Source organism: Spermophilus citellus, assembly GCF_964194105.1.
Source record: "Spermophilus citellus genome assembly, chromosome: 1".
Classification (NCBI taxonomy): domain Eukaryota; kingdom Metazoa; phylum Chordata; class Mammalia; order Rodentia; family Sciuridae; genus Spermophilus; species Spermophilus citellus.
Genome location: NC_138182.1, coordinates 207,301,034 through 207,355,454, shown reverse-complemented (window position 1 = coordinate 207,355,454; position 54,421 = coordinate 207,301,034). Strand labels below are relative to the sequence as shown.

The window sequence follows — 54,421 nt, the reverse complement described above, 5'->3', positions numbered from 1 at the left end:
GTCTAATGTCTTCCTTGAGACTCCAGATCATCTGAAGCATGTATATGCTGAATTCTTTATCTGACATTCCATCTGCTGCAGCTATTACCTCTTCTAAAGTTGAGTTGACCTGCATTGCTTGTGGTCCTTTCTTTCCTTGTCGTTTCATAGTGCTCGCATTTCTTTCTGCTTGGTGAAACTGTTGTGTTTTTGAAATTTTCCCCCTATATATTTATATTACTCTTGTATAGTTGAAAAGTCTCCCTTGCAGGGCGGGCAGCGGCTGTGCTCTTCCTCCAGTTGATGTGATGTGTCTACCACGCCCGCGGACCGCTGGGCCTGTTGTGCTGGTCTGTTGCAGGTCTGCCTACCTTGCGGGCTTGGGCGGCGGTTCTGCTTGGCCCCTACTGCAGTTGGGGTGAAATGATACCACACCGGCGGTTTGCTAGGCCTGTTCCGGGCGCGGGCGGCGGCTCTGCTCTGCTCCTACTCCAATTGGTGGGACGTGTCTACCACGCCGGCAGGCCGCTGTGCCTGTCCCGCTGGTCGGTCGCAGGTCTGCCTACCTTGCGGGCTCGGGTGGCAGCTCTGCTCGGCCCCCACTGCAGTTGGGGTGAAGCGATACCATGCCGGCGGGTCACTAGGCCCACTCCAGGCGCGGGCGGCGGCCCTGCTCTGCCCCTACTCCCATTGGTGTGACGTGTCTACCACACTGGCTGGCCGCTGGGCCCGTTCCGCCTATTGGCCGGTGGTCTGCCTACCTTGCGGCCTCGGGCGGCAGCTCTGCTCAGCCCCCACTACAGTTGGGGTGAAGTGATACCACGCCGGCGGATCACTGGGTCTGTTCTGGGTCTGCAACTCTGCTCTGCCCCTCTGGCCCCCACAGCACTCAGCAGGATCCGGACTGAGAAGCAGTCTCCGCGGGTTCCTCAGCCCTGGGTCAGAGCAGCTCCGGGAGCCAGAACTCGGCCGCTCCGGGCTCAGTGCATGCCCCGACAGGAGCAGGCCCCAAGAAGCAGTTTCTGCGGGTTCTTCAGCCCTGGGCCAGAGCAGTTCCGGGAGCCAGAACCCGGCCGCTCTGGGCTCCGTGCATGCTCTGATAGGAGCAGGCACCAAGAAGCAGCCTCTGCGGGCTCCTTAGCCCTGGGCCAGAGCAGTTCCGGGAGCCAGAATTCGGCCGCCCTGGGCTCCGTGTATGTTCTGATAGGAGCAGGCCCCAAGAAGCAGTTTCCGCGGGTTCTTTAGCACTGCGCCTGAGTAATTTGTCTGCGAGATGCAGGCGAATGGCAGCCTGAAATTACCTGTTCTATGGTTGAATGAGCTGCAATCAGTCGAAAACAGGGATGATGACGTCAACTCTCCAAGATGGTGGCCGCTGGCTTCCTCTGTGGTCTGACCGGTGGAGAACCGAACTGGACCGCTTCCTTCCCCCGTCTCAAACCCAGAATTCAGCACTGTGTACAGTGATTGCACAGCTGGCAGGAGCCCACAGAATCTGCAGCGCTGTATCTTTGCGTTGCTATCTCTTGCTTCCCAGCGCGTGCCGCAGATTCTAGCCACGGGGCGATTTGCTGAATCTAATAATTTGTTCTTTACAAGCAATATATTTGAGATTTTGTTTTCTGTATTGGTAATCGGTATTGGAAAATAAGCAAAGTTTTCAGATACTCTTCAAATATTCTTAATCTACTAAAAAAAACCCAAGGTAATACTAGCCTATTTTCGAGATGTATATATTCTCTACATTGTATATATAACAGTATTATATATATGTATATATTTTACTTCAAGCTTTAGTTGTGCCATACCAGTATTCCAAAATTTTTTTTCTAAATTTTAATTTCATTGCCACCCACATGCTTTAATCTAGTTCCAGAGCTTATTCAACAAATGCTTTTTGAATGGATGAGTGACCCCCATTGTGTTAGTCTGCTTTTTTATCCCTGTTACAAATACCTGAGAAAAGCAATTGAAAGGAGGAAAGATTATTTTGGTTCATGGTTTCAGAAGTTTCAGGCAATGGCCATCTGGCTCCATTACTTTGGACCTGAAGCTAGGCAGAACATCATGGTGGAAGGTCATGGTGAAGGAAAGATGCTTAGCATATGGCAGCCAAGAAGCAGAGAGAAAGAGAGCAAGGAAGGGGAAAGGGACAAGATATATCCTTTCAGGGTGTGCCACAGTGAACTATTCCTTCAGTTTCCACCTAGAGTTTCCACCCTTTCAATAAAGCCATCAAATCATTAATCCACCAATGGATTAATCTACTTTTGGGGTCAGAGCCCTCATAATTCAACCACTTTCGAAGAGCCCCACCTCTGACCATTGCTCATTAGGAACCAAGCCTTCAACACATGAGTCTTTGGGGAACATTCTAAATCCAAATCCTAATAAGCATATAACATGTGGTTCACCCATGAATTGGAATACTTTCTGCCAAACCTTATTGCTTTTAGCAGGCTTTGCCAACAATTTTTTTTCCTCAAGTACATTGCACCCAGACTGATAAAAATTTAACTGTTTATATACTCTGTGTGTGCCCCACACAAAACTACTTTTCCATATTAAATCTATCAAATATGCATACTCACAGTAATTGGTTATGCTATTTGTAAGCTTACTTTTCTGTATATTTACGAATGCATTCACTAGCAAATTTGATTCTGTATAGTTATTAGCTTAGAATACTAATCAAGCTTAAGAATGCTATCCATATGGCTTAACCCCTGCCCCACCCCACACCAGCCTCTATCCTCTCATTATGCCAAGGCTCTACATTCTTCTTCAGTCAAGTGATCATATTCTCTAAATTCTCTCCCCTCTCCTAAAGGTCAGCATGAACTTAACTCTGTAATTAATTTGTGTATAATTTATTTATACAAATGACTCTTATTTTGGTTGTGACTTTTGCCCAGAAAAGCTAACTTTTAGGTAGATCCATATATTTTTCAATATTCGTATTAATTTCAGTATTAAGAGCACAGCTATGTGGGGCAAAAATAAGGAAAAGGTATCAGTGTTTATAATGTGTGGTGTAGTAGTAATAATTAGGACCAACATTTATTAAAGATGTTTATACCATATCTAACCTAGTCTGTGTGCCCCACCTGTCCTCAGGTCTTGTTTGCTTTAGATGAAGATGCTTTAGTAATCGCCAATGTCCTTCCTGATGGATGAAGTTACCTTAGTCATTGTCCTAGTTGCTGCCACAGCAAACTTAAGAGCCAATGCATGACTCTTCTATAGCAGAGAGACCTTTAATCTGTACCCTAGCTGTGAAACAACGTCACTTCTGCTACATACTGTTGAAGTTCCCCTAGCCATTTCAGAAATTAAGCTGGAATATAAAGAGAGGCTATTTTATTTAAAATTCTAAACTCTTAATCTTAAGAAAATGGTTCTCAAATTTTCTTGAATGTCAAAATCATTTGGAAGGTTTATTTAAATACAGATTTCTAGGTACCATCCCCAGAGTTTCTGATTCACTAGGTTGGAGACAGACTGAGAATTTGCACTTCTAACAATGCTCAGGTGCTGCTAATACTGTGGGGGGATTCACATCTGAAAGCTACTTCCCTAGAATAGAATATTTTTTTTTTTTTTGGTACTGAGGATTGAACCCAGGGGTGCTTAACCAGAGAAGCACACCCTCAGCCTCTCTCAACACACCGTCTCTCAACACACATACACACACACACACACACACATACACACACATATTTATATATTTTAATTTAGAGACAAGGTCTTGCTGAGTTCCTAAGTGCCTTGCTAAGTTGCTGAGGCTGGATTTGAACTCATGATCCTCCTACCTCAGCCTCCCAAACCACTGGGATTATAGGAAGACACCATCACTCCTGGCCCTAGAATATACTTCTAAAATAAATTACTCAAGAATCGAAATTAGACTTGGTAACAGAATCCTGTGAATTTTTACCATCACCACCACTACCACCACCACGACCACCCCATTCTCAGCTTCACAGAGCAGAAGATCAAGCTTACCTATATATCTCATCATCTTAGGTCTAGCTTGTGCAATTTCTTTATAGACCACAGGACCTGTGTTTACAGTGTTGGCTCTGTGGGATCCTCTGCAGTTACACTTGCTACCACTAGATGAAGCTCCTACTGCTCCTCTTACCTTTCAAGAGAATTTGATGTTTGACTACTAGATAACGTTGATTGGAATTTAACATCATAACTAAGATTACTCAGAGTTGTTTTACTCTGGGAATAAGGTGACTAGTCTTGTCTTTTTGATTTCAATGTAATTCAGAAAACTAAGTGTTATACTGGATATCATTGGCCTCAAGGCTAAGATCCATGACTTCTCTAGTTGATAACTGTTTACTTCAAAAATATATACCCATCTCCTCCTACCCTATACTAACTCATTTTATACCAAGAGTTAGTTTCAGAGAAAAAAAGAAAGGCCTCTATTTCCTTCTGTATCCAAGTTGGGAATTAGCTTACTCAACATATTTTCACAAGCATACACCATGAGCCCACCCATGTTTGTTTAACTTATATATTTGTTAAAGGATAACAGATGGATCCAGACTTTCTATAGAATAGGGTAGTAGGAACAGCAATCTGGCTGGAAAGAGGAGCTGTCCAAGAGGCTTGTTTTGTAGCTATATCTAGATAGCAAAATGCTTTCTGGTGGCTGAAGAATTGCTGAGTTAGGGAGGATAAACTTAAGTGTGGTGAAAACACTGGTCTGACCATTACCTCTGTATGGCTATTGTAAAGTTATCAGACTTTTAGCCTGATTGAATGGTTCTAGCAAATGAGGATCAGAAGCCAGGCAATAGGCCTAGTCGACCCTTATTGGAGGCTTGGGCAATTCTACATGTTAGATAGAGACAAGGGAAAGGTGGTTCCATGGCGGTAACAGCACATTTGGCTGCACAATTACCCATCTTCCCACAACTGTAAACCTGATAAATATTAAAATTTTTTTTATAGCATCAAAACTAAAAAGACAGTTTAGAACAACTGAGCCAATATTTTAGAAATAGTGGAAATCCAAGCAGTGAGTATGGATTCCAAGATATCACAGGGGTATTTATTGATCCCCAGGGAGAAAATAAGAGGCTAACTAACCCTTTGACAGCCTCATAAGACCAGGGGTATAAGATCTGAATCTAAGATCGGCTTCAAGTAAAAGAAAAGCAGCTCCTGATATCCAAGACATGGGCAGGCTTACAGCCAGGCCTCATGTTGAAGGTAAGCAATTTTACAGAGCAGCAGCCTCACACAAAACCACTCTGTGACTCTGAAGTACAAACACGAGACAACTCCATAATTATATTTGAATACAGGCAAGTATGGACATTGACTAGGCCACACAAATGACTGCTGTTTGTTTACCAGTAAAAGCCTTATCCTTAGTCTGATCTTCCTTCCTTACTAAGATTCCCATGATAGAATTACTCCCACTTCTGAGAACATCTAAACCAAAATCAAGCCTTATTTCATTTAACTCTCCCACATTACTTATAATAAGCCTTTTCTGACCCTCTGTTGCTGAGATGCCTCCTGGTTTCCCGTGGTGTATGTTCTCTCCCTTGCTGCAATGAATAATGAACCCCACTTATGAAAAAATTACTACCTACCTCCATACCCAATTGGGTGGTAGATTTTTCAAAATTACTACAAATATATTTGAGCTTCATTCAGAGACATATTTGAGGTCCTTGGAAATAGTTTTTAAATATTATATCATGTTATATTAATTAATATGATCATATTATATCTTGCTTTTCAGGTTTGTTGGGTGGAATAGAGCTGAATCTAGAACTGATTACTTCCCAGTACTGTAGAGTACTTAGTATATTCTACCTACTGTTCAGTTCATCTTGAGATTTTCCAGTCAGACTGGTAGATATAAGCATTATTTCTGTCTGTGTGAGCACCATGCCCTGCTACCTCTAATCTTTTCCAATAGTTCAGTCTCTGGTTCCACTAGCTTTTACACACATGTGTTGATCATTGATCTGCTGAATATTCAAGAGGAACCCTTAGTGGGCTTCCAAAGCCTGCCAACATCCAGTTCTCTTTGTCTTTACACTATTAACTATAAGTTTAGTTTCTTTGCTTTCTCAGACTCTGTCTCCTCAAATGGAAGGATTCTTCCTGGCTAGGAAGCAGCCTGGATCTCTCTCAAGGCAGGAAACTGGGAACACTGCCGGGCTTTCCATATTTGTTTCCTTTTCTTCAGGGATTACTGGTTGTCTGATATTTATTGTCTTGCAAAAGACATAGATTAAAAGATATAGACTATCATTTGTCCATTTTTTGTTTGTTTGTTTGTTTGTTTCAAATGAAAGGATGTACCAGAGCCCTTATTCTATCATGGCCAGAAGTACAGGTTATTATAGTTTTTTGTTGTTGTTGTTGTTGTTAAGGTAAATCCTTAAGTAATAAGATGCCAACACAATACTGGTTTAATCAGTTAACTTTTATCAATTAGTTGAAAACACAGAATTTATTTTCAAAGTATATTTGGAGCTTAGAATCACTCTGGTTTATTTTAACCACTTTTTCTTTTTGTCTGAAAATGTACAATCAGTTATTTAGGTTATCTTTAACAGGAGAATGATAAAGCGATCAGAATTCTTCTTTTGGCTCTTAAATAAGAATTTTAAATGTGGTACAATTTCAGTTGTCTAATGTCAGTCTTATTTATCTTTCTGTTCTACTTTAACAATGTCAGATTTTTATTATTGTACTTTTCTGGTTTTGTTTTTGGGAAATTCTTTATAGAAGACATACTGAAAATGTCAGGCTTTGAAAAACCATCTTCCTGTCAGAACTGATTTAAAATTCTGGGATTGTACTGTTTTAATTTTCTGCCAAAACTGTGTAAGTTTAAAAGAGGCTACAGAGATTATTTTCCAGATGAACCCTCCACCCCCATCCCTGGTATTTTGCATAAGGCCCTAATCTTTGCATTAACACAACTTTCATTTTTCTCTTTAAATTAAACAATTGAAAAAATATATTATAGTCTTTTCCACCATTTTATATAAAAATGAACAGAGGCATTGCAATAATTCTGCAAAGTACTTGTAACAGATTTTTATAGATTCTTTTGAAATAAAGTGGAAGGCAAAGAGAAGGAAGCAGTTTATAAAACTGTGAGTGGGCTGTTTTGACAGTGACAAGCATCTAGTATTGACAAAGGCCAAGCCATGAACGATTATGTTAAGGGGAGAAAATTCAATAGCCTTGCTTGTAAAAGAAAGTAGGAGATACAGTAACACTTCATTTGTAAGGAGGCCATTTGTCATTTCTCCTATCTGTAAACAGGTGGCATTAAGAAAGAAAATGATAAGTCATCTGAATGCCTCCAACTAGCTCCACTTGCTAATTCTCTACTCACAGCACATTAGAAGCAATAACCTTGAAACAGGTCTAGGGCAGAGGCTGAGAGTAACTGAAGGGGAAAGCACAGGGTGAATAAAATTTGGTAAAAATGGAAGAGGCAGAATAAACTTTCTATAGTACCAAAAAGGTTTCAAAAAAGATAGCAACATCAAGTCTCATTACCTCTCATTTACATCAAAAGGATGCCAATTTATTACAACATAACATAACCACTGAGTATTATTATAAAAGTCACTGGCACAAGTAAAAAAATTTAAAGTTTATAAAACATTGATAAACTGTTTTTTATATACTGTCTCAAATTGATTCTGAGATTGGCAGTAAACCTCTGTAATAATTAAGGAAATAATTATCATTTAAGAAAGTATTCTAAATTGGAGATGAGGGAGTAATTTTTAAAAGTTAACTCAAACCCAATTCTGTTGATACCAGATCCAGTTTGTAATAAATAGCTTGAGTCATTAGGATTTAAATCTGTTAAGAACACCAAAAGAGGATGAAAATACTTGTAATATATTAATAAATGAAATAAAGGTGGACACAAAACCTTTATTTCATTTATTTATAGATGGTGCTGAGAATCAAACCCAGTGCCTCACACATGTAGTAGGCAAGTGCTCTACCGTTGAGCCACAACCCCAGCCTTATTTAAGAAAATTTTCAGTAAAAATTTATCAAATCTTGTGTTCACTTCGGCAGCACATATACTAAAATTGGAACCATACAGATAAGATTACCAAGGCCCCTGCGCAAGGATGACATGCAAATTCTCGAAAATTAATTTCTAAAAAATTCTAAAAAAAAATTAATCAAATCTTTAAAACATTTTGACAAATAAGTAAATATCATCTCTTTGGAAAATTCACTTCAACTTATTCATTCTTATGTGCTTGTTGAGAGTTTGTGATACGCACAATAACCTCACAGGTGCTGGAAAGAGTGACATAGTAGTATTTGTCCCAGCCATGAGGAATTGATACTTTAGGGGAGAATATGAAGCACAAACATATTAGTCCAAGGTAACAACCAGTAAAATTGATCAAACAAGAGCCCCTACTTAGTTAGGAAGTAGAAAGGAAACGTGTCACTTCCAAGGTAGTTTCTTGGAAGTAGCATTTACATTGTGATAAGTAGCTTACAAAGGAACACTGAAAAAGTCACAGAGATAATCTATTGTTGTATGAAGCAGAGCTTCAGTAAAGATGAGGAAATACTGGGCTCAACCAGAAATGGAAAGTACCCTGAAGCATGGAAAAAGTGTTGAGCAATACGTGAAGAAAAACTAAAAAAGTTTAAAGTGCATTCTTGCATTCAGCTGCAGACAAAGTCCCTGAAAATAGCTTGTGTTCTAGTGGGGAGACAGGTAAAATAACCAAATGAGCAAATATGCATTAATATTAAATAAATGTGTCTGTGCATGTGTGCACATGTGTTATCAGGTGTTGATAAATACTAAGGAGAAAAATAAAGCAAGCTTAGGGGAAGGACCTGGCTTGTGGCAGTACAGACTCAGTGTTGATTTAGAACTGTTACTCTTTAGAAAGCCAAGAAAAGACTCTTCCAAGTATGAGACCAAGATGAAGTATAAAGTGAGACATTTGACTTCTCTAACAACAAATATCCCAAAGATTATTCTATTATCAAGAAAAACAGAAGTTAGGAAACCTTTGATGAGAAATCATCTTAAGTACACTATGAAGTATTCGGATTCTACTCAACTTTTCTGGGGTTCTGTAGCTCAATTGGATCTTCAAGTTTTCTCATTCTCCACCACCATCTTTGTTCCAATGGGCAGGGGAGAGTCGCTCATCCTGCAGAATTCACTTTTTGTGAATAAGCCCCTGGAGTCTCCTCTTCTTTTTTTTAAATATTTTTTTAGTTGTCAATGGACTTTATTTATTTATAAGTGGTGCTGAGAATCGAACCCAGTGCCTCACACATGCTAGGCAAGAGCTCTACCACTGAGCCACAACCCCAGCCCAAGCCTCCTCTTCTTTGTCTCTTTTTTCTACTCACTATTTCCAGCCATCCCTGTGCCTCATCCCTGATACCCTTCTAACCACATGAAATGCTAGTCTTAGAGACTCCATTTTCAGCCTTGTGCCCCTAGCCCCAGGTTAGATTAACTTCTTGATTTTTGCCTCTCTACTTTATTAAATTGTTCATTCAGTGTTTTAGTCAGCTTTTTCATTACTATGACTAAAAGATATGACCAGAACAATTTTAGGGGAGGAAAAGTTTATTTGAGGGCTTATGGTTTCAGAGGTCTTAGCCCATAGAAGGCCAGCTCCATTCCTTGGGGCTCAAGGTGAGGTAGAATATCATGACGAAAGAGTGTGGCAGAGGAAACCAACTCACACAATGATCAGGAAGCAGAGAGAGATCTCCACTTGCCAGATTCAAATATATACCCCAAAGCCATGCTTCCAATTCCCACCTCCTCCAGCCATACCCTACCACTTCAGTTTCCACTCAGTTAATCCCAGCTGGGATTAACTCACTACTTGGGTTAAGACTCTTACAGCCCAATCATTTCTCCTCTACGTCTTCTTGCATTGTTTCACATGTGAGCTTTTTGAGGACACCTCACTTCAAACCATAATATTCAGGTTGAAATAATAGAAGATAAGAGAGGGGGAAATAGGGCCTGGGAGTTAATTAGCATATAATCTTGGCAAGGTGAGATCTTGGACTAAAATGCAGTATTGCAAGTGCAGATGCACAGGAGGACAAAGCATGTAAAGGATCTGCAAGAAGGTGACAGCTCAGCTTGCTATATTCACTTGAAAATAGCACATGCAGGAGTGCATTGTCTTCCAATGCCTTAGTAACTAAACAAAATAAACATAGGTTGTCCCATAGTCTATCTGCTGGCCACCCATGGTCTCCACATTAGGCACCCCCTCTCTTTGTAAAGAAGATGAACATCTTTAGCAGGGAGACATCAATCAGCATTGAAAGGATAATCTGGTGATGTTGTACAACTAGCCAGCCTGCATTGAGAAGCCAGAAAAACCTGTTTGAGCATTGTGAAAGAGCCTACAGAATGAAAGAAAGTCTTGGCCAGCTACCCCTCTTATAGGGAATCAATATCCAGAATATACAAAGAACTCAAAAAATTTAACACCAAAAACCAAATAACCCAATCAATAAATGGACAAAAGAACTAAACAGAAACTTCTCAAAAAAAGAAACACAAATGGTCAACAAAAACATGAACAAATAAATGTTCAACATCTATAGCATTCAGGGAAATGAAAATCAAAATGACACCAAGATTTCATCTCACTCCAGTCAAAATGGCAATGATCAAGCATATAAATAAATGCTGGAGAGGTTGTGAAGACAAAGGAACACTGTTGGTGGGACTTTAGACTAGTATGTACATTGTTGGTGGGACTTTAGTATGACCACTTTGGAAAGCGGTATGGAGATTCCTCAAAAAACTAGGGATGGAACTACCATATGATCCAACTTTCCCACTCCTTGGTATTTTCCCAAATGATCTAAAATCAATGTACTATAGCAATACAGCCATATAAATGTTTACAGCAGCATAATTCACACTAGCTAAATTATGGAATCAGCAATATCTATATCATATACAAAAAAATCGAGTTCTACTCAGCCATAAAAAATAATGAATTTATGGCGTTTGCCAGTAAATGGATGGCAATGTATTATATCATGCTAAGTGAAATTAGCCAAACTCAGAAACTCAAAGGTCAAATGTTTTCTTTCATATGTGAATGCTAGAGGAAAATAAAGGAAATGGGAAGGGAAGGATAGGATAACATGAAGAATTAATCAAATACAAATTAATAGATGTGTGAAAGGGAGTCTAGTAGAATAGAGGAAGGATAGTGGGAGAGGGGAGAAAGGACAAGAGGAAAAAGAGGGGGATTATGAACTGAAATCCATTTCCATGCATGTAAGAGTATGTCAGGATGAACTCAACTACTACGTATAACTATAAAGCTCTAATAAGAAAATTTGAAGAGATCTGTTTGAGACCATTGTGAGAACTGAGGAGGACTTGAGCTACTTGAATATCTGTGAGAATTTTTATATGTTGGATAGAAAAATATTAAAAAGAAAGAATCCACAAGATTTGGTAAAAAATTGGAGAACAGCAGAATCAAAATAACTATATGATCCAATAATAAATAATAGAGGAAGACTTTGAACAGGTAATCAGGAAAGGGTGCTGATCTTGGGAAAGAAAATATTGAGTTGTTGGCAGAATATCCTTGTACCAGAGTATCAGGCTTTTGGGACCATAGCAGCCGAACCCTTGAAGAAGAGATCAGAGTGGAAAAAAATGTGGGATGAGCAAGGAGAAGAGCTACATTTGCACTAGAAAGGGTAAAGAGAGAGATGTCATCTTTGTGGAAGGCCCACATCTAATGTGATGAGGAGGTTAGAGGTCCACCTCCACCTGGCTAAGAACAAGAGAGAATAGCTAAAGCAATCCTTAGCAAGAAGAGTGAAACAGGTGACTTCAAAATAATACAAACTATACTACAGAGCAATAGTAACAAAAAACAGCATGTATTGGCACCAAAATAGACTTGTATACCAATGGTACAGAATAGAGAATACAGAGACTAACTCACGTAACTACAGTTACCTTATATTAGACAAAGGCACAAAAAACATATATTGGAGAAAAGATAGCCTCTTCAACAAATGGTGCTGGGAAAACTGGAAATCCATAGGCAACAAAATGAAATTAAGTCCCTATCTCTTACCATGCACAAAACTCAAAATGGATCAAGGACCTAAGAATTACATCTGAGACACTGTACCCATTAGAAGAAAAAGTAGGCCCAAATCTTCATCATGTTGGATTAGGCCCTAACTTCCTTCATTAGACTCTAATAGAGCAAGAATTAAAATCAAGAATCAATAAATGGGATGGAGTCAAACTAAAAAGCTTCTTCTCAGCAAAAGAAACAATCTGTGAGGTGAATAGAGAGCCTATAATTTGAGAACAAATTTTTACCTCACACACATCAGATAGAGCACTAATCTCTAGGATATATAAAGAAATAAAAAATCTTAACACCAAAAAGCAAATAACCCAATCAATAAATGGGCCAAGGAACTGAACAGACACCTCTCAGAAGATGATATACAATCAATCAACAAATATATGAAAAAATGTTCAACATCTCTAGCAATTAGAAAAATACAAAACAAAACTACTATAAGATTTCATCTCACTCTAGTCAGAAGGGCAGCTATTATGAATACAAACAACAATAAGTGTTGGCAAGTATGTGGGGGGAAAAAGGACACTCATACATTACTGGTGGGACTACAAATTAGTTCAGCCAATAGGGAAAGCAGTATGGAGAATCCTTGGAAAACTGGGAATTGGAACCACCATTTGACCCAGCTATCCCACTCCTCAGTTTATACCCAAAGGACTTAATAAGAGCATACTACAGGGACACTGCCACATCAATGTTTATTGCAGCACAATTCACAATAGCTAAACTATAGAACCAACCTTAGTAGATGAATGGATAAAGAAAACGTGGTATATATACACAGTGGAATATTACTCAGCAATAAAAGAGAATAAAATCATAGCATTTACAGGTAAATGGATAGAGTTGGAGAATATAATGCTAAGTGAAGTTAAGACAATCCCCCCAAACCAAAAGCCTAATGTTTCTCTGATATAATCATGCAGATTCATAATGGGGATGGGGGTGGGCAGCGTGGGAGGAAAAGATGAACTTTTGATATGGTAAAGGGGAGGTAGTAGAAGGGAAGGGGTTTGGTGATAGGAAATATGGTGAAATGAGACAGACATCAATCCCCTAAGTACATGTATGAAAATATGAATGGTGTGACTCTAATTTGTATACAACCAGAGACATGAAAAATTGTGCTCTATTTGTGTAATATGAATTAAATTGCAATATGCTGTCATATATAACAATAAATAAAATAGAATAAAAAAATAGAGAGAAAGAAAGAGAGATCCAAGAGATCTCTGTGATCAAGACACAAGAGGTTAGACATGGAAAAACCAAGGATAATCACCTATGATAAAGGCCTTAGAAGCTGACAGGGAGCTCAATGGCAACCTTGGAGTTAACTTTGTTGCGGGTAGATGGACAGAGGTAATATTTCATATAACCAGGTACAGAGCACAGAGTGGAATTCAATATCTTAGCTTAAAATAACTTATTACTAAAACCAAACATGAATAGGTCCTGAAAGTTCTGAAATAAGGATATGAGGAAGACAAAATTGCAGGAGCAACAGCCATTAGAAATATTGGAATTAGATCCTACCTTACCAACTGGCTTGTACTCTTAAGTCTCTTATTGGTGCATTCTGCAGAAAGTTTTTGTGCTTTATGAAATGAACTTTTTGTCTTATACTTCATTCATACCTACATGATAATGAACTGGTTAGCCCTGTAATCAGGAAGTATGCAAAGTTTTGAATCTTAGAAGAGAAAGCGAAAGCGAAAGTGTCCTCCTTTCAAATCTGCAGCAGCGTGAATCAAGGTAAGTTATCAGCATTGTTCTTGGGTTTTTCTTTAAATCACATATTTTCAGTGAGAATAGTGGCCTAACCTGAAGATAGAAATCTATCATATTGGGGGTAGGGGGTTTGTCATCTGAGCCGAGACTGGGGAAAGAGGGTGACTCTGGTACTGCTATAGTGGAAAGAGTGCACTTGGGGATGGGACTTGATTTAAGACTTTCTGCTGAACTGACTCACTCCTTTTCAGGGATTTTTTTTAAAAAAACATTTCCCATGTGTTCCTTGTAATTCTTATAATTTCAATCCCTGAATATTTTGTTTGTTGCAATGTTCCTTAAAGTACAAGGCAGCGTAATGCAAAGTTCACTGTACTGAGGGCCAGAAAAATGTATTTTAATCCTGAGTCAGCCTCAAACTTCTTGTGTGATTTTGGGACAGTCACTCACCCTCAGTTTCTTTATCTGGACATTAAGAACTTGCACTAGCTGGCCTTTAAAATCCTTGCCAGATTAACATTACAGACTATCTGAGGAAATGTCAAGGCTTTCTCTTCACTCTCATTAGTTAAAAAAAGAATCACTTCTCTCTTGGTAGGGTGTGCTAAAGAGAAGCAGAGTAGTCCTTCGTGTAAGCCAACAAATGCAAATTACAATAACCACAGCAGTAATTTACTATCTGGAATTCAGGCATATTCCTTATATGCTAATTTCTGTGCTATGCCAAATTCTTCACATGGATTAGTTAGTTTAATTCTCCTCACATAAGGGGATATAATCATTGCACTGTCTGATATATGAGGAAATGAATGTTTGAAAAGTCAGAACATCTACCATATAGGATAGGTTAAGTGAAGATCCTGTTGGAATCTGGGTGCTGTGGTTCCAAAGCCCAGTATAACAAATAAGCCATTCTATTTTGTAAAATCCTCAGAAATCCAAAATAATAAACCAATTATTTTATTCATCAGAGGTTCTTAGTAACTATAATTTAAAGTTTTTCTTAAGAGGGAAAGAGAAGCATCATTATTTATCCATTTTTTTATTCTCTTTTTTTCCTTTAATATACCCTTTGATCTGTATTAATATTGAAAGTTGGAAAATTGAAATAATTATTTGGATAATTAATTCTGAAGTACTTGTTAATGATTAATCAAACAAACAAACAAACAAACAAAAAACAATTTGTGAGGTTAAGTTGGAGCAAGGAAAAGCAAATAGAGGCAAGTGGCAGGTCCGGAAGCAGAGATGAACCTCCTAAATTAACTAAACTTTTTGTTCTAATTTTGTTTCTGATATTAAGAAACTACTTTAGTTGTATTTACAGAAGCAGTGAATTCAGTTTAATTTGCATTTTAAAAAGTAATGGAAAGCTATTGCATCCTTTATATCAGTTGCCATAGAATAAAATCATTGAGATGATAATTTATGAAAAGAAATTAGTTCAATACCATTAATAATAAAATTAATATCTGGTATAAAAATTATACAGAATTCTTTTTTTTTAAAGAGAGAGAGAAAATATTTATTTATTTATTTAGTTATCGGTGGACACATCTTTGTTTGTATGTGGTGCTGAGGATCGAACCCGGGCCACACACATGCCAGGCGAGCATGCTACTGCTTAAGCCACATCCCCAGCCCTATACAGAATTCTTTGTGACTACTTTTTAAGGCAAGATAGAGGCATCCTGCTCAATTTATTTTTAGGCATTCAGGCATACTCTTAAGATGATGTAAAAAAATGTTATTAGTATTAACAATCAATGAATTTACACTCCTGTCCTCTGCTCATTGCTCAGGAATGCAGAGGGGATCCAATATGTGCAATTTTAAGGAAGGGTCCTTTTATTTGAGCCTAAAATGACTTTTGTTTATACTAACCAGATGATTGCTTAATTTCTACTTTATTTAATGGATATTTGGCTTGTTTCTGATAGAATAGTCTTTCACATCCATGCATATCTTTTTATGCTTTTAAGTTTTTGTGAATTGAAATTTTTTTCTTCGTGTTTTAAGTGTCTTTTTTTTCTTCTTCTAGATTAAATCTATCTATTTGAAACACTGTTTGGATCTTGGATGATGTAACTGGAGCCAAGTGTGATGAAGAACTATGAGATTTACCCTGAATGTTAGCTTGTATTTTAAAGAGTAGATTTAATATTCCACTCTTCAGCAATGATTAATTCACAGAGAAAACTATTATTTAATATTTACATAGGATTTTGCTGCTCAGAAGTAATCCTGCCCAAACTATGCATTTGTTCTCAGTTCTCAGTATCATCTAGTTATCAGTCCAGTGAGGACCCTGGGGCTTTCGCAGTAGCCACCAATGGGGAGCCATTTCCTTGGTATCAGCTAAGGCTCCCAAACAGTGTCATTCCTCTCCACTATGACCTTTTTGTCCACCCAAATCTCACTTCTCTGGACTTTGTTGCATCTGAGATGATTGAGATTTTGGTCAGAGATACCACCCAATTTATCATCTTGCACTGCAAAGATCTTGAAATCATGAATGCCACCCTTCAGTCAGAGGAAGATTTAAGAGATAAGAAACCAGGGCAAAAGCTTCAAGTTTTGAGTTATCCTGCTCATGAGCAAATTGCACTACTGGTTCCAGAGAAACTTATGGCTGACCTGAGATACTATGTAGCTATTGACTTTCAGGGCAAGTTAGCTAATGGCTTTGAAGGGTTTTATAAAAGCACCTACAGAACTCTACGTGGTGAAACAAGGTAAGATCTTATCAGTCATTACAGTCTCTTGTCATACTTTCTTTGTGGCTTACATTTCTTTGTCAGTAGTGTGCTTCAGCAATCATTTATAAGAAACCCAACACACTGTGGGGAACTTGGAAGAGGAATAAACTATACTATTTTTTAAGTACAATGGGAATGGGAAGACAGGATACAGAGGCATAAACAGCTGGAGGGAAAATAAGGCAATTCAAGGAGAGGCCAGTATACGACTGATAAGACAAATATGCTTATATCCTAGGAGAAGGAAAGGACCTCACAGAGAGGGCTGAAATAGGTACAGCTTCCCAGAGAAGGTGAGTCAACACCAGAAGGAGATGTGAGGTTTGGATTGGAAAAGAGGAAGTGAGAAAGTGCACATTGGCAGGGCATAGTATCATTCAAACCCAGGAGACAGTGGCAAAGGAGAAATCTGTTTGGAGAACTAAGAAATAGGGTCTATTTGGTCATCTCACATTCACTGAACACACGCTGTGTGCCAGTCACTGCTTCGGACCTTGAAAGTACAGCAGTGAGAGATGGTCAAAGAGACTATGAGGACAAGAAAATAAATAAAAGGGGCAAGGTAAATGATAGATACTATGAAGAAAATAAGACAAAGTGATACAATAAGAAGAAAGCATATCTGGGGATTGAGATGAATATAGTTGAGTTGGCAGGGAAGTCTTTATTGAGAAGATGCATTTGAACTGAGACCTGAATTGAAAGAGAGCGAGGAGTGAACAGGGGAATCATGAGAACACCTTGGGGTAAGAGCAAAGTCTCTAAGGTAGGGCTGATGGAGAAAAGAAGGCCAGTGTGAGTTGGGGGAGTGACGGGGGGAAAGGAACAAGGTCATGTAGAGTTTTAGAGCCTCAGGTTTAAAGGAAATTCATTGGAAGGTTCTGATCTGGTTTCTGCATAAATCACAATTTATTATCTGGTTTGATCATAAATTTGATCTTTATGAAGATCAAACCTTATCATGGGGGTATGTGTTGTCAGCTTTTTATCACTACGATATAAATTCTTGTCAAGAATAACTTAGAGGAGGAAATATTTATTTTGGCTCACTGTTTCAGAGGATCCAGTCCATGGTCAGCTGGATCCAAGGCAGAAATATCATGGCAGAAGGACATGGCAGAGGAAAGCTTCTCAGCTCATGACAGCTGGGAACCATAAAGAGAGGGGCCAGGACACACCCCTAGTGACCTACTTCCTATAACTTGTACCTCGCCATAGTCCATTCACTTATCAGATTAGCTCATCAAATAGATTAATCCATAGATGTGGTTAGAGTCCTCATAGTCCAACCATTGCCTAAAAGCCCACCTCTGAACCTTGCTACATTGGGAACCATGCTTTCAACACATGAGCTACTGAGAGGATATGCCAAACCAAACCATGGTAGGGTATGTTATAGATAAAAAAAATATATAAGTAAAGCAATCATTTGGGAAGTCATTACAGTTATTCAGGAAAGAAATTATGGTAATTTGGGCCAAGCTAGTGACATTAGTTCTGGAGCAAAGTAGTTGAATTGGATATTAATTTTGAAGAGCAGAGAGTTTGAAACTAAAGAAAGTGAATGGATATTGAGCAGGTGACTAGCAGAGTCTTCTACATACTTGCTTTTCCTTCCCCACCTTGGGTGTTCACTGTCCACTGAGGCCTCAAGTCCACATAGCATAGCTCTTTCCCTGGCCCATCTCTTTTCCCCTCCTCTTGGTGACACACTCACTGCACTCAATTCTCAGGGACCTGTGCTCAGGCCCAGCACAGTATTAGAAATGAAACATATCAACTCCTTGTCACTAAGGCACCATAAAACCAGTGGTGTGTTTGTTTTGTTTTATCTATTTTTTTAAGTAAAAAGTGGTCCATTCAAAGGTCATACATTTTAGAGATAACATTTTTGGAAATGTGAGAGACTATAGGGGTACATATCTGAAGTAAGAGCTAGAGGACTTTCCAGCACACCTTCCATCATTAATTGAAGGTTATATCTGACTCCTCTTATAATTAATGAGTCAGGGCTGTTCATACTCAGTCATCTAAAAGATCAACATGTGGGATAATATGCTGCACAGTGTCGATTATATCTGACAGAACTCATTCTCTCTTTCCCTCCCTCCCTGTCTCTCTCTTTCTTTGCACACACTCACACACACACAAACACACACACACACACACACACAAATAATTCAGGAGACAATCATTCTTCTGAGAAGCAGGAAATCACTACTATGCATGTGGAGTTAAAAGTAATTGTGTAATAGCAAAGGTTCAGGGGGTTTTTGTGTGTGTTTTTGTTTATTTGTTTGTTTGTTTTGTTTTCCTTGCTTTTCCAAATGTAGACTTAATAGAACCCAAATTTCACATTAGTGAAAATTATTTCAAATGCTTGGAATTCCTTTACATTTGCAATACCTGCTACAGAATTCAAATGAAAACTTGAGGCTCTGAGTAAATCATTTACATTCCTAACCTCATTTCCCCAAACAGAATCAGAAAAATAAAAGAAGCTGAGGTAAAATTATCTCCATAACCCCTCTGTTCTCCCCATGGCCCCCTTGTCTTTTATCAGACACTTGAGATTTTTTATTATTCCCTTCTCTGCTCCCCAGGCTTACTGCTTAGTTGAAATTTAAAATGCAAGCAATAAATTTGTAATTACACAATTTCAGGTATTACTGAAGTGCTGGAATACAGGATTTGTTAGACTGTCTATGACTTATTACAATTTGAAGACTGGAGGAGCTTTTCTGGCCAGCAGATAGATTTAGAAATAGGGACTTTGGTGCCACATGGAGAGCCTTAGCCAATGGTGATACAAGAATATGAGAGCCCATCTCCTTGCCTTCAGTGAGAGCAACTTGAAGGTATAGTTTCCATCCCAGAGCTCTCTGGGAATAAGGCTGAGGCTGGGACTTTGCCTAATACCACACCTTGCAAGCTTTTCCTCTTCTCTTACTGCCTCATCTTGACAGCATATTCTTAGTAATTTGGGATTCCCTTCCTGGAAGCACAACCTAAGACATCACTCATCAATATCATTATTCGCACATTTTATTGAAGCCTCCTCAGGCTCCAAGACAGTAACTGAACTACTAATTTCCTATTCAATTTTGAGGCCAGTTTAACTGGGCGTGAGACTGATTTGCTAAGGATCCTGGTATAGTTTACTCGAATTCTGTGAGCCTCAATATCCTTGTGTGACACAAGTGTGAAGGAAATAATGGGGAGTGCTCAAGAGTGTGCATTAATCATGATTGGCAGAGACACTGAATAAGATTTTACCCTTGTTTTCTTCAAAGAGGGAAAATCTGGATTCACTAAGATTATAGTTTGAGAAATCAAATACAGCATCTCTAGTTTTAGTAAACTGTTTGCTGAAGGTATGAACTAATTTATTTTTGGTTTCACTTGTGTCTTCTGACTGGGGGGTCTTTTCACAGAATAATTGCAGTAACAGATTTTCAGCCAACCCAGGCACGTATGGCTTTTCCTTGCTTTGATGAACCATTGTTCAAAGCCAACTTTTCAATCAAGATAAGAAGAGAGAGCAGACACATCGCACTATCCAACATGCCAAAGGTATTGCCACTTTGAGGAACTTTGGGGATTGTTCTCTGTCTTTGCTTAAAATTTTTTCCCTTGTTTTCAGGACATAAGCCATTAGTTTGTTTTCATCCATCTAAATACTTTATAATTTTCCTAACCCCTCTAGACATTTTGTTTGGGGGTATTCCTACATAAAAAGCTTTTTTCCCCCAAAGAGATTTATATTTTAGTTGAGTTCATGTGGAAACAGTGTTCTCCTAAATCAGTGACAAAATTCAGAATCACCTAGAACAGCACTCCTGAGACATTAGTGTTAACATGAATTGTTCAAATATCTTGTGAAAATGTAAATTCAGATTCAGTAGGCCTTGGGGTGAGGCCCAAAATTCTGCTTTTATAACAATCCCTGCTTTGCAACTGCTATGGGCAAGGGCCTAAAGGACCTTTTCAGGCCTCATTCTGGAAAATTTTGACTGGTAATCTGTAATAACACTTACAATCCCTTATCCATTTTTATTTAAATGTTGAAAGTAGTTCTTAAAATTATTTATGAAAGCTATTTTTTTGTGGTTGTGCATGTTTTTTAATTGAAAGAGAACATTGGATTCTTGGGGGGGGGGGCTTGAATTATTCTGAATTATACTCAGAATACAGAGACCCTGAAGGACACAATAGTCCCTGAGCCTCATTTGATATTTCCTCACTAATGATTTGCTTGCCATTTGTGCTGTTGAACAAAATGTAAAATATTTCCCCATTGATGCTTGGAAAGTAGGATAAAAAGAGGCCCTCTCAGTGGTGCTTCCAAATGGTAGACTGCACAAAAAGCAGCCTTGGTTACCAGCAGCCATCAAATGGCCGTTATAGTTGTTTTCCGCTCTGCTCTAAAGAGGGCCTGGCCTCTGCAGATGCAAGAGAGAAAAGAGACTGTGCTCTGACACTGCATTTCCTCAGATTTCATTTTAATGCTGGAAAACACATTTTCTCTGAAATATTAGCAGGGAAGACTGAGGGAAAATGTGCAAACTGCAGGTGACACATACGCTTCAATTTTTCCATGATCAAACAGACAGAAGTTTAATTTGCTCTTTCATTTTCAGTATTGATGATCTGCTACCTTAGCTCTGAGGCTTCTTTCCAACAGCATGTTCATTTAAAGGCAATATGTCATTCCGTCTCTTTCCTGCGAGCTTTTTATTAATATATTTTTTCATATGGAGAGTAAAGTAGGACTGTTCATTAAAATATTATGCAAACAAAAATTGACACTACTGTTATTATATTAGAATGTTGGATATCTTTAGAAACCTCTGGTAACTTCTCCTATTTAAGAAAAATCAGCCAGGCACTGTGGCGCACGCCTGCAATCCCTGCAGCTCAGGAGAATGGGGCAGGAGAATAGCGAGTTCAAAACCAGCCTCAGCAGCTTATCGAGGCCCTAAGCAACTCAGTGAAACTCTGTCTGTAAATAAATAACACACACACACACAAAAAAGCTAAGGATGTAGCTCAGTGGTTAAGTGCCCCTGGATTTAAAAAAAAAAAAATCAGCCAACACTGTGAAAATATCTCATCCAATCCTTGAATCTCTGCATTGGCTCAGCTGGCTGAAGCAGCTCTGATTCATGCTCTTTACAGTGAATACTAGTATAATTTGCTTTTTTGTTGCCCTATCCAATCTTTTGTACTCTCTGGATAATAGTTGTAACAAATAAGATGAGTTGTGGTCCGATGGGATGAAGCAACACACATGAAATTCTCAATCTGTTTAACTGAGAATAAAATATTTAAGGGAAGTAGGGGCCACCCAAGCACTAGTTGGCAGCATACCTTGGGGCATTTCCTTGGCTCCTTTCCACCTTAAGGGAAAACATACCTGTTGTGATATTTACTATGCAAGGACAGTTCTTCTGGCACTGAGAAACTAGCTAAATTCTTGTCCAGCAATGAGTGCTTTATATAAAATTGGAGCTTACATCACCATTCTGGAAGAACTTACATGAATATCCCATGCACTTCTATTTAAGGAAATGCTAATCCTCATGGGTCACTCCAGACTCCCATGCAAAACTTGGCTTTCATGGACTGTCTCTCTGGAGGCAGAAATCAGGGCAAATACGTATCTACCTCTTGATCATCTCGGCCACCAGCTTTCAAGTGGTCCAGACTCTCATTTTCTCATAGTCCCATGGATTCACCACCTCTTCTCATAACCCATCCAAACATCCAAGGCTTAATGGTCTTGACATTTGCAGAAGTCCACAGTGCTACCTGCCCGTTGTCCTCCACTTAAGACAGTTCCTTTGCTGGGGATTCATAGAACACTAACTGAATCAAATTCCTCAAAGAGATCATTTTGGGGCAAAATTAATTTGCTGCATAGAGTTAAAAAATACAGCCAAAATAAAACTCTAACTTTCTTAGAATATTTGATCAGTATCTTCTGCTTTATTGAAACTCAGAAATACATTTTTTTTCCAATAGAAATCTGTACATTTTAAAACCACAAACATTTGCTGTTGTAGTATTCCAAACAGTTTATTGTAATCCTTCAAGCTATGTTCTCCGGTTGAAGCAAACTGTAATCTTATCCAACAAATAAAACATGCTTAATAAACCATGGTCAGTGCTGTCAACAGCCTGACTTCTTAAAAAGGGCTAGGGGTGGGTCAGGAAAATTTTACATTTTGACAAATTTGAAGAAAGTGGAATTTTCAGATGATTGGATCTGTATCCATTCAGTATTTAGGAGCAGTGTGCATAACATGGTACAGACTATCTCTGGCACAAGCCACTCAGACTAAGCAAAGGTAGAATTTAGTAATTTCTCAGTGAATTTAATGGATGCAGCTGACCAGTCTACAGGCTGAAAACCTTCTGCTTCCCAGTAGATGGACAGAAGCTTAAATTACTAATGACCTTCTTGGCCTGACTGCTTTCATTGCTGAATCAATGAAGCAAAGATAAAATAAGATTATGACTCAAGCTGTCATGCAGAAAAAGAAAGAATGAGCAGCATCTTTGGAATCACAGGATCACATCCATATTTTGGTCTTGTTGTGAAACTAGTCGTGTGATCTCAGCAATTCAGTTAACATTTCTGAGCCTCTGCTTCCTCACCTGTGAAATAACACCTACCTCACACCCACATAAGAGGATTAAAAGATAATGTAAAGTATCTAGCACAGTTTTGCCTCCCATTTCCTTGCACTGCAAAGGTTTATTTATTATGCAACAAAGGGAAAGGGGTCATTCTCTGGCATTTGTGCTTAGAACCCCAGAACTTGAATCGATGCCAATGCTGGTGGTTATTCCATTTTAAGAATGTAGAAGCATCTAAGATTTTATATATAAGAATTATATATGTATACACACACACACACACACACACACACACAAATACAAATGTAAGGGGCATCATTTTGTGATCCCAAAAGCACTGCATTGTGTTTTCAAGAGGATAAAAGAAATAGAGCAACTACAAGAGGCCGCAGAAAGTAAAAAGAGTTCATTGATCTCCTAGAAAGGCATCGAGGATCCTTCAGAGTGTCAGGCTTCCCTCTAACTCTCCTGCCATAAGTCAGGCGTGGTCATGAAATATCCAGTTCTCAAATATTGATTCCTTTCCTTTGCTGTAGGTTAAAACAATTGAACTTCAAGGAGGCCTCTTAGAAGACCACTTTGCAACTACTGTGAAAATGAGTACCTACCTTGTAGCCTATATAGTTTGTGATTTCAACTCTGTGAGTGGCACAACCTCATCAGGGGTCAAGGTGAGATTAACTTCTAATTTCATACCCAGTGCAGAATAGGATCCTGAAAGCAATGAGCTTTTAATTATTTTCTTAGGCTTCTCCCCTTATCATTAAAGTATTTTTTCTTATTTTAACAGTAGAATAGGTTAAAAATTAAATTTAAAATGTTCATTTATCTTATCACCAAGACACAACTACTCATAATCATAATTTAAGCTTTCCAAATATTTTCTGTATGTACATAAGTATATTTCTGTGTACATAATAACACTACATACTGTATATATTTATGTATGTATATTTTTTCAAATATATATGTACACTTTTGTAAAATAATACATTATGGCTGTCTTTTACAGAATTTTTACCAAAATATAACATAAAAATTAAATGCCATTAAACATTTTTCTAAAATATTATGTTAATAATTTCATGAAGATTTTAAAAATCAACATCTTATTTTAGGGCATTCCTATTTTCCTACTTGTTTTCTATAATTTTTTTCTCAATAAAAGGAGATCTTCATTATTTTTAGAGTCTTAATTACTTGCAAAAATTTACCAGAATGCCCAATAATTATCTTGCAGTTACATTTTTGCTAACATCAGTGGAGACACTATAGAAATAAAAAAGAACTTCCTGCCATGAGGAACCAAATTATAGATGTGAAAACATCTTCAAAGAACCATAAAATAATACTTATGAAAGAGGGGTCTAAAATTGCTATTATAGCTTACATACACATATGCTTATGTAGATATGTATTATGAGTTATGTGTCTGCATACATATCAAAGCACCTCTGAACATAGATACATATGTGTGTAGATGTGGGTGTTGCTGGGGGTGGCAGTCAGGTGGCACTTCACTTTAGAGGGACATGTTTCTATCACCTTTCTTGGATTCACAGCTTAGCTCTACAACTTTCTACCTGTGTGATTTGTAACATGGCACTTAACCTCCATGTATTTTGTTTCCCTTGTTTCATCTGTAAAATAAAGATAATAGCATGTCCTTCACAGGAGGTGTGTGTATGATTATTAAGTTAGATTTTACTTGTAAGCATTTAGTAGAGTGCCTGGTAAACTATTTTAAAAATTGGTAAATATTTGCATATCCCCTGCATGAAAGTTCTGAGGGACTTCAGTTAATTCAGAGCATGAAAACAGATCATGAAATGAAAATAGCCCTTTAGCCCTATACTTGGAAGCTAAGAAAACTGGAATCTAATTTTGTTTTTTTCTATTTAACTGCTAGTTACTTTGGGGGAGTTATTGAATATACTTGAACATTTCTTAGCTTAAAACAAGATAGACAGGGGATGGGGGTGGAATCTATAAATTCTTAAAGGTTTTTCCACATAGCAATAGGATCTATGTTTTACTTATGACCATAATTTTGGAATATTGGTTTCAAGTGCCAGAGTATATCATCACTGATATGATATACTCAAGTGGGTTCTCATAATGGGTTAATATAGCTAATAATTTACAAATCAACACTCAGGGAGTTGGTTGTAACAGAAAATACAGGGTTATTTATAATTTTCAAAACTGACTTTTGTCTCAATACTTCATAGAACCCCTTATATCTTATTGACACCATGCTAAAGGTATCTTAATACTTTCTTGAAAAATTCAGTCTGTCTTTCTGTGGGTAAGAGTTGTCAGAAATGGAGTTGTAACCAAGAGCTGTCACTAAAAGACCATTTCTGATCCACATTTCCCAGGTGTCCATCTATGCATCCCCAGACAAATGGAATCAAATGCATTATGCTTTGCAAGCATCACTGAAGCTACTTGATTTTTATGAAAAGTACTTTGATATCAACTATCCACTCCCAAAACTGGGTATGTTCATATTCCACATCATTGCCTTTATATTTGCTCATAGAACTTGCTTTGATTTCATCCCTGTTTATATGAACATTGAAGAGATTCAGTTAGCCCAGGAAGGAAAAATGTGTTTTCCAGAGATGTTCCTTGAACATAGAAAGTATAATACTGGGGAATTAAATTGACCAAATTATGTTATGTGTATGTACAAATAGGTAAAAACAAATCCCACTATTAGGTATAACTTTAATGCTCCAAAATATTAGAGGAAAAAGAAAGAAAACCTCTTTTTTTTTAAAAAAAAAAAAAAAGAATAAAAGAGAAAATATAGTACTTATGAGAACCCCAAGTAGAGTGGATCATTTTTCTATTACTTCATCAGGTTTAATATTAAAATATTAATTGCATATTAGAATTGCATGATTTTTCTGGAGCGTTATCTATACTGTATTTGTATAAGATCAGCTCTCTTGGGGAAAGGGAAAAATAATACAAGGGGGAGAAATGAATTACAGTAGAGGGGGTAGAGAGAGAAGAGGGGAGGGGAGGGGAGGGGAGGGGGGATAGTAGAGGATAGGAAAGGCAGCAGAATACAACAGACACTAGTATGGCAATATGTAAATCAATGGAAGTCTAACTGATGTGATTCTGCAATCTGTATACGGGGTAAAAATGGGAGTTCATAACCCACTTGAATCAAAATGTGAAATATGATATGTCAAGAACTATGTAATGTTTTGAACAACCAACAATAATAAAAAAAAAGAATTGGAAGATAATAAAAAAAAAAAGATCAGCTCTCTTTTCTAAAAGCTGTCAAAGGTTTATGTAACCAAAGAGCTAAATACTTTCCTTCTAAATATTATCCATACTGGTCACTGAAATTAAAAGATAAGACTATGGCACACATTTTTAAAATTGGGAAGAACAGAAAATTTAATTTGGGTGTACTAGTAGGTCTTTACATGGGATGATACTCATAGTCTACCTTGGATTTAATTTCCTATCTTAAAAAATAAAAGTTGCAGCCAGACACATGGCAATAATCACAGCAGCTCAAAAGGCTGAGGCAGGAAGACTGCAAGTTCAAGGCCAGCCTAAATAACTTAGTAAGACCCAGCTTCAAAGTTAAAAAATAAATTTAAACAACAACAACAACAAAAAAAAAAAAAAACTAGGGATAGAGTTCAGTGCTTTACTAGGGATATAGCTCATTGGTAAAGTACCCTGAGCAATTCCCAATACCAAAAATAAATAAACAATCAAACATTTTTATAATGTGCAAAGCACATTAAAACTGTTAAGTAACCAGGTGTAGTAATGCATGTCCACAATCCCAGTGACTTGGGAGGCTGAGGCAGGAGGATTGAAAGTTCTTTTTTAAGAAATGAGTTCATTTTTTGTGAATCTCAAACATGACTAGAAATTATTTGATGCTACTTATTTATTTATTTTTGGCACTGGGAAAAAACACTAGAGGTCCTTAACCACTGAACCACATCCCCAGTCCTTTTTTAAAAATATTTTATTTAGAGACAGGGCCTCCCTGAGTTGCTTAGGGTCTTGCTATACTGAGGCTGCCTTTGAACTCGTGATCCTCCTGCCACAACTTCCCAAGCTGTTGGGATTATAGGAGTGTGTCATTGCACCCAGCTGATGCCTTTTATTTTTAAAGATTTTAAATACTGCTAATATAAAACAAACTATGGGCATTTTTAAAATAAATTATTTTCTTGGCAGTAATGCACCTAAATTTTTTTCAGAGTTTGGCACTTTCAGGGGAAAAAAATGGTCAAGGGTCATTAAGTTACTTTAGCCACAAAAATGTATGGGGAGAGTTTATTCTACTTGTTAATGGATACTGATTGTTTTCAATGCAACTACAAGACACCAAATCAATGTTAAGATTTTTTTATATATATTTTTAGAAAATTGTATATACTCACTGAAAGATCATGGTATTTATGGGCAGGGAGAAAATTCTACTTCAGTGAGGAAGCCATAATGATCAAGTATTGTTATTATTCTGTCCTAGATTTAGTTGCTATTCCTGACTTTGGGCCTGGAGCTATGGAAAATTGGGGCCTTATTACATATAGAGAGACATCATTGCTCTTTGATCCCAGAACCTCTTCTGTTTCTGATAAAATGTGGATCACAAAAGTCATAGCCCATGAACTAGCACACCAGGTAGGTCACACTCATGATATTTTCTTGTATCAGACTATAAAGAGCATCATACAGATCACGACCAATATTCCTGAAACAACATAAAATCAGCATTTTCCTTATAGAGGGGAACTCAGTGGTTATCAGGTACAACACAATGTGTCAAATAGCAGAGGACTCAGCCTTTGACTGTAGGGCTTATACTAGAGTTTTATCCCAGAGTGACCACTAAATTTATCTTTCAAAACTCTTTAAGGAAAAGCCCTTAAATGTCCTTTGGGGAAAGGGGTGAGAATCATGCAGACACACAGAGCACAGAATTAGTAACCTTATAAAAACTTCTTTCAAAATATTTCTTATGGTTTCCTGGCATTGCAATGTAGGACCAAATCAATCTCCCTTCAGTTAGATCCTGTGGTTGTATGGCCATAATGAAGTAGCTCAAGTAAATTACTCATGAGCTAATGTATGAAATAAAGTTAACCATAGTTCCTGCTTCATAAAACTGTTGTGAATATCATAGATAAAGAAGGTGTCTGCACCCATCATATTGTTAAGCACTCAATGTGTCACTAATGAAGACAATAACCATTAATACTACCTCTGAAAAATAAGTATTACAACCAGTATGGAACTGTAAAACTAGTCTATAGTTATCAGAGATCATTTCCACTCTATTTTATTTTCCACTCTATTTTATTTCTAAACACTCTAATACAGTAAATTATTAATAACATTGGAAGTTCACTTTGACCACATGGGCAGATATCATTTTATTGTAGAAGTTGGTAAAATCTCTTCTCTAAAAATTTTTAACTTCATCACCAACATAATAACAATGTATTGAGTAGCTTTGAACAAAGTACTCAATCGCCATTACACAGGGATCCATGTTTTCAGCACTGTACTTTGAGAACATGTATGCTGCTTCCTCTGGTTCAGAATCTCCCCACTGACCATTTTAGGTATTTCAATCATAAGTCGCTGAGAGCTCTAAAGCACTTAACTGGGTCTAGAGAGTTCTAATTCTGTTCAATGTTTGTGGGGAAATGGTCTGCGAGCTCTACCTTTGAGGCTTGATGCTCCCTCCCTCTGGGCCTTCCTTTAACAGCTTCTTTTTCACAGAGTTACAGAGTCTAGGGCTGAAGCAGCAGACAGCATTTGAATTTTTGCTTTGATTATTTTGTCTGTCCAATGATGTCCATGTCATCATGTCATCCTTGTGTATAACCATGGCAAAGGATTCTCCAAAGCTAGTTGGGTTCCTAGCACGGCATGTAAGGCCTCCATGAACCAGCCTCCTTCCAGCTCTCCAGCTTCATTTTTTATCTACCCCTGAAGCTTTAGCCATCCTAGACTACTTGTTATTTCCTGAACACCCCCTTACACCTTTGCTCCTGCAATTTGATACACCAGCACACCTAATGACTACTTGAAAATCTCAGGAAATAAGTCATTTTCTAAGTGCCCTACATGTTCTTCTCAAAGAACTGGTTATTTTCTCCTGGAATCTTTTCTGCCCCTAGCAAAGACATTAATGGATCTTAGCACCAATAACACTTTGTTGCATTTGTCTACTGGTTGACCTCCATTATTTATATTAAGGCAGTGGCTACATTATATATATTTTTGTATTTCTGATATATGGCATGGTGCCTGAGATACAGTAGATTCTCAGTAGGTATTTGTTGAATGAATGGATAAACTACTTTCACTGGTGAAGTTATCATATTCAGTTCAATCTGTGCTTTCCATATTCAACAATTAATTGAGGGAAACTTTCTGTCCCTTCCCACAAATGACCTTAGAAAGATTTATGTCCACTTGCAAAATGATCTGAGAGTTGTCACAAAAGGAGTAGAGCTGAAGATTTCGAGAGGCTAAAGACCTAGAGTTTTCTGTATCATAACTATAACAAGGCGTTTCTAAGTCTTAGAATCTTATTGGTTAAGCTTCTGGTTTATCTGGAGATTTCAATCCTAAAATACATATATGAGAAGCACAGTTTGGGCATATAGGCTAAATACATAAAAAACATAATAAAATGTGAAAGACAAATATTTAAAATTCATGATACAGATGAAATCTTGGTCAAAGATAAATCACTATTTAGATTATTTTTATCATTCATTTTTATTTAAATGTGCATCTTAAATCTTAGAATTTAATTCTTTTGGGTGGCCAAATTAATCCTTAGATGTCAGGGTCAGAAGTTAATGACTAAATTTGATCATCAGTATTTTTTTATAATAATCTGAGAGTTCTAAATGAATTCTTATGATTTTCTTAAGTACCTACTCCTTAATATAAAAGGATGACCTCACCAAGGACATTTTGGCTCATTTTTCTCCCATGGCCATTATCTTAAATCAAAGACAAGAGATTATTCTTATTGTTCAAGAAAGAAAAACCACCCCTAAAAAAAAAAAGTTTCCTTTTCTTCCTCAATATTAAATCTGAGCTAAGAAATGCTCAGTGGATAGAACAGAAGCAAGAACATTATGGTCAAGGAGGATACAAAATCAAGAAAGAGGAAACAAGCAAAAAACAAAAAGTCAGGAAAATCAGTAGAAGTAAATTGTGCAGAAAGAAAAGGGCAGCAAAGATGAGGGAGAGGCCTTAATTAGCAATAATTTTGAAAAGTTAGCAGCTATGGTATATTTTGCTACAGTTAAATTTTTTTCGATATTATTTGAATTCTAGTAACATTGAGTTTTTACTTCCTAGTGGTTTGGCAACCTGGTTACAATGGAATGGTGGAATGATATCTGGCTTAATGAGGGTTTTGCAAATTACATGGAACTTATCTCTGTCAATGCTACATATCCAGAACTGCAATTTGTAAGTTCATAATTTTGTGTGTCATGCCATATGCCCTAAAGATTTATTGACTTAGTACTAAAGTTTTGAGTGAATATTAAAAACTACCTAGCAATGTATTTTATAATCACAGGGTTTTTGATACATAAAGCAGTTCACAGATCTGGATGAAACACTGAATATTTTAGAAAACAATTAGCATAAAAATCTCCCCCCAAATGGAGTATCAGAGAAAGCAAGCTAGCATAAATATACAGCAAGCTAATGCAAACATACATGGGAAAATATCACTGTCAGTATACTTGAACAGCACTGCCATGGCTACTGTGTACTATGCAGAGTTCTTAGCACATCATCTGAATTGGACACAATTGGGACACATTCCTGTAGCATTTCCAAAGGGCCTGCTGGCTTTCCCAATGTGTGCAAAGAACTTTATTCAAGTCCTTTGAATAAAATGACTTGTCTCTTACTTTTTAAAATTTTATTAATTTAAGTAGTTTTTAGTGCAGGGGAACAAACCTGTGGTTTTATTGTTGTTGTTGTTTTGTTGTTTTAACTACTGAGCTACACCCCCAAATCTTTCCAATTTTTATTTTGAGACAGAGTCTCACTAAATTGCCAAGGATGGCCTTAAACTTGTGATCCTCCTGAGTTGCTGGGATTACAGGTGGGCACCACAGTATGCAGCAAGCTTATCCTTTATTTTGAATAAATGTAGTGGCCTGATCATTTTCCAAGTCCACATCTTGAGGTGGTTAGTAATGTCTTTTTGTTTGTTTGTTTGTTTAAATTTTTTTTAGTTGTAGATGGACACAATACCTTTATTTAATTAATTTATTTTTATGTGGTGCTGAGGATCGAACCCAGTGCCTCACACATGCCAGAGGAGCATGCTACTAGTGAGCCACACCTCTAGCCCCAGTAATGTTTAATCAGCTCTTTGGGGGTTGACATTTAGCCCAGTACATGTGGATTCAAAGTCAGGGTCTTCTTGTTATTTCCTACACATTGATTCAGTACATTAATCTCGACACTTAACACATTCTCACTAGTAAAATGCATATAATGCCTCTACCTTGCAGGGATTTTGAAAGGATTGCAGATGATAGTCCTAGTACACAGGAAATATTCACTAAATAGAAACAATTATTTTTATTTCTGTACTCAAGGACTTGGTACATGGTAAACATTCAGGCAATGTCTGAGGGAATGTTGGATTTGTACCATTTTAAAGTAGAGAATTGGCAAAAGGGGAATATAAATAAAGAGAAAGAATCATCTTAGAAGAAATATTGATCAAATTTTTATCTCTAACAACATCTTACTAAACTAAATGTGTTTTTATATTGCCTTTAGAGTGCTAACTAAAACCTAAAAGTTTTCTCTCCTATTTAGGATGACTACTTTTTCAATGTGTGTTATGAAGTAATCACAAGAGATTCATTGAATTCATCTCGTCCCATCTCCAAACCAGCAGAAACTCCTACTCAGATACAGGAAATGTTTGATGCAGTTTCTTATAACAAGGTAGAAAATGTTGTGTGCAGGTAGAAGTTCTTCTTTCAGAAGAAATAGAGTAACTGTAAAGTCAACAGTTTAAGCCATTAGTACTTGGCCACAGCTACCTGTTTCATTTTTTTTATTTTCTATTAATTTTTTGGACATCACATGTTCCATAAAATTTAAGCTTATTTTAAAAAGCATATCATACTACCTTTTCCTTTATCTGTTTTCTTTCTGCTTTTTTTTTTCTTTTTAAAGGGAGCTTGCATTTTGAATATGCTCAAGGATTTCCTGGGTGAGGAGAAATTCCAGGAAGGCATAATTCACTACTTAAAGAAGTTCAGCTATAGAAATGCTAAGAATGATGACTTGTGGGGCAGTCTGTCAAATGTAAGTCCTATGTTGAATTACAGTAGACTGTTAAGTCTAAAAAGTTATAGGATAATCACAAAAGTTTATAAGTAGCTGTGTTGTCAGTCAACGACATTTCTCCTACTTGCCAGGTCAGTTTCTCTAGAAGGCAGCTCCTTTCTATTTTCTCTGGCAACACACTAGACCAGGATGTCACCCTGAGATGGATTCATTGTTTGACCTTGTTGTCATTGGTTTCCCTTCCTTCACTTTTATCTCCTTTCTTTCAAAATATTTGATAGCTTTGCAATCCCTGACATGTAACACCTACTTTTCTTGGCCAACTTTTAAGTTTGAATTCTACCTATTCAACTTTATTCTCCAATGTGCATTTTTTTTCATAAAACTAATATTTTCCCATATTAGATGAACTCCTGCTCGATTCCTGCATTAATGTGCCTTTGTTTCTAGTGTCCTTGCAACCTCAAATACCCTTTCCTTTTTTCAATAATTTAAATGCTATGCAGCTTTTAAGATCCATCTGAGAATTGCCTGCCTCTTCTATGGATTATTCCAGTGCTCACTAGTTTACCTCTTTGTTGAATGCATTTATGAACTGTTCCACAAAATGATGCTGTCTTTTATTGCTGTATATGGATTTGGAAATAATAATAATAATTTGCTTAAGAACATGAATAATGCCTATTTTTTCAATGCGACGGCACGTAGAATATTGTTGATAGAATAGTGATTAATAAAGTTAACAATTGATTAAATAACTCATAATCTCTTTGTCTTTGGGACTCATAGAAAAGACAAAGCAGAACACAGCTCAGATTATTCTAATACTTATTAAAATATTTTTACATTTCTACTTCAAAGAAAACAATTTTTATAGAATAGTTGAACTGGGAGAATTTGTGCCTATAGGTAGAAGAATCTAACCATGTTAGGCAAAGAACTCTTCTCATTTTTATAAGCATTTGTATCCTAGGGACAGTAACAAATTTGCTAGATATTTTCATAGCATTGTGTAGTTTAAAAACACTTTCATGTGCATTATCTCATTTTATTTTCATTTTTATTTATTTTGTGTGTGTGCCCTTTCTTAAAATGGTTATTGACCACATTGAACATTTTTGGAAACTTTACACACATACACACACACACACACACAACACAAAATAATAACTTGTGTGTATTTCTATCATTTGATCACTACAAAGATACCTGTTTTTCATTTTCATGTTCATTAAGGTGTCTAGATGCATTATATTTTCACATAGCTATGATAATAAATATCTGCTCATGTCTAATACACAATTGCCACCAATAATCAGTTCCTAAATGACTGCGTTTTTTCTTGTGTTCTAGAGTTGTTTAGAAGGTGATTTTACATCTGGTGGAATTTGTTATTCTGATTCCCAGGTTAAAAGTGACACAGTAAGTATAAAGAGAAGAAGAAAGATCTGGTGCATCACCTGACCTGGAATGAGTAGGGCATAAAAAATGGCCCATCTGTTCCTTTAAATAACTGGAGAGGAAGAGAGACTCCACAATTTTCCTGGAAACAAAGCTGACTGAAGGAGGAATGGTCAGGCCTTTTAGGGCATTGATGCTATTATTACAGTATTTCTGTTGTCTTAATTCAGCTTTCCCACAGCTACACTGCTTGCTAAAAATAGCTCAAAATTCTTTTGAGTGGTTGTTAACTGCACTGGCATCCCTTAGTCTTTTAAAAAAAAATGCCAAATCAAGTATGTTTCTAGGTTTGGAAATAGTGTCTGTCTGGTTATCTTGAGACTTTTTTTTGTTGTTGTTGTTGTTACCTTTGGATGCTATAGAAGTACTGCAGCAGGAGGGAGAAAAATGCATTGTGGAGAAAAAGGCAAACTTTTTTTTCTTTTCTTTTTTTTTTTCTTTTTAAGAGTCATAGTAATCCTGTAAGTCATTGTTTCTAAGGAAAGTTTCATCATCACCCAGTGATCAGAAATCCATATTAGAAGCACAGAAGTTAGGTTCCATGCTCCATTCAGTATACCTCTGTTGGAACATTTGAAACTCCCCTAAAAACAGACATTTCCCTTCTAACCCTCTCTGCCTGGATTCCAGTTATTACAACAGAGAGGGAATTTTTGCTTTTCGTTTTTATAAAAGGGAACAAGAGAGACGCTCCAGTCTCAATAGCTTCCTTGCTGGCTTTTCTAGTTAGCCCTGCAAACTCCCCTGTGTATCCCCCACTCAGGAAACCTGCAGAGGGTGGACCTGGGGTGGCCTGCCCCAATCCAGTGACTTAGATTGCCCTGCACAGGGAGACCAGCAGAGGACTCATGCTAATCTCCCTCCTTGAACCTTGCTTCTGATATCCAAGGAGATGAAAGCTTCCGATCTCCTTTTGGAATCTCCCCTCCTTCTTTTTTTTTTTTTTTAATTGATTGTTCAAAACATTACAGAGCTCATGATATATCATCTTTCATACATTAGACTCAATTCTCCCCTCCTTCTTGAGTCACCAAAGTCTCTTGTCATTTCAGCTTGCTTTTCAGGAGGAAAATAAGATCAAAGAGATGATGACTACATGGACTCTCCAGAAAGGAATCCCCCTGGTGGTGGTTAAACAAGATGGGTGTTCACTCAGCATACAACAGGAGCGCTTTCTGGAGGGAGTTTTCAAAGAGGACCCCGAATGGAGGGCCCTGCAGGAAAGGTGGCTGATTTTCTTTTTGGATCTGGTTTATCTCATCTCAGTTTGCTCATTATTCTGTTCACTTTCTCCCAGCTCCTCTGGTAGCTCTGCAGGATATAATTTCTTTATAGAAATCAGGCCTAAACGAGCCTTGATAACAGATTTAAAGAGCTTCAGGTGGCCCAGATGGCTTTGTTCAACAACTCCATTCTTAGAAGTTCCATGCTGCTTTCAGAACGTTGGTTCTGATGCAGAATGGTTGGTTATGTTTCTATTATGTTAAACTGATTTCTGGGCACTCTCAAATGGAGTGAATGGCCAACACCTAGGAAGAATTATCTCAGGTATGCTTCTTATCATTAGAGAAATGACATTCCTATGTGATAAATTAGATGTAAAGCCTTCTATTGACTTTCATTTTTCAGCAATAATCTATAAACATAATGTCTGAAAACATCTTATTCTTGGTAATACTGAAGGCAAATTCAATTAACCACACTATCATCTTGTTCACCTTTGCCTTTCCTGCAAAAATTTGTCAAAGGCATCGCTGAAATCAAGTGACACAATACCATCCACAGTTCTCTGATCTATAGTCCTATCTTTAAGATAAATGAAGTTGATTTAAAATGAAATAATCTATATTAACCTGTGCTGGCTCTTATGATTATTTTTTCTTTTGCTCAGAATGCACCTGTCTAATAATTCTATAATTTCTCTGAAAGTGAAAAGCAAATGCAGGTCTGTAACACATAGAGTATATGTGTTCTTTTTCTTTTTTGTTGTATCCATAATTATATGGATTATCAAATCCATAGCAATTCTCATCTGTTTCTCTGTGTGCACATCTTTCCCTTTTTCTGTGTTTTCTTCTCAAGTCTGAAACTCAGAGCTTAGGCAACTTATAATTTAGTAGTACAGTCTGGGAAATTTAATGTTTGATTCAATGCTAGAAAAGCAGGAGTCACTATTTTGCAAATTATCAAAATGTCATGAGAGAGTTGAAAACTATGGATTACCCAGAATAAATACACACACACACACACACACACACACACACACACACACACACAGAGAGAGAGAGAGAGAGAGAGAGAGAGAGAGAGAGAGAGAGAAATTTGTATTTTCCCTCCATCTGGAACAAATTTAAATGATTCTTTTAAAATGATTGCCTTCTGATTCATGGTTATCCAAACTCAAGTAGTGCTATTCTTTCTCTATGTCCAAAATCCATCCATGAATCCCAATGCATTAATTCTTAGCAATATTTATGGGCCCATTTTACCTTTCCAGGTAAATATGTCAGATTTGCTTGTTAAATATCTGTACTCTCTAGGTTAACACGTAAACTGTTTCTCCTGAAACTTTACTAGATAGAGCTAGTATATGTTGTTTCCCTTTTTCAAATTTACATTTTACATGGTGTTTATTATTTTTTATTTTTTAATGGTGCATTTTAGTTATATATAATACTAGGATTCATTATGCCATATTCATACGTACACATAAATTGATCAATCTCACTCCCCAGTACTTGCCCTCTTCCCTTTCCTCCCCTTCCTTTCTCCCCCAATCCACTTGCTCAACTCTACCTATCTCCCTTCTATTATTATTATTACTTTAATTAGTGCATTATAAGTACATCTAAGCAGGATTCACTTTGGAGTATTCATACATGGACATAGTGCAGTTTGGTAGATTTTTTTCCCTCCCATTTGTGTATTCCCTTTCTGTTTTATAACCTATTGGTGTTATCAAGTGCATGATTTTACATGGGTAGGATTACTATAGCTAAGATGTCATGATCTAAGAAAGAAAATGAACTCGAGAAGCTTCTAGAAAGTTAGTTTAGAAAATAGTCAATTTCTGTGATTTATTATGGTAAGGCCATTGAAAGTAATAGGCCTGGACCTCGAATCCACTCTGCTTTTCTGTTCTCTGAGCTAAGCTTTCCTGCATTGGCTGAAGTATTGGTGGTCACAGACTTGCAGCCACTTAGCATTAGGGAAATGATTCTGTTGAAGAAGAGGATAAGTGAAAAATCAAACTGAAGTGAATTTTTTACCTCTTAAGGATTCCCTACAGATTCGGTTTAGTTATTTGAATCAACATCAGGCTGATAGAAAATTTGGAAATATAAGAAGATTGGTAATTTTTTCTTTCACAAAAAAATAGAATTTGTTATGATGTGAGATTTGGACAGCAAATAACAGGTACTTGTGGCAAAGTTCAGCTTGGTATATATCACTGCTCCTACATAATCGTCATGAAAGAAATTTTTGTATCCCAAGGATACAGTAGCCATAGCCAGAACATTTCACAAGGCCACTGATAGGAGTGAGGTCTGGGTGCTTTTTACTCTCCATGGAGTCTGACCGAGTGAAAACTGGAATGAACATTCATTTATTCTGTAACCCTCTACTTTTCACTACAGGTTCCTGTGGCACATCCCGCTGACCTACTCTACGAGTTCCTCTAACACAATTCATAGACATATTCTAAAATCAAAGACAGGTAATAAACTTATTAGCCAAATAGGTGTCTCAGTGCTGAAAATAAACATGTTTTGAGTTATTGGAGGAAAGATACTATCAATAAAAGACTAATAAAAAAGATTTATGTTTGAGGGAAGTTCTCATTTATTGATAAATTTTTATTAAAGTTACCTTCAGATAGAAAGTCTGAATTTTTCATGCAGTGGTAAGCTCTCTTGTGCTTTTGACATTAGTTTTAGTTTGAATTTATCTCAAGAAATAAGGAAATCCTATCTTATGTTCCTTAATACCTACTAATCCATTGTATGAATAATGCATGAAGCCAGGCTGTTAGTGGGAAAAAGCATTTGTTCTGGGATTGGTCCTGGATTTAGATCTTCACTCTGTCACTTATTAGATGTGTGATCTTCCGAAACTTAACTCCTCCTGAGCTCTAATTTTTCATCAAATTTTGAATGAGGACTAGACCTCACATACTGTTGAAAGGCCTATAATGCAATTTTACTACCTAGATGTATGTTGTATTAAAAATATATAATTTTAATTTCACCTCTCAATGCCAATAAAAATTTAGTTTTTTAATTATAACATCATGTTCAACTCCAATTCTTTTTTTCATCATAATAAGAACTAGATGAATGGATCTCCAATTTACAACTATATATATATTTCAATGACCAGGAACTAAACTCTGAGACAAGGCACAAATAAAGGAAGCTAGATTTCAATTATGTCCCTCATCTGGTTAACTGGGTTCTTACATGCCATTATACCTGGATAGACTATGTTTTTTAGAACAAATTCAGTAGTACTATTCCTGTGAATTAACTTTTATAAGTTTAATAAGATCATCTTCTTCAAATAAACCATTCAAGGCACTAAGCAAATGAATATCAACATGTGTCTTCCAAAACGTTGTCTTCTCATTGATTTATTAGTGTTACTATTAAACTAATAGTTTTAGAGAAGTTTCTGATATGTATGTTGATAATGAAATGCCTATTACAATTTTTTCCTTTTAGATACTCTGGACTTAGCTGAAAAAACCACTTGGGTAAAATTCAATGTAGATTCAAATGGCTACTACCTGGTTCACTATGAAGGGCATGGATGGGACCAACTGATTACTCAGCTGAACCAGAACCATACTCTTCTCAGGCCTAAGGACAGAATAGGTCTGATTCATGATGCCTTTCAGCTGGTTAGGTAATGCAACATTTCATCTGATTACATAGGAAATAATTGTCCTGTAACCGGATATGCTAGATTTCTGAATGAAATGTTCAATATTGATCATTCATATGATATAGAATTCAATGGAGGTAAAACACTGGCCGCTAGGTCTAAGCCACCCACTAAAAAATAGATTTTAGCCAACCCAGTGTTTATAAATCTAATCCAACATATTTAAATGTGGATAATTTTATATGAAAAGTATGACTTCTAGAGTATTTTTTAAAAATTAGAGTTGGCAACTGTGAACCTTCATTTCCACAAAACAAACATAAGGGGTGTGCAGTGGATGATCTATCTTTAGGCCATGTCTGTGGTATCTCAAGCACCAAAGTGTCAAATGGTACATGGTGGGCTGTTTTCCCTCAGATACAATAGGTCTTCAGGTCTCTTGAACTTTTGACTCAAATTGTAAATTTGTTTATGGTAGTAGCTATTATACCAAATACCAATGTAATCTCTTAAAATGAAAATGTATAAATATATTACCAACCTTTATGACTGTAAATGAATGCTTAGCTTGGGGCACAATCCATTCAGCATTTTACTTGCAGTGTGGAAATCAATATGAGATTGATAGGGAAATGAAAGATGAATTGGCTGTTTACATTTATTCCTCTTTAGACTACTGTGAAAATGCAAAGTTTTTTTCTTTCCTTTTCAATTTATCATCAACGAAATCATATTTGGAATAAATCAGGTTACAAGGTCTTCAATGGGTGGGGGGGTGATGAGGATCAGGTGGGGTATTACTGTTCTGTACTATCCTCATTGTATTCAATGTGACTTATTATTTCCTTTCCTGTGCTTATTTACATTAAATTGCATGAAAGTAACCAGCAGGACATCTCTTCTGTGAAGCTTCTTGGAATAACAGAATCCCCCAGTTAGGCAAGCAGAGTGAGGCCTAAGCCTGAGCCCTAAGAGTCTCAGGAACATCATGATATCACAGCACATTGGAGGACAAGATGAGGAAAAATACCATGATGTATAAGAGCAGGTGCAGATAGGCTAGCTAAGAAGTAGATTATTGCTAGTTGAAGGAGTTTTGTCTACTTAGAGAACTCTGAACAGATTGCAGAAAAGATAGATTAAAAATTTAAAACTAGGAAAAATGAAGAATATGGACAACTCTGCAAATGAAATCCCATCTTTCAAGTAGTGGGGAAGTTCCTTTTGCTGTTTCTATCCTAAAAGCTTATTGGTAGTTTGAACTTAGCAGGAAGAAACCTACAGTTATTGATGCATTAGTGGAAAAAACAATCCTTTCTTCATTAGGTAGGCAGATTAGTGAAACCAAGAGTCCAAGTTTTGAATTAAAACAGAAAGATAAAATAACTACTATATTTTCACTTATTAGTTAACTCAAAATTATTTACCCTTTTTAGCCTAAATTTTGTAGACTTTAAATTCCATTAATAATAATGCCTAACATACAGGATTATTTTGAGTATTGCATTAGGTAAAACATTAAGTATAGTGCCTGCTCAGTAAATACCATCTGTTAACATTATTGAGGTTGCCTAATAGAAATTGTTTAAAACATCATGTGTTGAATAGGAGAGAAATTGACAACATAAAAATGAGATGAAGTTGGATAAAAGCAGAATGTAAATTTGTATATTATTATGTGCAAATAGATAGAAAAAAAGTCAATGGGGAAAACAAAAACCAAAGAAATTATTACAAAATGCTCTGAGTGAATGTACAGGGTAGTGAATTATGGGTCCCCCTCTGCCCCTGCTTCTAATTTCCAATTGCTTTATTTATATTTGCTATAATACTTTTACAATGACAGTACAGTCATCCTTCTGATTTCTGGTTCTGGATCCCCTTGATACCAAAATTTGCAGTTGTTCAAGGCCCTTATATAAAATGGCATAGTATTTCCATATAACCTATGCACATACTCCTGTACACTTTAAATTACCTCTCTATTACTCATAATATCTATGCTGTGTAAAAATTGTTATACTGTCTTGTTTAGAAATAGTGACAAAGTTTGTATATGGTCAGTGCAGGCAAAATTTCCCCCAAATATTCTAAATATACAGTTGAATACATAGATGTAGAATCCATATATATGGAGGGCCAAGGAGAGAATTAAAAACTCTCATAACAGATCTTAAATATTCTTACTTGCTATTTCCTTTTGATTATATATAATATAATCTATATATAATTATATCTGCCCTCCCTGCTTAATGAAGTTTTAATGTTAGAGATAAAAGAAACAACATTGATCATATTTACTTTTGAGACAGAATTTAGTCTAGGAAAGGATATTTTTTGAATTAGATTTTTGCTCTTTTGAAATGTACCTTGTCTGAGTTGAATGGACTTAAAACAGCAACTGTATTTTTCTTACAAAAAAAAGTTGTATTTGTTTCCTTTAATCCTCCATCTCAAAAATAAATCCTGAATTGACTCTTCAGGAATATGGTACCATTTTACATCTAACTGAAATGAATGAAAATAAATAAATATAGGTATTTCCTGTTAGACTGAAGTCTATGCTTTGATAAATGTTTATTCCTCATGCTAAACAGACATTCAGATAACATTCTTTGTATTGAATGAAGCATGAGGAAGGTAAAGACCTGGAGTTTTATTAAACAATTTAGTAACTATATAAAGTGATTCATTATAAATAAATCTTAACATTAAAATGAAGAAAAGTGGGCAAATATAAAAGTGAAGAGTTTTAATAATGGCATTGATTTTAGTAAAAAATAAATTAGGCCAGGCTTAAAAGAAAACAACGACAAATCAAGCACCATAGAAACTAGTTTTTAATGTGTCAAACATTAAATTGTAACCTTAGAAAGCCATTTCCCCTATTGCTGGTGCTGAGATATCAACTGCTACATATCTGATGATACCTACACATGTGGGAAGGAGTAGTGACATTTTGTGGATTTGTTTCTTACAAAATACAGCAGATCTCAGAATCATAGAGCATATGGTCCAGTGTTCTGTCTTCAGATGAAATTTTTAGAAAGAATTCCATAAATGTGTTTTAAAGTTGTATATCATTATGATTAAGAAGAATAAGGCCACAACAGAACTTGGCTCTTTTTACTTTTACTTCTTTCTCGCTTCTGTTCTCTCTTTTTAAATATGAATTTAAATTTGCAAAACCAAAGGAGGTAGGGCATTATGTTAATGAAATATGCAACAGAGAAATCCTTTGTTCTGGAATGTTCCACATCATGTGATGGTGTGCAGTCTGGGAGTTGAATGCTCTCAACAATTGCTTAAGGACCTTGTGTGGATCATAGCCTCACAGAAACACACTTGAGAATCACTTTCCAAGACAGAGGATGTAATGGTTTATTTCCTCTGCAGAAAATATCCTAGTTACTTGTTATTCTACTGCAATAAAATGTAAAAAGACATGTAACTTTTGAAACTAAGTAAGATAAAAACACTTATTTGTCCTATTCACAATGATCACTACTTTTCTGGTAGAATTATTAGCAAGCCCATTCCATTTTGCCCTCTGCAAATCATTGAAATGAGCTTTGCAAAGAAAAAGAGTTTATTTGCAAGGAAGCCAACTGCGGATGTGGGAGATCCAAGTCTCAAGTCCCTCTCCCAGTGGATAACCTTTATGGATATTGAAGGGATAAAGAAGCAGAGTGGACTGAGGTGTGGGGAGAGGTGATTGGAGGTAGAGCAATCGGTGGTCTGCACATGCGTTATCAATCTTCATAGTTCTTCATGGGACAAATGTACGGAAAATGGCAGTGTTAGCATGATCTGAAGGCTGAATTTTCAGCCTCTTGACATCAAAAGGTCACCCATAAAACCCCTGTTGCAGGCCCAATTGAGGCATTTCAACAAAAAAGTTCCTGAGAAGTAACCAGGATATCCGTTAAAATAGAACCCATATATCTGAGATGTTATCCATAGAAAAGCTAGTGGGAGAATAATAATTTATTGTTCAGCTATCTGACCTTAAAAATTGGTGATTTTAAAGTCAACTAAAACCAAGTAATTAAAGATAAGCAAAACTAGAGAATATATTCAGGTTTTTCTCTCAGTTCCATGAAGACAAATTTTTAAAAAAGAAGTAGACATGGCACCTGTCCTAAAAGTTCTCAATTTGCTTTAAGAAACAAGTGAGACTCACTAATGAAACAATTACAAAATGACATAATATGTAAAAATGTTCATTATTCTGTACTAAATCTTAATGTTAGCTAATATGTATTTCATTTGTTATCTTCTCACTATGGACTAGGCATTATTCTAAGTGGTTTTTTTTTCAAATTTTAACTCGATCCTTGCAATAAACTTATGAGGAAGATACTATTATTGATTCTCATCATACAAGGGAGGCAGCTTAGATCCAGAAAGGTTAAGTAATTTGTCCAAGATCACACAGCTCCTTAGTATCAACACAAGAATTTAAATCCAATGGTCTGGTTATGGTGAACTGCTTCTGTTAATTGCTTTCTGTTTCATACTTGCTTTAATATTAAAAATATTAAGAACTATGAGATCTGTACAAACTACCCATATTTGCTTTGTACCTCAGTGCAGGAAGGTTGACCTTGGACAAAGCCCTGAACCTGACTCGCTATCTCCAACATGAAACAAGCAGCCCTATACTTCTTAAAGGTCTGAGTTATTTAGAATTGTTATACCACATGATGGATAGAAGGAATATTTCAGACGTCTCTGAAAATCTCAAGGTTTGTATTATTTTTAGAAAATGTATTAAGTAAATACACAGTATCTGGAAAATCAACAAGGCTCAGTGTATTTTGTGTGACCTCCTAGGAGTTAAATTAGGGAGAAGCTGAGGACACTGGCTGATAGCCCAGCCAAACCCCAGCACCTAATGATTGACATCCCTCTTTTCTTTCTTAAGCCAACTCTTTGGGCAAAATATTACTACTAAAGGTGATTCTTTATTAATTGACGGTGCCCTCTTAGATCAACTGATGATCCCTTCTCGGATAGAAAATGCCACATTGCTAATGTCAAAAATCTATTTCATTGGTGTAGTAGGTGGGAGGAAGAAATATAAGCAAAATATGAAGATAAGTAGTTCTGTGTTTTTCAGAAAATTCAAAGTTGAGCCTTTTAGGTGGGTGAGTAAGAGCTGTGGTACCAACTAAATTTAGCCTCTCTGTAAACAATCTCATGTTTTCTGCAGCGTTACCTTCTCTGGTATTTTAAGCAAATGATTGACACACAAAGCTGGAGCGACGAGGGCTCAGCCTGGGACAGGATGCTTCGCTCGGTGCTCCTGAGGCTGGCTTGTGACCTGGGCCATGCTCCCTGCATCCAGAAGGCCACTGAGCTCTTCTCGCAGTGGATGGAATCCAGTGGAAAGTTAAAGTAGATCCAGACTCCCCTTTCCTACTCTTTGTTCTTCTCCCTTTGATGTAAAAGTCTTTGATCAAGCAAGACATTAGATCTAAAATCTTTTAGGACAGAAAGAAAATAAAAACATGCTGGGAATTACAAACCCTGTTTCATGCTCCCACGTAGTGAGTGCTCAATAGATTTTGTGGGAAGCAAGCTTCTCTCCCTGAGAGGGAGAAGTAATATACATTGGCATGGTGACTGAAAGGTAACCAGGGAACAGAAATGGGGAGAGCCCAGTCTCAAAAAGTGATAAGATAAGATGATGTTAGGAAGAACAATACAAAATATACATGCATCTAAAACCAGGGATCATTTGATGAAACTCAGAAAACGGGGAGGTGAATTTTTATAAAAATGTGTTCACTCTCATAGGAACCATTAGACCCCACATACTTTTTTATGTAAGTTTTGATATCTATCCAACACAATCTATATTATTTTTAAGTTCCTGTATCAAATTGCTATAATATGCTATCGTAATTTATTTCCCCATAACTAAATCTCAGTGAGCTTTTTGAAATCTTTCCTTTAATTCTTCTTTTAGGAAACGTAATTGAAGTTTTCTTTATTTTGGACTCTTCTGCTTGTTTGGATTCAAGCCTAAAATCTAAAAATATCTTTGATTTGTAATTTTCTTCTTTTTGTTTTTGTTTGAATGGGTTGTATGAATGAAATAAAAATGTAAATGTCACGCAACAGAATATTATTATTCTGCCTTTCTGCTGGTTATGACAGTGATGCTCTAACTGGCACTAACCCAGCCACAGTAGATATGATTTGTCCATATGTTGAACATACCTGTGAAAATATTCTGAGTAAAGCTCGATTATACTTACAATAAAAAATATATAATTAAATATTGTAGGTTTTTTCCCCAAACCCCATGACCTTTAGTATAAATCTTAGTGAAGAATCTTGTTACAAAGATTAATTGATTGTTTATTTGTGAATTCAAAGTATAATTATTTGTATATCTCTTATGTGCCAGTTAGGCACTGCTGTAGGAGCTAAGGATTACAAGTTGTGACAAAACCAGGTACCTTATTTTCAAGAAATTTTTAATGTGTTTTCTACTAGTTTTCAAAAACATGGTCAGTTAAAATACACTAAAATCAAAGCAATATGGATTATAATTTAATTAATCAGTATTTTATGATTTAGATGGCACCTGGGATATTTATGTACAACCTGATATAGTAGAAACTGGCACAAGCAATATTTCAGTCCTACCTCCAAAATAGCTAGTTATGTCACCTTGTGTACACTTTCATAACCTTTCCAAGAATTATTTCCACTTTTAAAAATTCAGGATAATAGCTATTTCACTGGGTAGTTTTGACAGTTAAATGTTATACAGAAACTAGTACAATACCTGTCATGAGGTCACTTCATGACAAATGCAAATTTCCCACCCCTCCCTATTGCTCTATGTTGTGTGTTTTTTTGGGCCATGTATTTATCAGCTACTGTTGATCTATCTATATGTGGGGATAAAAATTATATAAAAATTTAGAATAACACTGGTTAATGCCCTACAAAGCAATAAAAACCTAAATCATGTGTCTTCTTTAGGAGGACAGAAAATAATATCATTGCATTTTATATATTTTATAACAGTAAAATGCCAAGGCCCTAATCAATTGTACTAAATTACAATTTTCTAAATTTAGAACTGGTGACTAGTGACCCTCAGACAGATATCAGAAAGTACTTTTAAGGTGAAATTAAAGTATAAATAGTCATTTCTTAAAAAGTCATATAGCACCAATAAAGGTTAATATGATAGAATTTGTATAACCAGTATTATATATCAGAAATTATTTTTTATTGATTCCACTTTATTTTTTATTTTTGTTTTCATTTTTAAATTCCTTTTTGTTTATTTGTATTGTTTTTCACCAACTTTCTATTTTCCACCCTATCTCAGGGTTGGTTAAAATGTATACTTATTCTGCTGGCTAATATTTTGTCAATGGTAGGAAATAAAACATAAATAATATGCAAAGTAAAATTACATAAAATCTTTTCATAAAATTTGACAGAAAAAAATGTTTTAATACTCTGAGTACTGGAAATAATTCAGGAGTGAATCTGTTATGGTAACATAAATTGTAAAATATAATGTTTATTTTCTTTCATAAAACTCTCTTCTTTACTTCTGTGCTTAATATTGCAGTATTCCAACAGATGTTTTAAAGATTGTATATTCTGTGGGTGCTCAGACAACAGCAGGATGGAATTACCTTTTAGAGCAATATGAACTGTCAGTTTCAAGTGCTGAAAAAAACAAAATTCTGTATGCATTATCAACGAGCAGGCATCAGGAAAAGCTGGTAAAGTAAGTTCATCAACTAAACTGTTAAAAGTAAGCTGAAGCAAATTCACTGAAGTCACTAAAATTGCAGCCACTAATTTTAAAGGTATAAAATAATTGAATCCAAATTTGAATGGTTTTAACTTTACTTTTCAAACATATATTGACAAATGTGAATAGTAAACAGATTCTTTTATTACTAATCATGTGATGCTAGATAAATGGTGTGCTTTACTTTCAGCACTTTAGGTGAAAATTATTGCAAAAAACAATCTTGCATATAAGATGTATACAAGATGCTAATAAAAGTCTTTAAAATAATTACCAAATAAAGTTACTGCTGTAAAAAAAGTAAATGTTTAATTGGAACATTAATAAGATTAGCCTGTAGAAAATTCATTACCGTAAATTGTACTTTTATCATGTCTCTTTCTCTTCTGTTATTTTAATGTATTGGTAGCCTAAGTTAATTTCCATGTACATAATATCTACTATGAAAACACAAATGATTTTTATTTCTTTAGGTTAATTGAGCTTGGAATGGAAGGAAAGGTTATCAAGACACAAGACTTGGCAGCTCTCCTTCATGCAATTGCCAGAAATCCAAAGGGTCAGCAGTTAGCCTGGAACTTTGTAAGAGCAAATTGGACTGATCTCCTAAAAAAGTTAGTATTTGTATAAGCTTAATGCAGATGTCTCTTAATTAAAACCATATGTAACCAAGTATATATAAAAGCATATAAAAGATCATCTCTACTCAAATTTTTCAATGAAATCTATTGGCTTTAAAATTCACTCACTCAAGTTGTTCTGCACAGGTGTACAAGAGAGAAATGAGAATAAGAGAACAAGAAACACACTCCACTCATTCATCCCAGGCAAAGAATTGCTGGGAGCAGTACAAGTTGAGTTAAATCTAGTTATCTCCCCATCTACCCTGGTTCTCTCCTCAAATAAATCTAATGAAGGCTTATAGAAGCATTAGATGCATTTGACCTGTTTGGATAATGCAGAACTCAGAAATTCTAATGAGAGCTAATCTATACCTCTAGTTTCACCATGGAGGTAGTACAGTGGAAAGATCTCAAAGCAATTGAAAGAAACAGAAGTATTTCAGGAGCCCCCTCCAATATTGGTTCAGATTTTTTTTCCTGAGGCCTCACAATGTTTGAAAGAACTAGAGCTTGTGACTCAGTTCCTGGGCTTAAATATTATCTCTCAGAAGAGCAATTTTTTTCATTGTAATGCCCCCACACCCTGCTTCTCTCTCTCTCTCTCTCTCTCTCACACACACACACACACACACACACACACACACACACACACCTTCTTCTAAGGCATTTAACCCTCCCATCCAAATCCAAAATGTCACTTGTGACCTATATAGAAAATGTCCTGAATGAGAGAGCTGTTTCATTTGCTTTGTTCATTTTAATCTTGGTATCTCTAGTGTAGCTTCTCCAATTCCCTCTTCTCCCTCATTTCTTAGAGATGGAAGATTCAGAGTCCTCAAAGACAGCTTTGTGTAACCCCAAACACATTTCCACTTCTCCCCTGGACCTTCAATGAGCAGACACCCATCCATCACATGATACCAAACAGAAACTATATTAAATTTTTTTTTCCTTAAAAACTTTACTAGAACCATTGTTTAGCTGTTTGCATAATTGTCAGTCTTCCTCTGAAATGATCAGACATTTTCTGCAATGCTGTGGATTTCCTTTGTAACTCGAGATTGTGTTCTTGCCCAACCATATGTAGAACCTAGGCTTGGAGCCATTGTCTCTGCTGGGCTGTGTCAGCATGAATCACTTTGACCTGTCTCTAAACAAAACTGAAATGAAGGATGCAATCTGTGACTGTAAACGAGAGTTCAAACAAAAAACAATTGACCAAATAAACATTTAAATACAGTGGTGTCCAAAATGGAATGGGGAAGTGTGCAAACATATTAGACTGCAAAAAAAAAATATTACTACATAATCATTTCTTATCTAATGTTTTAAATTGTATGTCATTTATTATAACCTATTAAAATATATGATACATTAGATTTATAAATTGTATGTATTATGAAAGTTATACATAATACATAATATAAATTTTATAATAAAAGATATTTTATATTATTTCTTTATCATGATTTTAAATATTTTAATCATACCATAATATGTGCATGTAATTCACAAATTAAAATATGTGTATTGGGGCTTGGGGGTATAGCTCAGTGGTGGAGCGCTTACTTAACATGTTCTAGGTTTGATCCTCAGCACTAAAAATTACATATGTGTGTGTGTGTGTGTGTGTGTGTGTGTGTATATATATGTAAATTCTTGCTCAAAAATTTTTATATGTGGGGTACATAAGCAAAAATTGTAAAGAAGATTACTTTAAATATAAACATAAATTTAAACATAAACATTTTCAAAGAATCTAATCATATTTGGCAATGATGCCAGATCAACATTTTTATTTTATGTTGAATTTTGTCAATTTCATAGTTTCAGGCTTGTAACAAATGAATATGAGTTATATTTATGGTGATTAATAGTGTTTAATGTAATACACAAAGTTACATAGTTGTTGATATTTCATATTTTAAATATGATATATACTATGATAAACATAAGGTCAGTGTTTCCATTACTTATATCTGTGAGGTTCCTTTCTTTTTCAGATTTGACTTGGGCTCATTTGCCATGAGAACCATCATCTCTAGCACAACATCTTTCTTTTCTTCCAAGGATGAGTTGCAAGAGGTAAGGTTTGTGACTTTCTTCTACTAACAATAAATGTACAGATTGTAGGATTGAAAATAAATTTAAATAAAACTTGATTTGAAATTATCATTTTTTTAAAGTTGTTTTTCCATTGCTACATAACAAGCAAATAAAAGGGATGCAATTCGAACCTGACATATTTTAAGAAATATGTGTTCATAGCATTTAAAATGAAAATGCACTTGACAGATGAGTCCTTTTTATTATTTCATCAGTATTGTATCATGATCAGGAATGCATATTAGAATGTGGAAATGTGCCTATTTGTGTTTTCAACAAAACTACTATTGTTAATATTGTCTTTTTCAAAAGCATTTGTGTGTTTTATATCTTCTTTTCACAAGAAATACTAAATGTATCTCTTAAGCAAATTCAGAATTCCAGAACTAAAATTCCAGCTCACCATTTACTCTGTGACTTCTGTGAATTAGTCACTTAACCTCTTTGCCCATAGTGGCCTCATTTTTGAGCTATGGATCTATAATTCCTTTCTGTCTTTATTGTTTGAAAATTAAAGAAAATAACCATTATGCCTAAAAAAAAGGGAAAAAAAGAAAAGAATCTTTTATAGTTTGGTGGAAAAATGCTTGCACCTGTGTGTGTATAATTTGCCAGCTGTTTTGAAATCCTTTAAAGAAATAGTGTTTTTATGAACCATGCCAGTAATTTTTTTTTTGCATATTTGTTTTTTTCAGGTAAAACAATTCTTTGAATCTCTTTCGGCACAAGGATCACATCTGGATATTTTTCAAATTGTTCTGGAAACCATAACCAAAAATATTAAATGGCTGGAGAAGAATCTTCCCACTCTGAGGACCTGGCTACTAGTTAATATTTAAATGGTCAACAGAAAGAGAACAGCAGATGCAGGTTTCCTCTGCATTAAGTAAGAAAAACAGCTGCAAAGCTCAAGGCAGAGTTCTGGCTATTTTATCTAACCAGTAGAGAGTCTCAAAAAAATCAAAGGGGAATGAAGGGAAGGGAAGGGGGATGGAAATATGAAAGACAATAGAAAGAATCAGATGTAACTTTTTTTTGCTCATATATAAATATACAACTAATGTAATTCCACATCATGTTTAACCACAAGAATGGGATCCTAGTTGAAATTGGTTGCCCTCCATGTCTGTATAATATGTCAAAATACACCCATCTGTCATGTATATCTAAAAACAAATAAACAAACAAACAACTAAAACCACATCAAATAAAGAAGCAGAAAATGGGGGAGGGGGAACATCCAACGTAGCTGCTGCTCTCAGCTATCATATTCAGTTGACAAATGAAGGATGTTGGGTGGGGGGTGGCCAGTATAGTTGTTTATCTAAAAGTGAACATCTGAATAGTGGGTATAAGTGGAGATCACGGATGCTTAAGGACACAACTGTCATTTTTTAGGCTTGATGTTGCCTTCTCCACTGCCCTACACTGGGCCACTGTTTTGTTGCTTTAATGTTGTTATTTTAAAATTTTTAACCTTGCTCAATGTCCTGGATTTTACCCAACCAGTTTTACCTCCAAGGAAAGAGCTAAACCATTAAAAAAATAAAGATCTCGCTCTCCCCATCTTTAACTCAGCCTCAATTAGTTCATTTAATTTTTACCATTCATGGAAAATCTGATATAAACTTGAAGGGTAAACATCAAGAATCCATTCTTTATCACCAAATCTTACTGAACCACAGCTCCAGCTCTCCTCCCCATCTTTGTTTAAAAAACATTTCATTTAGAGACAAGGTCTCTCTGGCTTGCATAGGGCCTCGCTAAATTGCTGAGGCTGGCTTGAATTTTCAATCCTTCTGCTTTAGCCTCCTGAGCCACTGGGATTACAGGCATGTGCCACTGTACCTGGAAAAGGTTGACTTTTGAAGTCACATTTAATGAAGTGGTATGTGCAATCACAGAGGCACCGGAGAGAAGAGAAGATACCAGGTTACTACAGTACCTGTACTTGCATTTTTAATAAATATTTGGAAAATTATAGAATTATATTGTATATTTTGAATTAAGGTGTACATATTTGAATTAAATCACAGTTTAATGTAAATATTTAAAGGATCATCATATATTATAACCAGTTTTATCATATCTTCATATTTTAAGGAAAGCTCTTCATCTGATATATGCTGCTTCATGCTTCTCAATTTTTTTTAATAAGGTAGTATCAAAACAAAAGAAAGAAGGTAGAACAAAAGTAAAACAAATAATACACCACTCTACACACAGGGAGTAAACTTAATAAATTCATGACTACATGAATCAGTATCAAAATACAAAATATTCCACAAAGACTTGAATCAATATATATCATACTAACTTATTTGGATGATTAGGGGGAGCTGGGGATACAGGGCAGGAAGGAAAAGGGATATCCAGTTCATTTCAAATGATACCATATAAGTTGATTATGCATCCATAGATCTTTCTTTGGTGCTCAGATAAGACAGTTTCCATGGGCCATCACATGCCCCAATATATGTTTTTTGTCTTTTGTTTTCAAATCATTTCTTGGAGTCATGGGAGCATCTTTGACTCGGTATTTGAACTTGTCCTCTGCCTACCCTGAATTTTATACCACCTAAATAAATACCTCTAGAATTTTGTCTATATTAGCATAAGGAAAATGTATAGAATATTTTTTCTACTAAGACATTATGTAAATTAATCAGTAAATGTGTAGAGCTTTGGTGAAACTGTGCCATCAATAATGTTTCCATAAACATGTGTTTCTTTTGTGTATAGTAATTTTACTATAAATTTTCAAGTTTTTTATTCTTTTCCTCTTAATACTTGAATACAATATGGAATGCAATTTCTAAGCTTCTCAAGAATCATGTATAGAAAATAGTAACTTCATTATTTCATTTATGAGTATTATTGTTCCAATAATATTTCTATAAATATTAGTTTTTAAAAATAAATACTTATTAGTGTGATATTTTGAAAGCTTTATGGTGGATACCAGGCCACCAATACCAACTTAGACTTGGCTAAAGTTAGTTTTGCTTTCTTTTATCTCAAATGAACAAATAAATGTGAACGAGTTCTATACAAGATCATACTTAAATCTTTATGAGAAATGGGGTGCAAGGGGGAAAAGATAGAGAAGCAGTTATGACTTCTCATTCCCTCAAAGACTTAGTGAGAATTCTGTGGTTTCATCAGCCCCCTCAGAATGGGAAACCTTCCAGATCACAGGAGCTCAGAACCAAGGCTTGCTCCTATTTCATCTTTGTGTGTGGGCAAGTGGGTACATTATCCTTCAAGACTGTCTTGATTTCATGATAAGAATTTCTTGTTCTACATCATGCACATCTGCTTTTTATTTCTGCTATGCCATTGAGCCTCTTTGAGGTTCCAAAACAGGTCTGGCTAGAAAGTACTATAAGGGATTCTGATTTTTTTGAGAGAAAGAAGTTCATGAGGAGCTTTGGGTTGTTTATTTTTTTGTTCTGTATTTAATTCTACTCTAAACTGGAAGGGATAATTCTAGATATTCCTAGAAGCTAGTTTTCCAACTGAACACAAATTTTCTACCAAACAAGATTGGTTAAAATGATCACATATTTACTCTGCAATTTCCCCTTACTTGCATTCATTATTGAGCTTTCTTCTTCCACTTGACCATGCATCATTGTTTTTTTTTTTTTCATTTTAGCATGTAATGGGTTACAATGTTAACATTTATAAACTTTACACTGATCATATGCACTTGGCTGTCCATATCTGTAGGCTCTACATTCCACTGAGAATCAAAAATATTCAGAGAAAAAAAATTTGTCTGTACTGAACATGTCCAAACTTTTTTCCCTCGTCCTTATTCCCTAAGCAACATGGCATAACAACTAGTTATGTTGCATTTACGCTATATTAGATACTATAAGTAAACTAGAGATGATTTTAAAGTATATGAGAGAATGTATACATACATTTTATATGTAGAATTTCAACATTTGCAAATTTTCATAACCTCAGGGGTCCTGTAACTAATCCTTCTTGAATATAGAGGCTGGGCTGTCTGCTTCCTGATACTTAATCTGATCAAAAATCTCCTATCTGAATCTTGCAGAAGAAAGGGAAAACAAATCATGAAAAAAAAAAAAAGGCTTTGCGGGGTCAAAGCATGTGTGTATTTTATATAATCTTATATTTAGAAAGATTTTAATGAATTGTTTTCCCAAGAGGGAGAACAAAACACTTTCCTCTTTTCCCTACTTTCTATCCTTGTCAGTACCAGATGTCAATCTCCTATCCCCAGTAGCACTACTATTTATTGTGAAATACTGTGTTCCCTGACACTTATATAGCCCTGACACTTGTTTTTCAAATCATTACTTATCCTTAGTTTTAGATGAGTCTTTTGTAAATAGACAATACTGTACCTGGATTTTATTTTCTGTTATGCATCCCAACTTGGGTAGGCCCTGGGATTTGACATTGGCCCTCAGCATTCTTGAAGGCATAAAAACCAAAGCTTCCGATGTCTGCAGATGAAAACTGGCCTTGGTGTTTGGCTTACCCCTAGGGTTTCTGCCTCCAGTTACATTTTGGTCCATGAATATTCCTTACTAATATTCTTGGTTATCAGTGAATTAAAACAAATCTTAAATAACTGCATTTTACATTTCTATTAATTTTTATCAGGAAGATCAATCAAGGTGCCTAGTTTAATGCATTCCCAGAAACTATAATAATTTGGTTTTCAATCTCAAATTTTATCAATTTTACATCTGAGGCTCCTTAGGATGTAAACTGGTTTGCAGCATTGACTGTGTTGCATTGATTTCTCACAAATAAGGTTGTGGGATGCTTAACACCATATCACACTTAGGAAATTGGAAATAAAAACAGATCATTTGGGCTGAGGTTGTGTCTCAGTGGTACAGCGCTTGCCTGGCATATGTGAAGCCCTGTGTT

General features: G+C 36.1%; 1 protein-coding gene across 4 annotated transcripts; it reads left to right on the top strand.

Moving 5' to 3' along the window:
* The first annotated feature begins 13,613 nt into the window (after positions 1–13,613).
* On the top strand, positions 13,614–52,421 carry ERAP2 (endoplasmic reticulum aminopeptidase 2). 4 transcript variants are annotated; one of them, XM_081310937.1, is made up of 20 exons: positions 13,614–13,904; positions 15,922–16,615; positions 20,074–20,212; positions 23,818–23,952; positions 25,663–25,783; positions 27,804–27,958; positions 30,665–30,778; positions 32,156–32,287; positions 32,522–32,653; positions 33,989–34,057; positions 35,149–35,321; positions 37,735–37,814; positions 38,818–39,001; positions 43,572–43,728; positions 44,196–44,380; positions 46,587–46,748; positions 47,249–47,389; positions 49,402–49,483; positions 50,200–50,390; positions 51,313–52,421. In XM_081310937.1, exons 2-19 carry the CDS (start codon positions 16,059–16,061, stop codon positions 50,341–50,343), a joined length of 2,862 nt encoding a protein of 953 aa, XP_081167063.1. In that variant the 5' UTR covers positions 13,614–13,904; positions 15,922–16,058; the 3' UTR covers positions 50,344–50,390; positions 51,313–52,421. The 4 variants fall into 4 exon arrangements, with proteins under 4 accessions (XP_081167063.1, XP_081167062.1, XP_081167061.1 ...); XM_081310936.1 differs by lacking the exon at positions 51,313–52,421 and adding an exon at positions 15,422–15,555 and having other exon boundaries at positions 50,200–51,172; XM_081310935.1 differs by lacking the exon at positions 51,313–52,421 and having other exon boundaries at positions 50,200–51,172.
* The last annotated feature ends 2,000 nt before the right edge of the window (positions 52,422–54,421 follow it).

Excerpts from the sequence above, each read along its gene's own strand:
- ERAP2 (XM_081310937.1), top strand. The coding sequence starts at position 16,059 with ATGATTAATTCACAGAGAAAACTATTATTTAATATTTACATAGGATTT. Across the intron at positions 25,784-27,803 it reads CTATCCACTCCCAAAACTGG|ATTTAGTTGCTATTCCTGAC; the intron begins GTATGTTCATAT and ends ATTCTGTCCTAG. Across the intron at positions 49,484-50,199 it reads CCAAGGATGAGTTGCAAGAG|GTAAAACAATTCTTTGAATC; the intron begins GTAAGGTTTGTG and ends TGTTTTTTTCAG.